Source organism: Curcuma longa, chromosome 11, assembly GCF_044706935.1.
Source record: "Curcuma longa cultivar G26 ecotype Majalengka, Jawa Barat chromosome 11, ITB_CL_G26_1.1, whole genome shotgun sequence".
Taxonomy (NCBI): Eukaryota; Viridiplantae; Streptophyta; class Magnoliopsida; order Zingiberales; family Zingiberaceae; genus Curcuma; species Curcuma longa.
The window spans coordinates 31,539,195-31,610,854 of NC_133871.1; the positions used below are offsets into that span (position 1 = coordinate 31,539,195).

At 35.6% G+C, this 71,660-nt stretch overlaps 5 protein-coding genes across 5 annotated transcripts; 3 read left to right on the forward strand and 2 right to left on the reverse strand.

Moving 5' to 3' along the window:
* Positions 1 to 16,501: 16,501 nt before the first annotated feature.
* On the reverse strand, positions 16,502 to 18,814 carry LOC141837583 (zingipain-2-like). Its single transcript, XM_074724964.1, has 4 exons — positions 18,328 to 18,814; positions 17,441 to 17,673; positions 17,201 to 17,341; positions 16,502 to 16,774 (listed from the first exon to the last, which is right to left on the reverse strand). The coding sequence occupies exons 1-4, from the start codon at positions 18,812 to 18,814 to the stop codon at positions 16,502 to 16,504; spliced, it is 1,134 nt and encodes a 377-aa protein (XP_074581065.1).
* Positions 18,815 to 31,442: 12,628 nt separating this feature from the next.
* Positions 31,443 to 33,061, reverse strand: LOC141841485 (alpha-humulene 10-hydroxylase-like). Its single transcript, XM_074729659.1, has 2 exons — positions 32,141 to 33,061; positions 31,443 to 32,063 (listed from the first exon to the last, which is right to left on the reverse strand). Exons 1-2 carry the CDS (start codon positions 33,059 to 33,061, stop codon positions 31,443 to 31,445), a joined length of 1,542 nt encoding a protein of 513 aa, XP_074585760.1.
* Positions 33,062 to 37,569: 4,508 nt separating this feature from the next.
* On the forward strand, positions 37,570 to 39,233 carry LOC141841582 (alpha-humulene 10-hydroxylase-like). The gene is made up of 2 exons (XM_074729756.1): positions 37,570 to 38,505; positions 38,613 to 39,233. The coding sequence occupies exons 1-2, from the start codon at positions 37,570 to 37,572 to the stop codon at positions 39,231 to 39,233; spliced, it is 1,557 nt and encodes a 518-aa protein (XP_074585857.1).
* A 10,332-nt stretch (positions 39,234 to 49,565) lies between these two features.
* Positions 49,566 to 51,249, forward strand: LOC141837820 (premnaspirodiene oxygenase-like). The gene is made up of 2 exons (XM_074725190.1): positions 49,566 to 50,497; positions 50,567 to 51,249. Exons 1-2 carry the CDS (start codon positions 49,601 to 49,603, stop codon positions 51,182 to 51,184), a joined length of 1,515 nt encoding a protein of 504 aa, XP_074581291.1. The 5' UTR covers positions 49,566 to 49,600; the 3' UTR covers positions 51,185 to 51,249.
* Positions 51,250 to 65,170: 13,921 nt separating this feature from the next.
* Positions 65,171 to 66,874, forward strand: LOC141841316 (premnaspirodiene oxygenase-like). The gene is made up of 2 exons (XM_074729461.1): positions 65,171 to 66,102; positions 66,172 to 66,874. Exons 1-2 carry the CDS (start codon positions 65,206 to 65,208, stop codon positions 66,787 to 66,789), a joined length of 1,515 nt encoding a protein of 504 aa, XP_074585562.1. The 5' UTR covers positions 65,171 to 65,205; the 3' UTR covers positions 66,790 to 66,874.
* The last annotated feature ends 4,786 nt before the right edge of the window (positions 66,875 to 71,660 follow it).

Consider the following 71,660-nt stretch of genomic DNA (forward strand, 5'->3'; position numbering starts at 1 on the left):
AGAGCACTTGCAATACAGTAAACTATATGTACGGAGGAAAAAAAACCTTCACAGCTTAGTAAAACTATTGTCTTTGGCAATGTTTCTGGCTAGATATTGTGGACGGTTAAACCATCAGTCAATAATCTGTCACCTCACATGTTATCGTTCCCGCCGGCGAAGGGACCTGAGGAGAAGGCTGAACGAATGGATTAGCAGAGCGCTGGAAATTCCCAACAGACCACTCTGATGTTCAAGTTAGTCAAAGAAGAAGTATATGAAGTAGCTGAGAATTTTGAGAGAGAGTCTTCGTACCTGCAGAAGATTAATTATATACTCACCAGAAGGAATCTTCATGTTGGCAGGGAGACATACCCCTGTTGTGACTGAGGGGACAAATTCTACCAATTACTATCAAGTGGTTTGACATGTAGCATCTAGGGGACCAAATTTGGCAACCTCATAACTAACCGATGACTCGACAGTGTTGAATATTAATTTTTATCTTTTGGCCATAGGCATAGACACGAGAAAGTATTAGGGATCAAGTCTAACATCCTCATAATTGCACTGATCTTCTGGCAAGGCTAGCATGCTTGAGAGCTTTTGATATCTTCTGGGATAGGATGGCCGAGAGGGAGAGAGACCGAGTCGAGGTCGGACTGGCTGAGACAAAGGCCGAGCAACCAAAATGATCAAGGTCAAAATAGCCAGGACAAGGATCAAGGACCGAGTGACCGAGTAATCATCATGTTGTATTAAAAAGATTATAGTATATATACTAAAACTAACTTAATTGTAATTACATAAATATTAATTAGTATTTTAGTTAATATCGTTTTTTTTTACTTTTCTAATTTTGAATTTAATTAATTAATCATTCTAACACATGTATAATGTGAGACTTTAGGAGGCTACGAAAGGCAATGAAGAAAATTAATGACGTTGTGACCACAATGACAGGATATACAATATTGGTTATCCTTATCAAGCCTCTATCATATAATATTCATATAATCGTCATGTTGCACTAAAAGCATTGTACTATAATAAAACTAATATATAATTATATAAATATACATATTTTAATTAATATCATTTTTTATTTTCTAAACTTGAATTTTTATTTTTGAATACAATTAAACATCGTAGGCATATGGGGCGGTGAAGTAAATTAATGACATTGGGACCACAATGAAAGGACATGCATTGATTATCCTTAGCCTATCCTTATAAGCCTTTAACATGGTCGGGGGGGGGGGGGGGGGGGGGGGGCAATGGTGCAATGGTAGGATATCCGGATTGTAACTCAGGGACTTGCGGTTCGATCCCTAGTTACGGCGTATTTATAGGAATTTTCCTTCAAATGGGGAACGCAATCAAAGGATGTTGGGCATCTGGATTGGCCGCCGTATGTGCTTCCCGATTTACCCTGGTGGTCGGTGGAAAACTTCCGTGGGACCGGACCGATCATCCCCAGAGATGTGACTACTGAGATTATCATTTTTTATAAGCCTTTAACATATGTTTGTGTATATTCTTATGTGAACTGTCATTGATGTTCACATACGAGATGGAGGACGGTGACTCATCAGTGAGTTGTCTTTGAAGTTGATATGTTCAAAATTGATCTGGTGAAAAAGTGGTTATGTGGATCTATGTAAAACTTGATGAGAATTAGCATAGAGGTCCAGATAGACTTTGGTTCAACCACTCTAATGCTTAAATTAGATATCTATAGAACTAGAGAAGGGCTCTAGAATAGAAAATAAAAGAAAGATTTTTTGTGCTTGTGTGTGTACTTATGCTCGCCGAAGTGGGCTCTCGTTTATACAATCTCCTGGGAGGGAGGCATGAACCCCATGTTCAAGTCGTGAGGCTACCATGTAGATCCACATATCCTTACTCGTACCCCCAATCGTTCCATGTTCAGGTTGTGGAGCTGCCAAATAGACCCACGTGCTCTTATTCGTACCCCAAGTCACTCCATGTTCTCTGCTTATCACGGTATCCACCTTCCGCTTGCTGAGGGGGCTAGTAGCCAAATCCGAAGGTATCTGAAGGAGTCAGGCATGACGGAGCTGAAGGAGTCGGGCACAACCGAGCTAAAGGAGTCGGGCATGATCAAGCCGAGGGAGTCAGGCGTGGTCGAATTGAGGGAGTCGGGCATGGCCGAACTGAAAAGTTGGGTGTGGCCCAACTTAAGGAGTAAGGCGTGTCCGAGCTTAAGGAGTCGGGCGTGGTTGATTTAAAGGAATGAGTCCTGGGAGGGAGGCATGAATCCCACGTTCAGGTCATGGGACTACCACGTAGACCCACATGCCCTTATTCGTACCCCAGTCACTCCATGTTCAAGTCGTGGGATTGCCGCATAGACCCACGTGCTCTTATTCATACCTCTAGTCACTCTACATTCTCCGCTTATCATGGTATCCACTTTCCCCATGAATGAGGATGATAGTGACTGCATTCAAAGGTATATGGAATGAGCCGAGCTGATGGAGTCGGGCGTGGCCAAGTTGAAAGAGTCGGGTGTGGCCGAGCTAAAGGAGTCGGGTGTGGCCGAGCTTATGGAGTCGAGCGTGGTCGATCTGAAGTAGTCAGGTGTGGCTGAGTTGAAGGAGTCGAGTATGGTCGAGACAAAGGAGTTAGGTGTTGTCACGCCCTTCACGAACTAGGTTTGTCATGACGCTAGCTTTGCTCGCCGCGCGTGAACTGTAACAATGTCAGAGTAAAATATAGAGTAAAACTAAATAACCTAACTACATGCATACCTCTGGAATAACTCCATTAGTGTTATGTATGTATCTCAATAATTAACATGGGGTCAAAGAAAAGGGAGAGTGAGCACAAAGTGGAAAGTGGAGATACGATAGACGTGCATGAAAAATAGTATTAAAGAGGTAATAACATTATTTATCATTCATCTTTTTTTCTCCATGTCATTTGTCTTTTATTCCCTTCTTAATCAATATCATAAATTTTTATTATTTTCTTATGTTATTCGACAACTCAATATGATTTATTGAATGGCTGAGCAACATATAATATACTCGTTCAGAAGGTGTTGTTTAAGTAAAGGTGAACAACCTGCTTTCCACCTAATACAAACGTATCACGTATACATGAACAAACATATCAAAGTGAGCGACCTGTAATTCACTTGAAAGAGATACATCGTATAACAGAGTGAACGACTTGCAATCCTCCCATAACGAAATTGCATCGTAAATATGCATCTATACATACATAGCTCATATAATGACTCGCAATCCACCCGATAAATATCTTACATGAAAATAGGATGGACGACCTACAATCCATGTCATGAGATGCTTCACATAATAATAGAATGAATGACCTATAATCCACCCTGTGAGAAAAATTTTATCTCAATTTATTTGAAGTCTAGGCACACGTAGAAAGATTCGAGAGCTCTTTCGAATTGCGGAGCAAAGAGTTCTATATTTATAGAGTTATTTCCCTCATTACTATGATATAATTAATCTAATATCTTTTATAACAATTAGAACTGAGTTCCATGACATGTGAGATATATTCACTTCTTAATTAACTTGGTTGAAAAGTCATATACTTCCTATGAGCGTTGAGCCGAAATTCTCTCATATAGTTATATTACTTATTTCAGTTATAAGAACTGCAGGAATATAATTTATTAATTATATTCATTCCCTCTTATTTTCTCATCATAACTCAGGTTATCCCTTTTTTATTATTAATTCTTAGAAAAAAATTAACCATAGATACCATAAGAAAAGACAAGCAACATGCATGATAAAATCAACCATACGGATAACAAAAGAAATATTTCATTCATTTTTTATTTCCTTTTTAATTAATATCATCAGTTCTCATTATTATCTTATTTTATTCGACCACGCAATATAGTTTTTTGAGTGGGTAAACGACATACAATCTACTCATCTAGAGATGTGGCTACTGAGATTATCATTTTTAGAATGTGTCGTTTAGGAAAAGGAGAACGACTTACACTCCACTTATTACAAACACATCAATTATAAATAAAAAAATATCAAAGTGAGCGATCTGCAATCCACTTGAAAAAGATGCATCGTATAACAGAGTGAATGACCTGCAATTCACCCGTAATGAAATTTGCATCGTAAGTATGCATCTATACATACATAGCTCATGTGAACGACCCACAATCCATCCAAAAATATCTCACATAAAAATAGAATGGACGATCTGTAATCTATTCCGTGAGATGCTTCACATAATAATAGGGTGATAGACTTGCAATCCATCCCGCGAGAAAAAATTTATCTCCATTTGGTCGAAGTTTATACACGCACAGAAAGACTTAGAAACTCTTTTTAAATCGCAAAGTCAAGAGCTCTATATTTATAGACAGATATTTCCTGAATACTATGATATAATTAATCTCATATCTTTTATAACTAATAGAACTGAAGTTTCATAACACGAGAGTTACATTCACTTCTTTATTAACTTGGTTGAGAAGTTATATAACTTCTTACAAGCACCGAGTCGAAGCTTGCTCTCATATTATTCAATTTTTTTATAATAATATCATTTATATTATTTATTCACTTCAAATTCTCATGAGGTTTGAATTCTCATTTAGAAAATTATCTCAAATTCCCCATATCTCTCAATTGTCAAATCTAAATGGCATTGATCAATTTTGATAGGGTGCTGATAGGTTCGCAAGTATACGATTGTCGTCAATTAATAAAAGATATCGAATTGGCCCTCTCTCAAGAACTTCTGAAAAAGGCTGAGACCAATGCTAAAAAATGACGTATAGAGGCTCAGGGTTTCTCCTCTAGAATTCATGAATTAGAGGAGGAACTGAAAAGGGCAAGGGCTGAAAATGATCTTTTTCATCGTTCTGAGAGGGAGGTCATTAGGGCTCATTCTGAGAAGGATCAGACCCTTGATGCTCCTGAAGCTTCATCCCTATCTACTATAGTCCCACTTCAACAGGAGAACGCGAGGCTAAATCAAAAATTGCTTGAGGCTCAATCTCATGAAGCTCAATTGACCTCCACCTTGGAGGCGTCCCATAGCGATCTGGAAGTGGCAAAGTCTGCATTAGCCGACTTTCGGGCTCATGAAGAAGTTCGTCTGGTTGAACGCCAACGAGCGTTCTTATCCTCCCAAAAGTTTTTTGACCTGTTGACGCAGCGTTCTGGAAAAATGTTTGAATATGTATTCGACGGTGCTATCCATCAATTTGCCAGGGCCAAGATAATAACTAGGGACAGCGACCTGAGTTTTCTGGATATTTGACGGGTATGAGATGAGCTACCAGCCGAGGTTCGAAATGGGATTGGCGAGGGGGCTGGCCCTTCTCATTCTCGTGGTTACGTCGTAGAACTAGGGGCTCAAGCTATTTCCCCAAGCTCCCCTGCAAGTGGCGATGGGCAAAGCTAGAGAGGCTGGTTTATTTTTGATTTTGTTTACCATATAATGTAATGTTCCGAACTGATTCACTTTCTTTTCAAAGCTTTTACTGTGACCATTTTCTAAAGGAATGTTCCTCACTTATAGGATAATTAAGAAGACCATTATTCCATCCGTAAATCAGTAACTTGATCTTTTTCAGAAAATCAGGTCATTATTGCTGCATGGATGTATCAATTCGGCCCACTTAAAAAATCAAGTTGTTCGTATCCTTCGAAAATTTTGAATTGAAGGAAAAGGTGAACCACCATGAGTTGTAAGGCTACATTTAATGGCCTAGATGTCTAATCTTTTTTGGGAAGAGATGGAGGGATAAACAATATTTTGATAATACCGGCACATGCCATCATTTATTAAATCCGTACCATCGGATTAGACATTTGACGTCATGATATTTTCAACGGTAGGGATGGTGAACTTACTCTCCAAATTGTGGTTGAGATCCTAGCTGTTGTCATGAGAGAGACAAGGGATGCCCTTATTGTATTGGTTGAAGGTTTGTCTCAATCCTGGCCATAGATTTGTAACCGCCGTTATCCAATGGCTGACAAATGCTTCTGGTAAATTCTAAGGGATTTTGCCCTAGAGTATAAAAAGAGGGCTTCCTGTAGATAATTACTCTTGGCTTTTTCGGAAGAGTTGAGTTTTCATCGCCTGACTTTTTCGACTTTTGCTTCTTCTGATTCCTCCTATTCGCCGTTACCTTATTCTCCTTGTAAGTTTCTAATATTTGCATTTTCAATCTTTTTTAGTACTTCCCATGGCTCCTGATCTTCCTTGGTACGAGACACAATCGACTATGCTTGACACTGATAAATTTCAAAATCTCATCAACCGCAATCATATTCCACCCGACCACCTTTTACTTCTCCCGATCCAGAACAAAGGGTTCATGAACCTCCGCCTGGCTACTTCTCATGCTTTCAGGATCAACTGACAGGAGGACTTCGGTTCCCGATTCCCCCTTTCCTTCGAGACTTGGTTGCTTTCTTCCATCTTAACCTTCTGCAACTAACTCCTAGCTCTTTCCGATTAATGTGTGGGATAGTTATTATCTGCAGTATTTATCACATTCCCTTGAGCGCCTATCTATTTCTTGCTTTGTTTGGTCTGAGACGGGCTAAGCCGGGAACATTCTATTTCTCGGCTAGACAGGGATGTACATATTTAGGTCGTATCCCTTCCTCACACAAAGGATGAAAAGAGCACTTTTTCTATGTCCAACCTCCATGTCCCTACTCCTGGTCTGCCAAGTGGGATTTTGCTTTACCCCCTCTCCCTTCTATTGGGTCATATCGCTTGTCATCAGTCTTTTTGAATGCCACTGAAAATTTTCAAGATATGAGTTTTGACGCCAATAAGCTAATTAGCAATGAAACCCTTTTGTATTGGGCAGGGCTGACGACAGCCTGTGTAAGTTTGAGTTACTGATCCCAATGATAGTCTACTGACTAACTTTGCTTCCTTTTGCAGATCAAATCATGTATTGTGCATCTTTGAGCAAGGTTGTTAAGTGGAATCTAGCATCATTAAAGGGCATGTGGGCCGCGGAAGAGGCTGCTGAGGCCCCTAAGGCAACCGCTCAGGCCCCTTCTGGCTAGCCCATGGCTCCCATGCCTTTCTCCTCCCATTCTCCTACCAGTGAGTCGTTGCCCACTCTTCCTGCTCTTGAAGTGACCGAGCCTGTTCCTCAACCCATCGAGATACCTTCCCTACAGATAGGTGAAGGATCGGGCAGTCCTTCTGCAGCTCGCATCCGTCCTTACACAGGGAAACCTCGTTCCAAAAAATCTATGGCATCATCTTTTGAGCCCCCTCGCCCAAAAAAGTGCAAGCGAGGGAAAAGTTCGAGGATTTTGTGAGGAAAGTGACAATGCCACTGACCGTCTTTACAAGTATCAAGAGACGGTTGTCCCTTACTTAGGTTTGGTGGGCTTGTGTGACGGGATATCTGAGTCCTTTATCAAGGTAAGAGAACTGCACCTGTTGATCTGACCTCTTTTGATACTAACTATTTCTTGTTTATTGGTTGTTACAGGCGGACATCGAGCTAAAAGTGATGCATCAACAACTTATTCGCACAGAAAAATGGCATCGTCGCATGGCAAGTAGCCTGACCCGACTGCAAGAAGAACTAGCTGCCAGAAGTGTGCCTGACACTCCTCTTAAAATTAACGAGCAAGTCACAGATCAGATCCGTGCGAACTTGATCCAGCTAGAGCGGGCCAAAACGTCCGCGGCGATGGAGGTTGAACAATGGCATCAACGGGCGCAAGAGAGTGCTGATCGATTGCCTGCTCTGGAGGAGGAGCTTGCTCAAACCAAAGTTTTATTGGAAACTGCCTTAGAGAGGGAACAACAACTTCAAGAGGAGCACTCTAAATGGCAAGCTGATCTGAGCACGGCTTCTAAAAAGCAGATTTTATTGACTCAACAATTAACGAAGGCTCAGGAGAGAGGGGAGGAGCTGAGCTTGAAACTGGGAGGGTTCCGAAGTGGCTAGAGGAGCAGCTCAAAGAGAATTGGAGGCAGCCAGAACTGAGCTGAGTGAATATCGAGCTGGTCAGATGGCTCAGTTGACTGAGTACAAGAAGGAGTTTTTGGCCTCCCAAGAATTTTTTGAATTATTATCCCGTCGATCTGGCCGAATGTTAGAGCTTGAGTTTAACGGGGCTTTATGTCAACTCATGAGGGCTAAGATCATATCGCCAGAACAAGACCTCAGCTGCTTGGACCTCCAGAAGGTGATAAATGCTCTTCCAGAAGCTGAACTGAGTGATCCCCCCCCCCCCCCCCCCCCCCCCCCCCCCGAGACCCTACCAGAGCCAGAGAACCCACAGATGCCCTAAATCCTTATTCAGTATCTGCCTTTCTCTTTTTTACTGCCGACTTGCATTCCTGTTAATTATCTTTTGCAATTGTAATTGGGATATTTCTGGATGAGGCAAAATATCCTCATTTTTGGGGGCCGAGCAATGCTCTCATCTCCTTGTCTCCTCGTCTCATAATGCGAAGGAGGGATCCCTGTAATGCTATCACGCTGTAGAACCACTACCCCTGAGCGGCCGAGCGGAGCCCTGATAGAGCAACTGCACACACCCTCCTGATGTACCACTAACCCATGAGTGGCAGTGTGTGCAGATCATGTAACTGGTGACGAGCTCAAACTACAAAGGAGCCGATGATCGCCAGCATGCAATCATGCAAAATGGTGCATGACACTAATGTATGCAAGATATATCTAGTAGATAATCAATGCTCAGTAAAGAATAGTATATCACTACTCTGATGAACCTATATACACATGGCAAGTATCAAGATACTAAGGAACTAAACAAGTATTAGGTAAAAATGGTATACAACATATGTAAGTAAGTAGTGACATACCAGGACAGATATAAAAGCATAAAAAGAATTACTACCAGCTATAGCAAAACTATACATGTCAAACAACTTATCTAAAAGATAAGACAAGATACCTGCTTTTAGAAAGTGGTCCGTATCCGAAAAGAACCTCCGTCCAGAAATCTGGTTCAATGTCCTGTAATAAGAATAAATAACTTTTTTTAAATACAACGATATATAAAATTTTCCATTAAATAAAACCTTAGCCAATTTTAAGATTAGTTTAACCCCATCCAAGTTAACCTAACCCAGAGTTAAATTAATCCAACCACGATTCAATTACCACTAGAATCCAATTAACCCACTTATCCATATATTGACTAGTTATATTAATCAATTAATACAACTAACCTCAACTCACATTTAACCAATCGGATCCAACATTTCAAATGGATTCCTTTATAACCTAGAACTTTCTAAATTGCTAGTTCCTTGTTCACATCACCATACACCAAAATCTTTTTCATTTCTGATCAAGAACAGATCCATCATATGCATCAGCTCCATCCATGAAAGCTGATCGATCCATCCGATCGAAATCACCCAGTAAACCATAAAAATCTGGATTGAACATAACACACCCATTGCCGGATTCAGACTCTGCCCTAGCAACCCTATAACCGGATTGAGACCCATCACTGACTATGAAGCGTAAGTCAAAGAATGAAAGATTTTGCCCTAACACCCCCATAAATCCAAACACAAAACCTGTAAACTAGAATCCTAAGCTTACCGATGGACTCAAAGGACGGCGAGCTCCTAATGCGGCGAGCGGCGAGGGGTCTCGGCAAACGGTAGTGTGTCAGCTTCTCCTCCACGCGGCGGCGTCGCGTGAGACGGCTGCGGCTAGGGCACGGAGGAGGCAACGTCGGTGGCGGCGATTTTTCCTCCGGTGAGGCAGAAACGGTGCCGCTATCGGGGGAAACAAGGCGAGCGCCGATTGCGCGTTCGGGCGGAAGGAGCAAGCGACGGGATCCGACTGGGAAGAAAGGGGAAATCGCAATAGTGGAGAGGAGAGGGGTCGCGGCAAGGGAAAAAGAAGAAGAGGAGGAGGCAGCGGTTTCACGTGGAGAAGAAGGGGGAAACGACCGTTGGTTTCGCGCGAGGAAAAGAAAAAATCGCGCCGGGCGGAAGAGGAGGAGTCGCGCGAGGGGGGGATAAATATATTCAAATTAAAATTCGAATAACTCTCAAATTTAAATCATTTTAAATTGAGGTTCGAACAATTCAAATTGAATTCAAGCTCGAATTATTTTTCGAAATTAATCCACGAGCTCAAGCAAAAATTATTTGTATTTTCAAGCTTTGAATCGAATTTGAATATTACATATATTTTTTAAACTCAAATTTAAATATCAATATTTTCATATTATTAAATTCGATTCGATTTTCGTTTGCAATCTTAATCATAATATAATACGTAGGCTTCTAGAGGCATGCTAATGATTAATTTAATCTTCAATGCCAATTCCATACATTTTATTTGGTACTCTTTTTCATTTTTTTTAAAACTATATCTTATGGAATCTATCTACCAAGTTGATATTACATATTAGTTTGTTATAGTTAAAATGATGTGTATTAGTTTAGAATGGACTACTATTAATATTGCATACCTTTCCATATTTACTAAATACCGATAAAATTACAAGGACCTTATGAATAACTTACCTTACATCATTATGTGTCCAACAAATCATCAAGGAACAACAGTAGATTGTATGTAGAGACGGATTTACATTAGGTCCGTCCTGGACTATAGCCCAACCCAAAAAGAAATCATGCATGTTAAATCATTTACTTCAAATCCTACAGCGAACCAAATGCGCCACGGAAAAATCTTGCATTCATTTACCCCTTGTCAAATCATGCAGGAGAAAGATCTTGCATTAATTATTCCTACCTCAAGTTGTCAATCAGAGATATATTGTTTAAATTTAACCAAACATTTTTAATATTATTATTTTTATTATCATTTCATATTGCAAGTATCTTATGTAATTATTATTATTTTTAATTTAAAATACTTTTCGTTACTAAAAAAAGATTTTTTTTCTTTTTTTATAATTATATTTTTTTATTATATTAATAGAAAATTTTCTCTTTAGAAATTCTGATATATATATATATATAAATTAATCTTTTGAGATAATTATATATTATAATCCCATTAATTTTAAGTTACATTTATATAACCAATCTCAATTAAATTTATCAATAATGATTTTCTAATGAATATGAAATATAGGTAAAAAATATCAACTTGTCTTAACCCAGAGTAGAATATAAAAAAATAAATAAGAAGGATTTAATTAATCAAATTAATCATATATATTAAAATAAATAAACCTGAATATATGTGAAATAGAGTATGTGTCAATGTACTGTATATTGAGAAAAAAATCTTTAACTCATTACAGTACAATGCCAATTAATGTTAGATAAAATACAGATTATATCCATGAAATCAGAGATCTATCCAAGATGGAGTTGTCTTGGACTCTAATCTAATTCAAAAAAAAATTACATAAGTATTTTATATATAGCCTATAAAAAAATCAATTTTTTATTTTATTTTAGTACTTAATTCACTTTTTTTCACACTCAAAGCTCAGCCCGGTTCATCTCTGATTCCTAGATCATTGTATGGTAGAGTACGATAACGATGTGTTGCATAGATTGCCGATAAACAATGGCTGCCATTGTTGAGAATTGGACCGCCAAAACAAGTAAATAATATTACTTGTATTCACCCACAATAAAAACACTACAACTCTTTTGTGGATCACTCACAAGGAAGAAGGAAAAAACAACTCACAAGTTTATTTTCTGATTGATGAATGAATGAATGAAACTACTAGCAGGGTAGAGTATTTATAGTACTCACCATGCAATCTATACCGTTCATTACAAATAAATCCTAGCCGTAGAAAGGTCTCATTCTTATCCATTGAATGAGAAAAACACTCTCTACCTTACATTTGTTTCTATCCATATCAATTAGATAAAATAATATTTCTATCCATAAAATTAGAAAATTATTTTTATCCATAAGATTTATCTTATTGGATTGGAGTTGATCCTCAACACTCCCCCTCAACACCAATCCTCTGTACTGTGTTGAGTTGATCACGAAACTTTTCGAATTTGCTGGCACTCAAGCTTTTTGTGAACAAGTCTGCAACTTGATCATCTGTATTGACTTGTCTCATCTCAATTTCTTCTTGTAGCACTTTTTCTCTGATAAAATGATAGTGCACTTCAACATGTTTAGTTCTTGCATGAAAGACCGGATTTTCTGCCAAACGAATTGCCGATTGATTGTCACAATACATTGGAACTGCATAATCTACTGGTTGATGTAGGTTGTTCATTAATTGAATCAACCATGTGCTCTCTTGAGCTGCCATTGCTGCTGCTCGATATTCAGCTTCAGTGGTTGATAATGATACAGTTGGTTGTCTCTTGCTGCACCAAGAGATTGTTCCAGAACCAAGCTTGAATATATAACCAGTTGTTGACCTTCTGGTGTCATGATCTCCTGCATAGTCAGCATCACAGTAACCAACTAACTTACAATCTCCAGTTCTTTTATACAAAAGACCATAATCAATTGTGCTCTTCACATATCTTAGTATTCTTCGAGCTGCTTCCAAATGAGGCTTCATTGGATTTTGCATGTATCGACTTATTACACCGACTGCATAAGAAATATCAGGTCGAGTTAAGGTTAAGTAGATGAGACTACCTACCAATTGTCGATACATAGTTGCATCTTCTAAACTTCTTCCTTCATGTGCACACATTTTGACATTTGGCTCCATAGGTGTCGAGATCGGTTTGCATTCAAGCATTCCGAACTTTTTCAACAAGTCTTTGGAATATTTCTGTTGACAAAGAAATATTCCTTTTTCTGTGCGATCAATCTCTAAACCAAGAAAGTGCTTGAGTTGTCCAAGTTCTTTCATCTGAAATCGGACTGATAAATTCTCCTTCGTCTGAAGAATTTCTGATTCATCATCACCGGTTATGACTAAATCATCTACATATACCAGCACGATAGCTAACTTTTCTTCATTTGATTTGACAAATAGGCTAGAATCTGCAGATGTTACTAAATAACCACTTTGAGTTAGAAATTCAGCAATCTTACCATACCATGCTCTTGGTGCTTGTTTCAATCCGTAGAGCGCTTTCCGTAGCTTACACACATATTCAGGATGATGTTGATTCTGAAAACCTATTGGTTGGATCATATGAATTTCCCGATCCAATTCTCCATGAAGAAAAGCATTCTTCACATCCATTTGCCACAGATTCCAGTCTTTGTTGGCTGCTAGTGCAAGGAGGACTCGTACAGTTGTAAGTTTCGCCACTGGACTAAACGTTTCATCATAGTCTAGTCCGTACTGTTGAGAAAAGCCACGAGCTACCAACCGTGCCTTATACCTCTCGATTGACCCATCTGGACGACGCTTTATTTTGTAAACCCATTTACAAGAAATGGGTTTCACATCTCTTGGTTTTGGTATGAGATCCCAAGTTTGATTTTGCCGCAATGCATCAATCTCTTCTTTCATTGCTGCCACCCACTCAGGACTTTGTGATGCTTCTTCAAATGTCTCAGGCTCTATTGCTTCTTCGACTATCGCCGCATTTGCATATTTTGGATTTGGCCTTCGTGTTCTTATTGACCTTCGGAGAGGAGTTAATTCTTCCATTTCACTAGGCCTCTCTTCTTCATTTGGTTGTTGATATATGCCGGTTCGCCAAGGACTCTGAGCCATTGTTCGCTCAACATCATTGTCATTTGGATCTCCTGATTCGTCTGAACTTGATTGAAGTTGAATTGTATGCTCCCCCATCTTTTGTTGTAATTTTTCTTCAAGATCTTTAGATTCTGGCGACACTTCCTTTTCTGAGGTCCACCAAGAAGATGCTTCATCGAACACTACATCTCGTGAAGTGTAACATCTTCCGCTCGTTGGGTCGCAACATTTCCACCCCTTTCTCTGGCTATCGTATCCCACAAAGATACATCTAATAGCTTTCTTGTCAAACTTGCTTCGTAAATGATCAGGAACAAATACATAACATACACAACCAAATACTCGAAAGTAGCTGACTGTAGGTTTTATGTTCCATAATTTCTCAAAGGGTGAAATAAATTCTAACCTTGGTTGAGGAAGTCTGTTAATGATGAAAGCTGCAGTCCTCATTGCTTCAGCCCAAAATCGTCCAGGTACATTTTTGTCATGCAGCAAACTCCGACAAATTTCTGCAAGATGCCGGTTCTTTCTTTCTGCTACACCATTCTGCTGTGGTGTGTTGGCACATGTGTATTGATGGTATATTCGGCTTTCTCTTAAATATTGAGAGAATTCTCTTGAGCTATATTCTCCCCCGTTATCTGTGCGCAAGCAGCATATCTTCTTTCCCAATTCTTCTTCGATTGACTGCTTGAACTCTTTGAACATTGAAAATGCATCAGATTTTTCTTTCATAAAGAAAATCCATACATACCTTGAGAAGTCATCAATGAATGTCACCATGTATCGCATACCACCAATTGAGGGTTGCTTGACGGGCCCAAACACATCAGAGTGAACTAACTCTAATGGTTCCTTTGCTTTAAAATTTGACTTTTGATACGGTAATTGGTGTGCTTTACCGTACTGACATCCCGTACATACCGTGTCTGTGCGTATGTCTAGTTGAGGAAGACCCTTGAGCATCGACTTCTTCATCATCATGTTTAACTTGGAATAGTTAACATGACCTAACCGCATGTGCCATATATCTGCTGTTTCACTTTTCCTTGTCTTGTCTATATACGCAGACTCTGCTGACATCACGTAGAGCGACTCTAATCGTTGTCCCTCCATTGTTGGTGTTTCTGAAATTTTAAGGTTTCGATATACCTTTACATCTTCAGGACCAAATAGAACATAATGGCCTGATGATGTTAATTGAGCCACAGATAGCAAATTCTTCTTCATTCCTGGGACATGATAGACATCTTGAAGAGGCACTGGGTTAGAATTATATCGAGGTGTAATTACCATCTTACCAATATGAGCTATTGGTAATCTTGAGTTGTTGGCCGTAACCACCATACGAGCTCCCTTGTATTCAGATAAGTCTTGCAACTTTTCTTTGTCACCCGTCATGTGATTTGAGCAGCCTGAATCTATGATCCAGTCCTTTTTGTAGTCAATCTGTTCTGACATTGTTGTGAAAGCTAACTCTTTTTCCTTCGTAGCTATCAACGCTTCAGCATCCCAATCATCTTCGCTCTTCTCCTTAGAATTGGAAATAGCAGCATTACTTTGAACAACCTTTTTCTTGGACCAACAATCTTTTGCCATGTGGCCCACCTTCCCACAATTGTAGCATTCACCAACAAACTTTCGACGATTATTATAACTCTTCGAGGCTCCCCCTAGATGAGTGCCTCCATTTCCTTGATAGTGTTTCACTTTGTCGCCATCCTTTTTAAATCCACCACCATTGTGCCGCTTGAAGTTGTCTTTACTTTTGCTGGTGTAGAGCGCTTCCTCTTCACCTTTTAGTGAAACTCCTCCCATTTGCTTAGTCATAGCTTCTTGTCCTGCAAGTAAATTTTCAAATTCAAGAAGTGATGGCTGTGTTGGCCATCCTTGTATTGCAGCAACAAACCCTCGATATTCTGGTTTCAAACCATGAATAATTATTCTTTTTATTCTCGTTTCTCCAATAGGAGCTGTTGGATCTAGCTCTGAAATTTCACGACATATCACCTTCACCTTGTGAAAATATTGAGCAATCGTCTTGTCATGTTGCGCTATTGACAACAACTCGTTCTCCAGAAGTTGTAATCTTGCATCATTTTTCTTTGAAAAAAGTGTAGCAAAGATATCCCATACCTCCTTTGGTGTTTTGACATCTCGGATGTGCTCCAACATTTCTTCTTCAATTGTGATCTTTAAAGCAAACATTGCTTTACCTGCCTTAATCTTCCATTTTCGTAAAATGCCATTGGCATCTTCTGCCGGCTGCGTAGCTTCACTACCACCGACAACCTCCCAAAGATCTTGACCTTGTAGGTAAGACTCCATACATGTTGTCCACGTGTTGTAGTTTGTGTTGTTGAGCTTCTTGATTCCTCCTACGACTTGAAGATCACCCATCGTGTCGAAAAGGCTTTGATTATACCAAACAAGTTTGATTCACAAACTTATAAAGTATAACTCCTCGCAATTCAAGATAGCTCCACCAAGAACAATCCCTGATCGTTCTGCTCTGATACCAATTGTTGAGAATTGGACCGCCAAAACAAGTAAATAATATTACTTGTATTACACCCACAATAAAAACACTACAACTCTTTTGTGGATCACTCACAAGGAAGAAAAAGAACAACTCACAAGTTTATTTTCTGATTGATGAATGAATGAATGAAACTACTAGCAGGGTAGAGTATTTATAGTACTCACCATGCAATCTATACCGTTCATTACAAATAAATCCTAGCCGTAGAAAGGTCTCATTCTTATCCATTGAATGAGAAAAACACTCTCTACCTTACATTTGTTTCTATCCATATCAATTAGATAAAATAATATTTCTATCCATAAGATTAGAAAATTATTCTTATCCATAAGATTTATCTTATTGGATTGGAGTTGATCCTCAACACAGAGACAGCAGTGTTGTGCAGATTAGGCCCTTTTTTTACGGGGTAAGAAGCATGCGTTGCAATACCACATTTGCCTGCAGAGTCTGCAATGTTCCTTTCCATTCTAATGTAGCCAGACTCTCCCCAGTCCTCACCCCATGAGTTCTTCACAATCCAGTAGTCCGTGCCATTTTCTGTACCATAGCCTACTATGGTCACAGCATGACTTGTTGAAATATTACAGCTTCCGGTAAATATTCCCTGCAAAAATTATATTATATTATGAAAGCATGTCGGAAGAGACGTATATACTTTGTGTTATGGAATCTGGATCTATTGGGACTTAAATGTCTAGTCTAGAGCACTTGCAATACAGTAAACTATATGTATGGAGGAAAAACCTTGACAGCTTAGTATAATAATTATTGTCTTTTGCAATGATATAAAGCATGGCAAGTGTGGAAGAAAACATTTCAAAGTGGTTTATAAGAAATACGTCCCATAAAACCAATCCAATTGGACACCTAAAGATTCACACCTGGATGTATTTCTTAACTGAACAATATGCTGAAATACTCATCAAAAAGGATGATGAGATACACAAACAAGCTTTTGTGAGGAAAACACTGGATTGGATGATTCAAACCAATGCAATTACCAAAAGTTAATCATCTGGATGAATCTTACCGACTGATAATATTTGAAATCATCACCACCAGCATCCACAGTAACACTAACTGGTTGATTTGCCACGGCCTTCTGGAGGGACTTCTCGTCGTTGGATGGAACATTTTGATACGAATCAATTGACACAACATGAGCATTTTCCTGCATGAGAAAGGTAGGCACCAAAAGAGATTTATAAAGTCATCCACAATTGCAAAACATGAATTATCTCTAGCTGCAAATGGTTAGTCAATAGATCACCTTGGTGGTATTGCAAGTGTCATTTTTCCCCGTGTACGGGTAGTTCTCCTCACTGTTGATGCCACCATTGTTAACGATGTAATGGAGCGCAACGCTCATCCAACCACCAGAGCAGTTATAGTTGTCGATATTACAGTCCACTAATTGCTGTTCCGACAGCGAAATCAGATTACCGGTGACGATTTGGTTGATACCTTCGACAGCAGCAATTGTAGAGAACGCCCAACAACTTCCTATAGACGTACCATCAAAGACATAATTAGCATACCTGTTGAGAGCATTGAAACAAAGTACTTTACATTTCATCTTTGGTTTGCCATTACTTGCTAGAATCTGTCACAAACTTATTATTTGATCTAAAAGGAAAATTTTCAAGGAGATGATCTATTTAGGACGGTGAATGAGTCAAACACTTGTGAGAAGCTCGGTAAGAGTTTATTTATGTTCATTCAATATGCACAAGGTCAAATAGATGAACAAGCTTGAATAACTCTATAAACAAGCTTAAACAGTGACTTGGCTTGGCAAATTTACAACCCTATCATCCACTTAATTTTAACAATACTAATAGCAAGTGAAAAATCTTCATTTGATATCATCGATCGGGATTTCAAGATTTCGACACTAGCAGTAGATGAATTTCTAGATCTTGCAAAATTTTCATAAAATAGGGGCTAAAGAAGAGGTAGAAGCAGATCCCCATACCAATTACTCCAAACAGCACCTCTTTTGTCAAAAGTCGAACGAGTGGAGAAGAAAAAGGGAACTGGAAAAACGTTCTTCAAACAAAAGCAAGATATCTAAGTTTACTATCACGGACCACACACACACACACACACACACACAAAAAAATCTGAACTCAACAAATTAAGGAAGGAATAGCTCACCGCAAGGGCCCTGATTCTTTATTGCGACGACGGCGCCCTTCTTCCTCCAATCGATGGAATCAGGCAGATCGTCCCCTTCTCTCAGCAGGCACCGGCTGCTGGTCTTCCGGGAGAAGTCCCGTTCTCTCAGCCCGGATAAGTCCATGAGGAACCTGGCCCGGTACTCCTCGTTGGTTAGGTCGGCGAACAGGTTCATCCCGAGGCGGTAGGTGTGCTCCCCGCGGTCGGCCGCTGCATTGTGATCGTCTACGAACCGGAGGTTCTCTGTGAAGACCTCGAGCCGGTATTCGTCCAGATCTTGGTCCTTTTCGGTGGGGTGATACTTAGCCCTCCACTCCAGGTAGAGCATTCTCACCTCCTCGTCGTTGCGGCCGGGGACGGGCCCGCCTCGCTTGGAGAGGGTGAGCACATCCTGATAGGGGACGGCGGAGACAGCAGCATGGGCGGAGGTGAAGAGGAGGAGGGCAATGGCGACGGCAGAAGCCATGAACAGAAGAAGAAATAAAGAGAAGAGAGAAGCTTGATGCTCTCTTGGCGATGGCAAAGCTTCCTTTATATAGGAGAGAGGATAGTGAGCATCGTGGAAGGTTGCCGCCTTAAAATTTATTTATTTATTTAAAATATATTATTTATTTATTATTAATATATACTTAATCAATATATTTAGAAATGCAATTTATTTATGAGATACAAATTAAATAATTGATTAAGAGATTGAATTAGAATGGTTGATTAGGATGGAAGATATTCACTTTCACAAATAAAAAGGTAATTGATGGTGTATTTACTCACTTTTTTTTAAAGATGGAATTCGCCATTCAGCGACTTCACACGGTCGACCCTACAACCATTTATGAGGAAATAAATTAAAAAACTATAGTTAGTCATGATAGATAAGGGTATTATTTGACGCTTCCATTGTATAGATGTGAGGATATATATAGTGAGCATTGGAAAAATATATATTATTTTTTTATTTTATTTATTAATAATATATATTTAATCAATATAGTTAGAAGAGAGGCTATTTTTTTTCCCACCAATGGGAACAAATTGGTGGAGAAAAAAAACTTAACTTTGTTTTTTGTTTTTTTGTTTTTTGTTATTTGAGAGGTACAGGTTATTGCACTCAATCAATGAAACGTACCGTAGTTGTTGCATCTTAATCCACAAGTCGTACGGGTGCTCAACATGATCACGACCTTGCTCATAATAATATTCATCATTGCATCCTAACTATAAATAATACCTCTAATGATGCAAAGACGGTAATAAACATAAACATTTATCAATTTATTTGATGTTATAAAAAAATAGTGATATAATGTCCGACTAAAAATAATAATCTAATTAGACTCATGATTATTGAAAAAAGTTTATTTTGATTACAAATTTTACTTTATTAAATGACACATATTTATTTAAATCCTAACAATATATGATGACTCACAAAATAGACTCATGTCAATAAATAAAAAGAATACACAACAATATTATAAATATATAAAGTAATACTAATCCCTAAGGTACATAATAGAATAAATAAATGGACCTTAATATATTGAAACAATCTCCAACGATGAACTCCATGTATCCACCAATGCAACCATGGTTAATTGTAGTTTAATTGAAGCATATATCTAGCACAAGATAATCGTTTGAATGGTGTTTTATTTGAGTACAATTAAGGCTTAGTCAAGGGAAGTCATTATCAACATGATGTTGCCCTCCAATCCTCTTGTTAGTTATTATCTTTCTCTTGATCACCTAATTAAAGCTCTCCTTGTTAAAGATAAATGGAATGCTTAGCTAGCTTGAATAAGACCTCTATTACAAAGTTATTAGTGTTGTGTTGGGACTGAATAACTAAGCTAGAGCGAGGTGAATAACGATCATTCAACCTTCAAGTAATGATTCTCAAATACTCTTGCTCTCAGTAGAAGGTCACATATGATTAGCAACGAAAATGAAAATATTTAAGCATCGATATCACATTTATAAGGATTGTTAATACATTTGTTTAACATGGTTTGATAGCCCCAAATTCTTATTTCATGGTCTATGATTGTCGATGGATCACTCTCGGAAAACACCACTAGCATTCTCCTTTTCGGTGAAATACTGAAAGTTAAGAAACCTCTTACAATCTCAAGATTATAAAGGGATTATAAGAAGAAATAAAACAAGAAAAAGACAAAGCTCTAATAGGTTTAATCAATATTATTTCACCTGCCTTGAAGCCACCTAAAATCCTTCTTTTATACTCTTTAAAATTTTGCTAAAGGATTGTTAGTTTCCTAGCAATGGACTGCTTCAAATTCATCAGTTAATTGGTTCTTACAATTCAACTATTATTGTGCAACAATAGTTCCTTTATACCTTCCACGTTGTTCACTAGTTGACTGGTCATTTACCATTAGTCGACTACTTAATTGACTGAATCATAAACATGATCATTTTGTTTATTAACTCCTTGGACTCTATGTTGTCTGAAAATTTGGAGACGAGAAACGAGAAACGCAGAAACGGAAACGGAAAACGGCAATAGTTGAAGTTTCCGGATTTTGGAAACGTCGAAGCTCTTCTTCCTCTTCCTCGCTCGCTGTAGGCGTTGGGGCATCTTGTCGTCCTTTTCCTATCAAAGATAGACAGACACGCCAAGGCTCTCAGACTCTGACGTCCTTCAAGGCTCAAACCTACTGCAGCGAAGCCTCGTCTTCCCTTGCCATTCTCCTCTGTTGATCGAGGACGGTCAGGGATGACGAAGGGGACAAGCGGAGAGGAAGAGATCGGAGCTGGTGAGTCGTTCTAACGAGGCGGTGAAAGCGATGAAAGGGTTCGCGTGGAGTCTCCCCGTCCTCAAAACCTAGGATCACGGGAAGATCGGCCCTGGTCTTGGAGTTGGCGCCCAGGCTGCGCAGATGGGATCTTCGATCGAATGCCTCCAATGCCGCCACTGCTGGGCCCCCATCGTCCTCCTTTCCCTCGGCCACCTCGTCTTCTACGTCGCCGTCACACAGATCCTCCGCTGCATCAACGGGTTTAAGTACCAACGGCGGTGCCACAAGCTGACCCTTGCCCTCGCGACTGACCGCCTCAAGCTCGTCAAGCTGCGATTCGCCGCCTCCTCTGCATCCGCCGGAGGCAAACCCCCTCGGCTTCTGCCGGAGGACTTCGAGATCCACTACCAGGAGCTGCCGGAAACTTAAAGTTCGTCGTTTCTGGTAAGTTTCCATGGATGGAAACGTTTCCCAGCGTTTCGGAAACGGGGACGTCACGGTAAACGCCGTTTCCAGACAACATAGCTTGGACTTAATCAATCGACTACTTAACACTTATACCCCTAGATCCATTTGGGATATCTGGTTCTCAATTATTAGTCAACTATTGATCTTGATTATGACCACTTTTAAAGTTGAATTTGCCTATGTTGAGTCCTACTCTCGTCCCCATAAATACAAGTCACTCAACACTCAACTCACCGATTCCCATTTGCATCTTAATTTTGCCTCAAAGCCATCTTTCTTCAAGTATATCCTTCGGATACATCTAAGCCTATAACTCTTCTTCTTGTCATCCTTAGCCTATAACTCTTCTTCTCTCTTCTTCTTGTCATTTTTAGCCTATAACTCTTCTTCTTGTCATCCTTCACGCCTTTGATTTGAAAGTCAAATTATCTTCACTATCATCCTCATTACCTCAATGCTCCTTGTCCTATCGTCTCTCAGTCTGCCATATACAATCTTCTCGAAGCTCGATAGATCTCGAGCCATCAAATTGTCAACCTAGACACTCTAATCAATACTCCAGAATTGCTTTAGCATCATTTCAATATTCTTTATCTTGAAGTCTGTTATATATCTTGTATCATTCTTCTCCAATCTCTTTAAACCTCTAAGCCACTAAACATATCATTTTAATTTGGTCATGCCAAGCAATGAGTTCTTCAAGCTTTACATGTGTATTTCTTTATTTTTTTACATTTAAATAACACACATCAAAACTAATAAGATAATATCTAACTTTAATCTTTTGCTTAAATATTAAAATTTAAGATCACATGGAAAACATTTGAGGAAGTATTATATTGCACCAACACATCTTTTATGTATTGTAAAATGTGAAGAAGAAAAAAAATTGATCTTGTGACACCCAAAGAGGGAATATTCATGACTATCCTTGATCAACCCATATGAGAATATTATATTCTCATATGAATTCGGATAATGATTTTTTTTGCGCAATAAATTGACCACCATTTTATTATTTTTTCCTTTCTCTTTCTAGACGAAGCCATGATTGGGACCATGCATGACTTAAATAATGTACCTTTGCAGTAAACAAATTTAAAGGGCAAAATAATTGATGGAACAAATTGGATGGAAAAAAAATAACTTTCTTGTTTATTTGTTATTTAGAGATGAAATGATTATGATCAATTAATCATGTCAATCTATCTAGCTAGAGGTGGCAAACGAAATCGGAATTAATGCATATATATATATAGAGAGAGAGAGGATGACTTTATTTGTTGGGTCAGGCTAGCCTATACCTATAGGTCAAGTTGGGTTGTTGCTTCTTAGCTTGCAAGTCATTTTTTACGAACGTGTATGAGAAAGTAAATCGAAAAATTGTAGTTGGCCACTATGGGGAAGAGTATTTTTATCAGTTTCGTCGAGATTCAATCCTTGACTATTGTAGCAATATCTACCTTGCAAAGTCAACTCAACCCTGCCCCGGGAGCAAATATATGAGCATACATGCACCTTAGGAGAGTTGTTTATTTTTAAGTAAGTATCAAATCTGAGTAGATACCTAAGGGGGTAATACATGTGTGTATCCTCGTGAGTACCATCCTTGCAACCGTTGGGCTAACAAGAAAGCCAATTAACAAAACAATCAATCAACATTAATACTAGCAACACATCATGTATCAATAATGAAGGTTGCTTGAATGATACAGTACGATCAATATGAGTATGATGTGTCATAACCTACCTCCACCTTGTTAATATCGTTTTTTTTACTTTTCTAATTTTGTTTAATTAATCATTCTAACACATGTATAATGTGAGACTTTAGGAGGCTACGAAAGGCAATGAAGAAAATTAATGACGTTGTGACAACAATGACAGGATATACAATATTGGTTATCCTTATCAAGCCTCTAACATATAATATTCATATAATCGTCATGTTGCACTAAAAGCATTATACTATAATAAAACTAATATATAATTATATAAATATACATATTCTAATTAATATCATTTTTTATTTTCTAAACTTGAATTTTTATTTTTGAATACAATTAATTAATCATTGTAGGCATATGGGGCGGTGAAGTAAATTAATGACATTCGGACCACAATGAAAGGACATGCATTGATTAAACATAGCTTATCCTTATAAGCCTTTAACATGTGTTTTGTGTATGTTCTTATGTGAACCGCCATTGATGTTCACATCTGATATGGAGGATGGGTGAATCATCAGTGAGTTATCTTTGAAGTTGATATGTTCAAAATTGATCCGGTGAAAAAGAGATTATGTGGATCTCTGTAAAACTTGATGAGAATTAGAATAAAGGCCCATATGGACCTTGGTTCAACCACTCTAATGTTTAAATTAGATTTCTAGAGGCAGAGAAGGGCTCTAGAATAGAAAAAAAAAAAAGAAAGATTTTTTGTGCTTGTGCTTATACCCGTCGAAGTGGGCTCTTGTTTATACCATCTCCTAGGAGGGAGGCATGAACCCCACGTTCAGGTCGTGGGGCTACCACGTAGATCCACATACCCTTATTCGTACCCCCAATCGCTCCACGTTTAGGTCATGGAGCTGCCAAATAGATCCACGTGCTCTTATTCGTACCTCCAATCACTCCATGTTCTCCGCTTATCATGGTATCCACCTTCTGCTTGACGAGGGGGCTAGCTAGTAGCCAAATCCGAAGGTATCTGAAGGAGTCGAGCACAACCGAGCTAAAGGAGTTGGGCATGGTCAAGCCGAGGAAGTCAGGCGTGGTCGAGTTGAGGGAGTCGGGCATGGCCGAACTGAAAAGTTGGGTGTGGCCCAACTTAAGGAGTAAGGCGTGTCCGAGCTTAAGGAGTCGGGTGTGGTCGATTTGAAGGAATGAGTCTTGGGAGGGAGGCATGAGCCCCACGTTCAGGTCATGGGACTACCACGTAGACCCACATGCCCTTATTCGTACCCTAGTCACTCCATGTTCAAGTCGTGGGGTTGCCACATAGACCCACATGCCCTTATTCATACCCCTAGTCACTCTACATTCTCTGCTTATCACGGTATCCGCCTTCCCCATGAATGAAGATGGTAGTGATTGCATTCAAAGGTATCTGGAATGAGCCGAGCTGATGGAGTCGGGCGTGGCCGAGTTGAAAGAGTCAGATGTGGCCGAGCTAAAGGAGTCGGGTATGGCCGAGCTTATGGAGTCGGGCGTGGCCGATCTGAAGTAGTCAGGTGTGGCCGAGCTGAAGGAGTCGAGCATGGTTGAGACAAAGGAGTTAGGTGTTGTCACGCCCCGCACGAACTAGACTTGCCGTGATGCTAGCTTCGCTCACCGCGCATGAACTGTAACAATGTCAGAGTAAAATATGGAGTAAAACTAAATAACCTAACTACATGCATACCTTTGGAATAACTCTATTAGTGTTATGTATGTATCTCAATAATTAACATGGGGTCAAAGAAAAGGGAGAGTGAGCACAAAGTGCAAAGTGGAGATACGATAGATGTGCATGAAAAATAGTATTAAAGAGACAATAACATCATTTATCATTCATCTTTTTTCCCCCATGTCATTTGTCTTTTATTCCCTTCTTAATCAATATCATAAATTCTCATTATTTTCTTATGTTATTCGACAACTCAATATGATTTATTGAATAGGTGAACAACATGCAATATACTTGTCCAAAAGGTGTTGTTTAAGTAAAGGTGAACAACTTGCCTTCCACCTAATACAAACATATCACATATACATGAACAAACATATCAAAGTGAGGTGACCTACAATCCACTTAAAAGAGATACATCGTATAACAGAGTGAACGACCTGCAATCCACCCATAACGAAATTGCATCGTAAATATGCATCTATACATACATAGCTCATGTGAACGACTCACAATAGAAAAATTTTATCTCAATTTATTCGAAGTCTAGGCACACGTAGAAAGATTCGAGAGCTCTTTCGAATTGCGGAGCAAAGAGTTCTATATTTATAGAGTTATTTTCCTCATTAATCTGATATAATTAATCTAATATCTTTTATAACAATTAGAACAGAGTTCCATGACACGAAAGGTATATTCACTTCTTAATTAACTTGGTTGAAAAGTCATATACTTCCTCTGAGCGTTGAGCCGAAATTCTCTCATATAGTTATATTACTTATTTCAGTTATAAGAACTGCATGAATATAATTTATTAATTATATTCATTCCCTCTTATTTTCTCATCATAACTCAGGTTATCCCTTTTTTATTATTAATTCTTAGAAAAAAATTAACCATAGATACCATAAGAAAAGACAAGCAACATGCATGATAAAATCAACCATACGGATAACAAAGAAAGATGTCATTCGTCTTTTATTTCTTTTTTAATTAATATCATCAGTTCCCATTATTGTCTTATTTTATTCGACCACTCAATATAATTTCTTGAGTGGATAAACGACTGTTTCCAAATCCCTCGGCCACCATGCCCTGGTCAGTCCCGCATTCAAAGTACCTCTCCACAGATGGTCGGGGGGCCGATCGTGTGGTATCTCCATTGGCATGAGGCCTTTTGGCTTGAGTGGATAAACGATGGTTGGTGGGAAACTTCCGTGGACGGGTCGGCCACCCCCAGATATTTTGAGTCCATGAGACTAACAAGTGGGATTTATCATTTTTTTGAGTGGATAACGACGTCCCCGATGAGCCATGATCCAGATCTAGGACATCTAGGTTGTCACCTTAAACAAAGGAAGTGGATGCCCCGTGCTACGGAGGTAGACACCAGGGAAGTCCTAGTTCCTCCAAATGGGGATCGCAATCAAAGGAAGTCTTAGTAGGTCGGGTCTGGATTGGCTGCGGCTAGGTGGGAAGTCCTTAGGTCGAGTTTACCCTAAAGTACATGAAAAAGATCATGAGGTTAAAAGGATGGAAAACTATTGGCATGAGACCTTTTGGGGCCGGTCACTCTCAGGGATTGAGTCAAAGTGGAATAACATGGGATTATCATTTTTTTGAGTGGATAAACGACATACAATCTACTCATCTAAAATGTGTCGTTTAGGAAAAGGAGAACGACCTACACGTACTTATTACAAACACATCAGGTATAAATAAAAAAAATATCAAAGTGAGTGACCTGCAACCCACTTGAAAAAGATGCATCGTATAATAGAGTGAATGATCTGCAATCCACCTGTAACAAAATTTACATCGTAAGTATGCATTTATACATACATAGCTCATGTGAACAACCGCCCGAAAAATATAAAAAAGGGCAGCCCGGTGCAACGCTCCCGCCACCCGAAAAATATCTCACATGAAAATAGGATGGACGGCCTATAATCCATTCCGTGAGATGCCTCACATAAGAATAGGGTAAACGACCTACAATCCACCCCGTGAGAAAAAATTTATCTTCATTTGGTCAAAGTTTATACACGAACAGAAAGACTCGAAAGCTCTTTTCAAACCGCGGAGCCAAGAGCTCTATATTTATAGAGAGATATTTCCTTAATACTATGATATAATTAATCTCATATCTTTTATAACTAATAGAACTGAAATTTCATAACACGAGAGTTATATTCACTTCTTTATAAACTTGGTTGAGAAGTTATATAACTTCTTCTGAGCATCGAGTCGAAGCTTTCTCTCGTATTATTCAATTTTTGATAATAATATTATATATATTATTTATTCACTTCAAATTCTCATGAGGTTTGAATTCTCTTTCGGGAAATTATCTCAAATTCTCCATATCTCTCAATTGTCTAATCTAAATAATATTGATCAATTTTGATAGGGTGTAAAATTTTGATAAACAACAAGTATAAAAGGACAACCAAGTATAAAGATATGATCAAACAAATAGAAGTATATACGAGCATATACTTTATTTTTCTTCTACCATATAGAATATAAACCTTAAATAATTCATTATCAATATTTTCTCTTCCATACCTAATTTAACATTAATGAGATCATTCTTGTTTTCTAACTAATCGATGTAGACTTATGGTAGTAATTACCAACTAAAATAAAATCTTAATAAAAATAACAACAAGCACCGTACACTGCATATAATGGATTCATGACATACAAAGATGAAGAAAAATCCAAGCTATAGAATTCTTGATGGCTGTGAATTGTTGAACCAAAAAAAATAACAAAAAGATCAAGCAGAAAGAGATCCAGATTATTATCTCTTAAAGTGTAGGTTTAATCATGCACGAAGGAAATCGAAAGGAGTCAAGAAAGAAAACACCACCTCAATTAAATTTGGCAGTGTTGTGATGACGTGTGATGACTACAACGACGTGCGGCGGCGACAATGACGTGCGACGGCTACAATGACATGCGGTGGCGACGACAATAGAGAGCAAGGACGGTGGCGGCGGCATGAGAAGTTTGAGGGTGCATTAGGGTTTTGGGATCAGAGAGGTTTTAAAGACCCTTTATTTGCATTTTTGTATAAAGGTCCAACAAGTTTTAAAATTTTTAACTAAGACCTTTTTAATTATTTCAAGATATAATATGAACACTTTTTTTTGGGAACCTATTTAGCACATAAATAGCACAAGATATAGCTTCTGTCCAGAAATGCTTAGGCAGATTTTTTGTTTTCAACATATGTCTTATCATGCCTATAATAGTTTCATTTTTTCTTCCAGCCACTCCATTTTATTGTGGAATGTATCTAATTGTCATTTGATGTTGAATACTATGCTTCTTTAAAAAATCATCATAAATAATAATTTTGTACCTCTATCTGTTCTTAAGATTTTGATTTCAAGTCCACATTATTTTTCAACAAATAGCTTAAATTGCTTGACAATATCACATGCTTATGACTTTTGATGTAGAAGATAAACCCAAGTTTTTCGACTCAAATCATCAATAAAAGTAATAAAATACTTATTACCTCCAAGTGATGGAACGTTCACTGTACGCACAAATCTAAATGAACAAGTTCTAACTATTTTGTGGTTCTCCATGACTTTCCTACAGGAAACAACTATCTATGCTTCTTGCCAATTAAATAAGTCTCACAAACATGATTAGACTTCATAATATCAGGCAACTCAAAATCAAGCTTCCTTCTCGCTAAATAATTTAACCCAGAAAAATAAAAGTGCCTAAACTGCATATGCCACAACCAATTATCATCCAAAATCTCAGAATTAAAGCAAGAAAGAAATTAATGTTGCATTTTCAAAGGAAATAATCGATTTTGAGACATCTTTACCTTTGCTATTAACTTCCCTTTTCCATCTGTTATGGTGCAATACCCTTGAATAATGCATATTTTATAATCCTTTTCTGATAATTATCCCATACTTAATAAGTTTTGGTGAAGTTCAGGAACATAAAAGACATCAGATATAAAATTTTGAGAACCATGTGTCAATTGAATATAAATTTTACCATTTCTCAAAATTGGTACTTTTGTCTTATTTCCAAAAGTAATCTCTGACTGAACTGATTCATCTAACTCCGAGAATAGCTCTTTTCTTTCACACATATGGTTACTACATCTAATATCCAAAAATCATACGTTCTCATCTACAGGTAAACTGTTACTAGCCAAAAGTAAAGTTTTGCTTCATTAGAGTTCTTACCATAATTTCCAACAATATTTACCTGGTTGCCACAATTGTTGAATTTCTTGTATCTACAATCTGTAATTTTATGCTCATATTTTCCACAATTATAGCAGTGAGTCGGAAACTTATCTTGTTTGACATTATCTCCACCTTTTTCTTAATTTGAGTAATTACCTCATCCTTTCCCTCTATATCCTCCTCTTCCTCTTCCACGACCACTATTGAATCCTCCTCTTTGACTAGAGTCAGTCGTATTAAGAGTAACCTGACTCTTTAAAGCTTCTTCATTTACTGGTGTTTCCGCCTTTGCTTTGATCCTGTCAATATGACTTTCTATCATACCTTTTAATTCTGCAATTGTCAGCAGTTCAATATCATGTAGTTCTTGAATTGAGGCCACCACATGATCATACTTCAATGGTATAGTTCGAAGAATCTTCTCAACTACGGCATCATCTTCAACTTTATCTCCATATAATCTCATTTTATTGACAAGATCAGTAAGACGTGAAATTGTCAACTGTTTTTGTAGAGGTCATCTCACATCAATCATATAACCTTCGTAGCGATTGCAACTTTGATTTTTGTGCTCGATCAACTCCTTTGTATGACAGTTTTAAGATATCCCACACCTCCTTTGTCGTCTTGGCATTTGCTATCATGCCAAAAATTGAATAATCTATTCCTTGATGAATTTGTCCAAGTGCAAGTTGATCTCGACATTGAGAGTTTGCATCAGCTCCTTCTGAAAGACCTAGATCAATAGAGCTCCAAAGATTTTGAACTTTCAAATGTGTAGACATCATTATCTGTCAATAATTATAATCGAGCTTCCCATCTAATTTGAGACCAGACCAAACAATATTAAAATTATTTGTCATATTTACTATTAAGAAAAAATGAGCTAGAAGGTAACTTACTTTGATACCACTTCGATAGCACTCCGATGAAACAGAGTCAAAAGAAAACACTCAATATCAGCAACTTAAATGAAGAAGAAACAAAATAAAATAATAGAGAATTAATATATTTCTTATTGCTAATGAATAAAAATTTGATTACAATCATAAACTATACATGTCTTTATATAGCAATATGAAAAACTAGTCTGATCTTAAAATCATACTATGGATCCTAAAATTATACATCTAGATTTAACCTTAATCAATCATTTATTCAAAGTATATCCATTAACTATGGACATATTCTATCTTGGAAAAAATTTTGCAAATACTTAATTTAAATAATACAACAACTACTATCAACTGATCATTAAAAATTACCATCCTTCTACTTAAAAAATAGCAGGATTAATTAAATCACTTTCACAAAAAGATTTCTAGATTATAACGCAATTAAAAATTTATTTCTTAAGAGTCTATATTTATTTTGCTTTTGCGTGTTAGAAAAAAAAAACTTTTTTTTAAATAAAAGGTTAAATTTCTTAAACTTGTCTTTAAATATTATTTCTTAAAATTGTGTTTAAATAAAATTTGCGGCTACACAGCTAATCTACTAGTTCAAAACCGCTGCGAGTTTGTGACGAGGTCATACAGGTTTTCTTAAAATTTGTCCATAAATTATTTTTATAATAAATAAATAAAATAAATATCTTACCATGCATCCTTTCTATTTTAGACAGCCCATTAAGTTCTCCTAATTAATTATAATATTAGACATAATTTTTTAATATTTTTATTTAAAATGTAACGAATTGAAATAAATACAAATTAAATTAATATGATATAACTTTGATGCATAAATATATTAATATAAAATAATTTATTTAAAAATTAATAACTTTTAATGATTAATTTAATTTTTTTTAAAGCTTAATTTTAATGCCACAAATTAGAATTTTAAGAATTAAAATGTGTTCTCTATGACTAACCAAAGAAGGAAATTAGCCATGAACTTAACTTTGGGATAGTTGAATAATTGGAAGACTAGTTATAATTGTAACATTAGGCAGATTTTTGAAAGCCACCTTACAATTTCCCCAATATAATATGTTAGGCTGAATTTTTTTATTTTGTTTAAAAATTAAAAAATTATAATCATTTTTTATTACATTATTTAACTATAATAAATTTAAATGTGTTTGGAAAAAATAATTTCAAATATTTATTTTTTTAAGCAATAAAAAAGTTTAAAAGGAGAAAACCTTGTATTTCCTGCAAATCATAAAGGCTTATATCTTTAAGCAAACTACATGATATACAGAACGGATTAAATAATATATGGAACGCAAGGGGACAAGAGCAGGAGGCTACGGCAGAGGAATTCGTGGATCGGCAACCAAGAACAGCGGCGACTTCCTCGGAGCACTCGCACCGGAAATCTCCATCATGTCCAAGTCTTCGGCCTTCATTCCGCCGGGAAGCTTCCAGTCGAAATAGAAGAGCAGGTGAGCCAGTCCGACTTCCACGGACGACAGCCCAAACGTCATGCCGGGGCATATCCTTCGCCCAGCGCCGAACGGCACAAACTCAAAGTTGAATCCCCTGAAATCGACTGCGCCGTCGGCAAATCTCTCCGGCCTGAAGCTCTCGGCGTCGCCGCCCCAGTAGCGCTCATCCCTGCCCAATGCCCAGGCGTTGATGAGCACGCGAGCCCCCGCAGGCACTCGGTATCCTACAACCTCGCACGCCTCCTTGCACACTCTCGGCAGCAACAGGGGACCCGGAGGATGAAGTCTGAGGGTCTCCTTGATCACTAATTTAAGGTAGTCGAACTTGGCGATGTCATTCTCTTCCAGCTTAGTCTTCCCATGCATGGCCTCCCTGATCTCCTTTTGAGCTTTCTCCATCACCTCTGGGTTCTTCATTAACTCTGACATTGCCCACTCGATCACCGTCGACGATGTCTCTGTTCCTCCGAGAAATATTTCCTGAATATATACCAAAGAATTGGTAAAGATATAGGTCTCACAAATATGATATAATTTTCACGTACGTACGTACGTACCAATACGATGGCTTTGATGCTGGTTGATGTTATTGGAAACTCTTGATCATCCTGGTCCTTGAGCCTCAAAAGAACATCGATGATTAGATCCTCCTCTGAAGGGTCTGCTCTCTCAGCCTGATGCTGTGAGATGATCTCGTCGAACACCTGGTCGAGCTGTCGTCGAACACGCTGTAGCTTAAATTTTAAGCCGGTCAGGGTGTCCAAGAACTTGAGCGACGGGAACATGTCGGCCACTGCGAAGCTGGTAACCAGACTCACCCCTTCCTTCACTAGCTGCAGGAACTTGCCTTGCTGCTCGCACTTCTCGCCGAATGCTGCTCTCATCACCAGCGCGTTCGTCATGGACATCACCATCTCGCTAAGGTTGAGAGGCGTTTGGCGGAACGATGCGGCAGTTGCGATTTCTGCGGTGAGCTTACGGACCGCATCCTCTCGGATCGTAGCGAAGGACTTGACGCGCCGAGAGTTGAGCAGCTCCATGGCGTAGATCTTCCGCATTTGCTTCCAGTAGCCGCCGTAGGCGGCCATGGCGACGCTTAGGCCGTCGTAGGCCAATATGTTGGCGAAGGTCAAGTCGGATGGACGGTTGGCAAAGTTGAGGTCGTGACGCTTGATTATCTCCCCCACGGCTTCCACGGAGGAGGCGACGACTAGGTCGACCTGACCGAGCCGGAGAAGCAAGAGCGGGCCATGAACTCTGGAGAGGTGGCGGAGCGTGCGGTGGGGATTGGCACCGGCAAGGTGATGGATGTTTCCGATGAGGGGAAGCTTAGGAGGGCCAGGCGGAAGAGGTGCCACCTTTTGTGCCTCCTTTGCAGGCTTCCTTAGCTTCTGCAGTGTTACTATGAAGAGGAAGAAGAGGAAGAGAGTGATGAAGAAGGGAGAAAAGAGAAAAGTAGTGATGAGATGGGCTTCCATTGTAGTAGCTGATATGATCCCTGCACTAATCAACTGATGAAACTAAGTGATTAATTAATGTTTATGTGGATTGATGATCTATCGCTCTTTCTTCCATGTATTTATAGACTATTTTTCTGTGTTCTCAGTCCATTGAGGCGTTCGACCTCCGTGACAATTTAATAATTAAAGAAACTGTTGCGTCCTCCATGTTTTAAAATTTTCCAAGTCAGAAAAGAGAAACGGCCATGACTATAATAATGGAATTGGAGTTTGGTTGAAATGATAGGTCAAATAAATCCAACTTTTAGGATGAATTTGAAAAGAGTTCTTGATTCAGCTAATCAATAAAAAAATATAAAAGGTTTGAAATATTGAAGGTCACTTAGAGTTGCAGTTCTTTGTTTTCTATTTTTTTTTCTAAAAAAATTCATTTCTGAACATTCATGTTTTCTAATATCATTTTTTTATTTTTGGAAGGATCATAGTTTTTAAATCATATATTGTTCTGTGCATAGTAAAGTAGTTTACAAGGATTTTTATTTTAGCTTTTTCATAAAATATAATTTTTAAACTATTTTAATGTAAAAACTATATAAGATATTAGAAATATTATTAGTAATTTATAAATTTGAGAATTAAATTAGCAAATTAGTTATAATCATTTCTCAAGACTCGTGTTTTATTTACTATATATAAATCGTTAGGGAGTTATTATGAGAAGGATAAAAATTCCATTCTATCAAATTTTAAGAAAAAAAAGTTTGTGGACGTACGGATTGTAAATTAGCCTGTGGATTATTTCTAAACTAAATAAATAAGGAATTCTGTTCGATTTCTCTATAATCATTCCTTTCTTTCATTCGATCGAGCTATAGAGTAAACAAGGCATCACGATAATGCTGCACTTTTGAAGCACCACCAAATACGTAAAAAAGCTAAATGAATGTAGAAGTTCTATATTAATTACTAATTAAAAGAAAACCAATATAATTCTTCATTATTTCAAAAATATATTTTATATATTTTAAAGCTAAATGATATATTACTCCTATTCCTAGTCAATATTCAAAAGAAATTCTACTAGAACTTATGTAGAAAATGAATGAACAGTGAGTATTCTAGAATCATATTTTATCAAAAAGTTAAAATAGAGTCTTAATTAATACTAATTTTCCTATAATCCACAAAGTTTGACATGCAAGAAGACAAAATCCCAGAAATGTCTCATATATCAAGAATAACGGATCAAACCGGTTGAAAATTAAAACGATGGGCTGGTGGCTATAATTTTATATTTCTGAGTGTATGAACGTCTGTAAAATCTATCAACAGTCCAATGGAACTCTTTGACTGATTACTTCAAATTTCATAACCTTTTATTATAACAGTCCACTTTAGAGTTCTTTCTTTGATTTTCAAACACGGCTGCTATATTTAATTTAATTAATTTAGAACCTGTCTGATGGAATCGCTGCTTCATTTTTATTGACTTGTTTCTAGTAGGTCGTCTATTGTTGGCATGCAACGAACCATGAGTGAGGTAGCTGGTCATGAGTAAACTTTAAAATTATTGCCCCTCTATCATTATTCTCATGGTATACTGGTATGATATTGTCCACTTTAGATCTAAACTTTCATGATTTTATTTTTGAGCTCAACTCAAAAGACCTCATACCAATGTAGATCATCTTCCATCTTATAAATTCATGATCTTTTCTATGTATTTTTAATGTAAAACTTTAATTACATCCTAACAATAACTATTATAAGAACACCAAAATAAAAATATTTTAAAGATATATAGAATAGAAAATCTTCTTAAATACTTTTTAAGATTAAGTAATTTTAATAATAAAAAATAAATAATTAAAAATATTATTTTTATCTATATCCTCAAAAACATCTCTTTTAAAAATTATCAAAACAACACGTATGAAGTATAATTTGATATTCGTAATATTCTTTCATGCTCCATTTTAAAACTATTTTATATAAAATAATACCACTTTTGGAACTGTTTTATATGAAACTCTGATTAAAATTAGGCCAAAACTATTTTAAGATGAAATCATTTTATATAAAAAATTTTAAAATAATATTATTTTGTACAAAATAGCTCCAAAATTTAGCGCTTTATGCGTATGATGTTGTTTTTATAAGTTTTGATAAAGGGGAAAAAGGAGTGAATATTTAATTCTTTATAATAATAAAAATAATAAATAGTTATTTTTATCTTAGATAAAAATCAAAAAGGCATTCCAAATTATATAAATCATGAAAATGATGTTTCTTTTTTTTAAAAAAAAAAGGCACTTCATCATATGTTTTATCCCTAGAATGCTCCTTATTCAACATTATTATAACAGCTATCAATAGTTACTATAATATGTAGCAGTTATTCGTAGCTGTTATGATATTGTTTCTTACTTACAATGTCATCCTAGTAGTTAGGACTAATTTTTATAACATATAAAAGCTACTTTATAGCTAGCTGTTACAATTGTTTTAATGTAATTTTGATTAATTTATAAAGATTTTGATAAAATTTAAATAATTTGATTAACTATAAAATTTATAAAAATATTTTAAAAATATAATAATGTTTACAATTTAAGACTTAAGGTTCAAGATTTTAAAATTTAGGTACACTTGTATGACAACTATCGATAGTTATTACAATACGTAGAAGCTACTCGATAGTTATTACAATGTAAATAATTAAACTATTTCACTTTAATCAAAATAACTATATATAAAATCACTATTATATCAAAATATTTTATCAACTTGATTAAAATTATTTAAACTTCATCAAAATCATTTTAGATTACTTAAAATCACTTTTAAAATAATTATAATTAAATTTTAAAATCTTAAAACCTAAATCATATATTGTAAATACTATTATATCAAAATACTTTTTATCAATTTACTAAGATTATTTAAATTTTATCAAAATTATTTTAAATTGAATTGTAGTTGCTAAGTAACGTTAGACGTTAGTGTATTTTTAGGATTAAATATGGACGCTCTTTTACATTTTTTTAATAAAAAAATATCTTTTTAATAATTTACATAATTTAGAATGGTAATATAATTTCATAGTCTTCCACGTACAGTTTAGCGAAGGATGCGAGAGTCAACATCACACACACCTATATATCTTCATATGGGTAATAAATTGATTCAATTTTTTTTTAATTATTTTTTTTTTAATATTTAGTATAAAATATATTTTTTAAATTTTCATTTCTTTTAATCTAAACATTAAATCTTAACACCTTAAAACTAAATTAAAAAAATTAAAATAAAATATTTTATACTATATACTTACTCGGTATGCAATATAAGATGTGTACAATATATTATTTACTTATATATATATATATATATATATACTAATTAATAGAAATAATAATAATAAAATAAAACGAGTCATCGTTGGCACGCGGATGACGATACCATTGACTTTAATGGGCAGCCTTATCTTTTCCACGTGGTAAATGATTAAATTAAACGGATATATATTAATATCGCCAAAGTAGAACGGATTAAGGAGTTAGAGAAAAGAAATCCAATTTTTATGAAAACAACTTCTGATCAGTTCTCCTGCTTGTTAAAATAATCAAAGGCTTATGTATTTGGTGTAAAACAAAGAGTAAAGGATACAAAAAAACAAAAGATTATTTAATTTTATTAATTATCGTAGTTCAATAGATATATATATATTTATATAAATTGTTTAGAGGATTATGGAAATATTATCGTATATATAATGATCATGAATGAATAAGTAGTACTGTATACAGATCAGAGTAGTTATTAAAATGTAATAATAGATTCAATTATATGATTGGTATTTTTGCCTCCCTACAAATTCAACTGATTATTAACATGCTAAAACGTTATCTGATTATTCTCAAACAAAGTAAAAAAATTATTTTTTATATATTTTATGTGAGAATGGGAAACTAAATTTAGCTTTAATGTATTAGCTTTATATTATCTATTTTTTGAGAAATTAATTGTCATTTTTTAGAATCATTATATTATAATAATTTTTTATTTGATATAAAAATACTTCGATCCTTCAAAAAATCAAATAATGATATAAGAAAACATGCATATTCAAAAATGAAATTGAAAAAAAAACAAAAAACAAATAACTGCAACTCTATCATAACAATTTCAATGACCGGTCAATATTTTCTATTTTTCATTGATTAGCTGGATCAAACTCCAATTACATTAGTCATGGCCGTTTCTCTTTTCTGACTACATTTGGATTTAGAGCTTAAAATAGTTGACTTGGAAAATATCTAAAAAAAAGGAGGACGGCAAGATTTTTTTCCCAGAGGACGAACGCATCTATGGACTGAGCAAACAGAGGTGACGCTTTAATTATTCTCTCCTGAAAACGCGCCTATAAATACATGGAAGAAAGAGCGATAGATCATCAATCCACACAAACATTAATTAATCACTTAGTTTCGTTGATTAGTGCAGGGATCGTATCAGCTACTACAATGGAATCCCATCTCATCACTACTTTTCTCTTTTCTCCCTTCTCCATCACTCTCTTCCTCGTCTTCTTCTTCATCGTAACACTGCGGAAGCTAAGGAAGCCTGCAAAGGAGGCACAAAAGGTGGCACCTCTTCCGCCTGGCCCTCCTAAGCTTCCCCTCATCGGAAACATCCATCACCTTGCCGGTGCCAATCCCCACCGCACGCTCCGCCACCTCTCCAGAGTTCATGGTCCGCTCTTGCTTCTCCCGCTCTTGCTTCTCCGGCTCGGTCAAGTCGACCTAGTCGTCGCCTCCTCCGTGGAAGCCGTGGGGGAGATAATCAAGCGTCACGACCTCAACTTCGCCAACCGTCCATCCGACTTGACCTTCGCCAACATATTGGCTTACGACGGCCTAAGCGTCGCCATGGCCGCCTACGGCGGCTACTGGAAGCAAATGAGGAAGATCTACGCCATGGAGCTGCTCAACTCTCGGCGCGTCAAGTCCTTCGCTACCATCCGAGAGGATGCGGTCCGTAAGCTCACCGCAGAAATCGCAAGTGCCGCATCGTTCCGCCAAACGCCTCTCAACCTTAGCGAGATGGTGATGTCCATGACGAACGCGCTGGTGATGAGAGCAGCATTCGGCGAGAAGTGCGAGCAGCAAGGCAAGTTCCTGCAGCTCGTGAAGGAAGGGGTGGGTTTGGTCACCAGCTTCGCAGTGGCCGACATGTTCCCGTCGCTCAAGTTCTTGGACACCCTGACCGGCTTAAAATTTAAGCTACAGCGAGTTCGACGACAGCTCGACCAGGTGTTCGACGAGATCATCTCACAGCATCAGGCTGAGAGAGCAGACCCTTCAGAGGAGGATCTAATCATCGATGTTCTTTTGAGGCTCAAGGACCAAGATGATCAAGAATTTCCAATAACATCAACCAGCATCAAAGCCATCGTATTGGTACGTACGTACGTACGTGAAAATTATATCATAAATAGCTTAATTAGCTTAATTTATTCATATTTTGTGAGACCTATATCTTTACCAATTCTTTGGTATATATTCAGGAAATATTTCTCGGAGGAACAGAGACATCGTCGACGGTGATCGAGTGGGCAATGTCAGAGTTAATGAAGAACCCAGAGGTGATGGAGAAAGCTCAAAAGGAGATCAGGGAGGCCATGCAAGGGAAGACTAAGCTGGAAGAGAATGACATCGCCAAGTTCGACTACCTTAAATTAGTGATCAAGGAGACCCTCAGACTTCATCCTCCGGGTCCCCTGTTGCTGCCGAGAGTGTGCAAAGAGGCGTGCGAAGTTGTAGGATACCGAGTGCCTGCGGGGGCTCGCGTGCTCATCAACGCCTGGGCATTGGGCAGGGATGAGCGCTACTGGGGCGGCGACGCCGAGAGCTTCAGGCCGGAGAGATTTGCCGACGGCGCAGTCGATTTCAGGGGATTCAACTTTGAGTTTGTGCCGTTCGGCGCTGGGCGAAGGATATGCCCCGGCATGACGTTTGGGCTGTCGTCCGTGGAAGTCGGATTGGCTCACCTGCTCTTCTATTTCGACTGGAAGCTTCCCGGCGGCATGAAGGCCGAAGACTTGGACATGATGGAGATTTCCGGTGCGAGTGCTCCGAGGAAGTCGCCGCTGTTCTTGCTTGCCGATCCACGAATTCCTCTGCCGTAGCCTCCTACTCTTGTCACCTTGCGTTCCATATATATACATTAGATGCAGCCATACACAGATTATTAATGATCCAGTAGATAGCAGCTAGCTACCGCCTACCGGTTCTAATCCGGCTTCTGTAATTTTACACAATTATTATTGAGATTGATTTACTACTTCCATGTATTTTGATATTAGATTTTTTTTTTTATCCCCGGGGCCATGATACTGCAGTAGTACATCTAGGTTGTCACCCAGGCACCCACGGTTCGATCCCCAACTACGACGTATTTGTAGGAATTTTCCTTTAAATGAAGATCACAATCAAAGGATGCTGGACATCTGTATTAACCGCTGCGTGCGCTTCCCGATTTACCCTGGTGACCAATGGAAAACTTCTGTGAGGCCGGATCGATCACCCCAGGGATTGAGTCAATACGACTAACTGGGATTATCATTTTTTTTATATTAGATTTTTTTCTAATTCATCTATTAAATATAAATATAAAAATCGATCTTTAGAATATTAATTCTATTAAAATTTGAATCATGATTTTTTAAATTATTTTTCTAAATATTTTATTATTGTATCGCATCTACGTTTTTTTAAATTCATGCTTGTGGATTGATTTTTTTTTCTATTCAGTCTCTGAATGTATAGGCAATTTTAAGAGCATAAAATTATCTAAAAATTTAAAATTAAACAAAATAATAAAATTTATTTTCAACACACTTAAGTTTAGTAAAGGAGAATTATATATATAATAAATATTTATTGTTTAAAACTTTAAAATAATTTTATTTTTCCCCACAAATTTAAAAGTGAAGTTACAAAATATTCTGCTTTTAATTTTCTACCCTCTTCTCTCCTATTAGCTATTAATTAAATACATTACATTAATTGTTTAGTGATAACCGTCAATGAAAAATTAAGATATTTTAGTGATATAACATAAATCGTGTAGACCTTTTGGGTTATAACAATTTCTCAATCTAGGTCCTATATATGTACTTTCTTAAATCATAAATAACTTCTTGCGCTAGTCATGATGAGAAAAAGGTCAAAATGACCGTCCGTGATTTACTCCCTCTGGACACTTGTGGGGCCGGGACCAGAGGGCCGCTAAGGTGGCGGTTCTACCTTTTTTGCTACCTTAAATCATAAATAACTTTGCATATATTTATTTTACTTTGCTTAGGATGATATTTTTTATTTAAAATCAGTGAAATAAACTAAATTAAGAGCAGTTAATTTTAATAATATATATAGATTAATTTTAAAAATAGTCTGTCAATATTTTTTATACATACATAAAAAATATTCAAATTTGAATTTATCGTTATCATGTGAAGTGTCCGGTACTGCCAAGAGGTATCTAGTCCTCTATTACTTATTTAGGTTTACCATCTTGTATCAAATGTCCATTACTCCATAAATAACTTGAACTTTATTTTTTATATCAAATGTTCAATCATGACTTATTTAAATTTCGTTCTTATCAATTTACTATTAGACTTTTGATTATTAAGTATTTATCAACAAGAACCCATTTAAATTCCACTTTCATCATCAGTATTGATGCAATTGACTTCTAGTCAAAACTGACCAAGTTCGAGTTGGATTTCGATATATTAGTTGATTGAATGAAGTGTCAAGTAAGTTAAAGTTAATCAGATACTTGATAGTCAATCAATAGGTTAATTTGATTGAGTAATAGTCAAGTAAGTTAAAGTTGATCAGATATTTAACAAAGAAGTGGAAAGTCCAAGTAGATCATAGTTAACTAAATACTTGGTGATGAAAAATTCAACATGGAGTTGGCATGAGATGAAAAGTTCAAATGAGTCACGATTAATCAGACATTTAGTGATCAAAAGTCCAACACGAAGTTGGCAAATGATAAGTCCAAGTGGATCACGAATGATTAGAGATTTGGTGGTCGAAAGTTCAACATAGAGTTGGCACAAGGAAAAAGTATAAGTGAATAATGATTGACTGGACACTTGAGAGTCGGAAGTTCAATAGAAAATTGGCACGAAACATAAAGTCTTAACAAGTTAAGATTTGTTAGTACCGATGGAATCAAAATATCTCCACAATAGTATGATATTATCCACTTTGGGCCTAAACCCTCATGACTTTGTTCTTGGGCTCTCCCCAAAAGGCCTCATAAGAGATATCCTTGCAACCCAACAATCTCCCCTCAAACAAAGGACCACAGGCCCCCCTCAACGTCGTTTTTGATGTCTGAATCCTCGACCCACCAGGACTTTTTGCCCCTCGGTCCATCCGACCTACTAGGACTTCCCACCTAGCCGCAGCTAGGACTTTTTGCCCATCGGTAACTAGAACTTCCAACCTAATCGCAACTAGGATTTTTTGCCCCTCGGTCCACCCGACCTACTAGGACTTCTCACCTGGTGTCTGGTCCTCTTGATTCAGACATGGGAGCACCCACTTCCTTTGTTTAAGGTTCAAACTACATGGTTAGATCTGGATCATCCGACGGTTAGTCCGGTGAAGAGCGGTCTCGCTCTGATACCACTTGTTAAAATCGATGGAATCAAAATATCTCCACAATGGCATGATATTGTCCACTTTGGGCTTAAGCCCTCATGACTTTGTTCTTGGGCTCTCCCCAAAAGGCCTGATACCAATGGAGATACTTTCCATCCTTTTGACCCCATAATTTTTTTCATGTACTTTAGATGTGAAACTATATTTATACCATTGCAACCTAACAAGATTGACTTAGATATCAAACAACAAAAAATTTTAACAGGTAAAGGTTAATATGATGTAGAGCATAGGGAATCTTGTTGGTCGAAAACAATTTAAAAATATACATTTTTCTCATTAATTCTTGTTTTCTTAAAAAATATTCAAATATGATTTTATTTTTTAATATTTCGTAATGGATTGTCAAATTTTATTAGATTAATAGACTGACATATTTTAAGATTAAAATATTTACAATATTTAAATTTTTCATGAAATCTAAATGATGACTAATTTGCTTATAGATACAAGGCTTCATGATTTGCAGCCATAAGATTTTCTTTCTTTTATTACTTAAAAATAAAATAAATATTTGAAATTATGTTATTAGAAGGTATTTAAATTTATTATAGGTAAATAATATGATAAAAATGATTATAATTTTATTTTTTATTTTTTAAACAAAAAAATCAGCCTAACCTATTATACGGGGAAAATTGTAAGGTGGCTTTCAAAAATCTGCCTAATGGTTACATTATATCTAGCCTTCCAGGACTGTCATGGGATCTAGTCCAACCTAATTTTTATTATTTATTATAAAAAATTTTATAAAATGATTTTCACTATTAAAAAAAAATGATAAATCCCAGTCAGTCTCATGGACTCAATCCCTGGGGGTTGCCGTCCGGTCCCACGGAAGTTTCCCACCGACTACCAGGGTAAATCGGGAAGCGTATACGGTGACCAATCCAGATGCCCAGCATCTTTTGATTGCGTTTCCTATTTGGAAGAAAATTCTTACAAATACGTCGTAGTTGGGGATCGAACCGCGGGTCCCTGGATCACAACCCGGATATCCTACCGTTGCACCATTGCCCCGGGACGATGGCCAAAAATTTGGATTATAATTTCCCACTATTAAAGTTATTATACACTGGTGCTTTTGGGATTTTATTTTTACTTAGTCTATTCCACAGATGGCCACTATTAGATTTATTATACATGGATTTTTTTTTTTTGAATTTTTTTCACTTAGTCTATTCCTTCCACGTACTCGCTACTCGCTGATGGCTCAAAATTGTCGGTTCAAAAGTTTAGAATCATTGATAATTTTTAAAATATCGATCTTTAATTTTAATCATTTAAGAAGATTAAATTCAAAGTTCAAAACCGCTGATTCATAATTCGTAACAATTCAAAATTTTCTGTGTTCGATTATCAGTCCAGATCGAGTATATATATATATATATATATATATATATATATATATATATATAATGATAATTTTTATTATTAAATAAATTTTATATTTTTTTCATATCCGTTATTGTCTAAGTTAAATAGTTTTTATCTTACAAGTTATTCATAATTTTTATAAGTTAAATATTAAATGAATAAAATAAAATGATAGAGTAGTTAAGAGAGTTAAATAAAATTAATAAATTTATTATACATAATTTTTTTTGAATTTTTTTTTACTTAGTTTATTCCTTCCACATACTCTACCACTATTAGATTTATTATACATTGAATTTTTTTAAAATTTTTTAAAACTTTAGTCTATTCCTTTCACAGACTAGATCACGGTTTAAATTATCGATTTAAAATTGACGGTTTAAAAGTTTAGAATTGTCGATTCGATAATTTTTGAAATGTCAATCTTTAATTTTAATCATCTAAAATGATTAGGTACAAAGTTCGAAATTGCCTATTCACAATTCGCAACGATTCAAGATTTTCTACGTTCGATTATTAGCCCAAATCACATAAATTATATATATTTTTAATTATTATATGTTTAATGATAATTTTATTATTAAATAAATTATATTCTTGTTTTGAAAAAAGTTATTATATAAGTTAAATAGTTTTTATCTTACAATATAATAATATAATTTTTATAAATTAAATACTAAATAAATAAAATAATATCATGCAGTAATAATTAAGAAAGTTGAGATTAATAAATTTAATAGGTTAAAGGTAGGGTAGTCTCATATTAAATATTTAAAATAAATAGATTATAAAATTAATTTTAATAGAAAGATAGAATAATTTTATATTAAAAATTCAAGATAAATAAATTTTAAAAATAATTTAAATAAAAAGAGAAAATAATCTCATATCAAAGAATTCAAGATAAAATAAATTAACAAATTAATATAAATAGAAAGATAGAATAGTTACACTTCAAGATAAATAAATTAAAAAATCAATTTAAGTAGGAAGATAATAAATCAATTAATATTATAAATATATTAATAAGAAATTACAATTAAAAATTTTAAATATAATTTTAAAAATATTTTTTTTAATAAATCAACGATTAACCGTCACTGATTCAAATAGACAGCCAAACCAACGGGGATCAATCAGGAGCCCAATCTATAGACGAACTCATTACGAATTGGGCCTGTTACATTGATCAACGGTGACCGGCCCGTTCTCATCGTAAGGTATCGTGTCATTCTGATATAAAAAATGTACATTTTTAATGTTTAGTTGATAATAATATTAAATAAAAAATGTACAGTTTAATAATAAATAAGAAGACGTTCTCATGTTAACGTCTCGTCTCATTCAATGACATAACGTCGAGTCGTCCCTTTCGTGTGTTTGCGGTTGCATGTTACATAAGAGCATCCACAATGCGGTATTAATCACCCGTTAATAGCGGATATGGAGGAGCGAGGAAAGTACGTGGAGGAGTGAGGGAGAAGTGAGAGAGGAGCGAGGTATTCAACGCGTTCAGAGTTCTGAACGCGTTAATAGGTGGACCCGTGTTTTATTTTTTATTTTTTTAATGTAATACGTTCAACAGAGGAAAAAAATAGAGTTCTGAGTGGTGATCGACCACCACACCAGTAGATCCTATTATAACGCGTTAATACTGCCACACCGTTGCGGATGCTCTAAGAGACGTTCGCATGTTAAGAAGACTACGTGTCATTTTCTTTTCTATAAAAATATGAAATTTATCATTTCAACGGTCGATTTTATGATTATCTATAAAAAGGTAAATCAAAAAATTATAATTAACCATGAGGTATTATTCGACTTCATCGAAATTCGAATCCTTATCCTTTTATACAACTATACTTCATCGTAACTAACTTAGTTATATCTCGGAGCAACGTGCCATTTTCTTCTAACTCTGATAATGGTGGTATGGGCCATTTAACTTTGTAATATGTGGAATTAAGATTTTCTCTCTTTCAAAGCTCGTTTTTTCCTTAATTTTTTTTACTTAATCCATTCCTTCTCGTATTCGATCACTATTTAAAATATTTTTCACACACATATATATATATATATATAATAAATTATATTATTTTTCACATAAATTGTTAACTATGTTAAATAATTTTTATCATATGAGTCATTGATAATTTTTATAAATTTAATATTAAATGAATAAAATAAAATAGTTAGTAATTAAAAGAGTTAAATAAGATTAATATATTTTAATAGATTAAAAGTAGAATAGTCTTACATCAAATAATTCAAGATAAATAGATTATAATCAGTCGTTAACTCGGATTAATCAGCTGGTTAACTTGGGTCCGATTCAAATTTGACCTTGGATCAGGCCTATTCCACACCCAAAGCTCCGCTCAGTTCCTTTGTTTTTGGATCGATCCGCCCTCCAATTATGCAACTGTCTTAATAGTGACCACATTGAATGCTAGTCTTCCAATTAATCATGCAACTGTCTTGAGAGTGACGACCACATGGATGTTAGGTTGATGGATTATTTCCTTCTTTTGTTATTGATAGTACGTGAACACAATTTAATTCTTAAAATTCTAGTTTATGCCATTAATATTAAGCTTTTAAAAATATTAAATTAATCAATAAAAGCTATTAATTTTTAAATAAATTATTTTATATTAATATATTTATGCATCAAAGTTTAAATGTCTAATATCAATTTAATTTATATTTCTATTCATTATATTTTAAATAATTTTTTAAAAAATATGTGTAATATTTATAATTAATTAGGGAGAGCTTTAATGGACTGTCTAAAATAGAAAGGACGATGGATCGTAAGATATTTATTTATTTATTATAGAAATAATTTAAGGATACATTTTAAATTAGTTTGTGGACTATAAAATACACCCCTTCCCTCACCTGCCCACCTACTTCATTTATTCTCCAGCCTGTTCATTTACGTGGATTTATTGAATATTTTCTATTTACAGATGAAATATAAAATATATTGATATGTGGTTCCATATAAGTCTTTATCAATAGCAATAGAACAATCAACATGTGATATACAAATTATTTGAGAATGGAAAAGACTTAAAGATCCATGAAAGATCTTCGGGAAACTCTCAAACGAACGACCACGGCACGTGAAATTTTAAAATTCTTAAAAAGGCACATCAAAATTTTATTCTTCTAAAAAACTCACACAATTTTAATTTTATCCTTTCATATACATGCAACTTCACTTTTCTTCTTTCTCTCTTTTATGCATCTTAAATTAAATTAAATTAAAATCAGCATCATAATATTTAAAAAAAAATTAAAACATTTTGATGATTACTGGAGGGTCTTAAAATAATAAATTAAAATTTTATTTGGACTCAAATTCATCTAATAAACTTATATGAGTTAAAATAAATCCGATCGAAGCTTTCTATATCTATCAATAAATTTTGATCATGTAGGGATCTGCATGCGCCTAAAAATAATTTTAGCCGCATAAAACGCAGCGGGAAAAGATCCCTCCAAAAGATCCATGAGAAAGAAACCATATTAGTTTTACCGATTCTATTTACAGGAATCGAGGTTACCTTCGATGCGAGCCCTTCGCAATCCCGACAGCAACTCTTGCCTTCAAAGGTTGACGGATCTCAGCACGATCAGTGTGTTCACGCCTCCACGGTATTCACACGAACACTGAGATGGAGAAGAACCAGATCGTGGTGCTAGCCACAATACTAGGTTCAGCCAAGGTAGAAGGGAAGAGGAAGAAGACCAATAGTCATCTCTCAAGAGCCTCTCATCCCTTTTTATATCCAACCATGAAATATGAAGTGTTTTTGACTATTGGGATTCCATGGAATTAATATATTTAATAATCTCATGCATGCCATGCATGATGATCATGCAACCCTTTTAATGATGCTCATGCAACCCTCTTAATGATGAGAGAGAGAATTAATACCCTATTAATCTCATGCATGATGATCATGTAACCCTCTTGATAGATTCGATTTGATTTGAGTCCAACTCGAGTTTCACTCAATCCAAATTGGCACTAAGGACTGACACTAATAGATCAAAATTCATTGATGGATCTAGATGACTTAGATATCTGAAATTTTACAATGAAAAGCAAGAGGTGAGTGTGTAGAAGTGTGTAGAAAGGAGATATGGTGAGAAATCTTGATTCTAAGTCTCATACACGAAGTTATAAACTTGTGTTAATTGATACAAAGTCTGAAACTCTCTAAATCTTTGAGCAACATTAGAAATTCTTTACGATGATAATGAAAGACACATTTTGACTCTTGGACACGGTAAAAACCTACATGAATTGATTTGAGACTGATAAAACTCTCTAAGTACATTAATAGATTTTAACCAAACTCATTGATGAACCTAGGAGATTTGGATTTTTGAAAACTTATAATGAGATGAGAAATTTTAGTGTGTAAGAGATATATATGGTATTTAATCATAGTCCTAAGATATGTAGGCGAAGTTATGATTGCATGCCAACTAGTACAGATTGTGATGTTGGTTTTCAGAAACCAACACTGTAATGCTGATTCTTCTTACACACTATGGTGCTAGTTTTTGAAGATTAACACCATAGTGGTGTTGTTCTTCGGAAACCAGTACCATAATATTTTGAAAGTTTCAAATCATTTTGAGGATTATTAGGAGGGCCTTAAAATAGTAAACTAAGGCTTATTTGTCAAATTAACCTAATAAACTCATAGGAGTTAGATCTGATCGGATTTCTCTAGGTACATTATTGGATTTTGACCGAAACTCATTGATAGACATAGATGACTTGGATTTCTGAAATTTTACGATGAGGTGGAAGAGGTGAGTGTGTAGAAGGGAGATATAGTGAGAAATCCTAGTCTTGAGTCTCTTACATGAAATTATAGACCTGTGTCAATTAGCATAAAGTCTGAAACTCTTTAAACCTTTTGAGCAATATTAGGAATCTTTTACGATAATAACAGAGGACACATTTGGATTCCTAGGTATTACAAAATCATACATGAGTTGGAATGAACCCGATCAAAGCTTTCTCAGTCCATCAATGGATTTTAACCAAAATTCATTGACGGACCTACGGACTTGGATTTCTGAAAAAATGAGATGGGAGAGATTAGTTTGTAGGAGGTATATATGGTGTTCATGCTAGGTTACGATAAATTATATTTATCGGCTAAATGTTTACTTCCGAAGGCTGTAATTTTTGACTCGGATATCATAATGGGATATTTTACGCACCGAATCGAAGCTCATTCATAAATTTACATTTGTTATCAGATGAAACTTGTAATGACCCATGTTTTGAGTCTAAAAAAATATCGTGTAAGGCCTTTTCAGATATTCAAAAGCAATTTTATCTTTTTTAAATTATTTTTTGCTCATAACTTATCGTAGGGATATCAAAATCAATCATTGACACCATAAATACTTTTATTGCACTATCTTCTTCCATCTTTTCATAACAAATTTTCAAAAAGCCAAAATCCTCAAGTCAATCAATGAGTTTCGTTCACAACTCATTGATAGACCAAAGCCCCGATTAAACCCATTCTAATTCCTGTGGATTTTTACAGTGTTCCATAGTTTAAATATGTCATTCTTTACTATTTTTAAAAATCAACACCACAATAATACTAGTGTTTAAGTTGTGATGATATTGTTTAAACACTAGTACCACTGTAGTATTAGATTTTAAAAATTAACACCACAGCGATGTTAGTGTTTAAGTTGTAGTACTAGTGTTTAAAAATTAATACCATATTGATTCTATTTTTTAAACATCAACACCACATATCGAAAAATTAATACCACAGTAATTCTATTTTTAAACATCAACACCACATCAATATTGATATTTAAGTTGTGATGTTGATTTTTAAAAAATCAACACCAACATCATCCCTATGTAGATCTTTAGAAACTAACATTTATTAATAAAATCAATTTTCGTTATCAATTTTATTTTTATTTTTTTTAAACTTTTATAATTAGATATTAAAAATAGAAGATATTATAAAATAAAATAATATATGTTTAATTTTTTATTAACCTATTTTTATATTTTTAAAAATTTTTATTAAAATTTTAAAATAAAAATAAATATAAATATATGTAGAAGATTATTTATTAAATTTTAAACGGTATTTAAATTAATTTAATTTAATTTAAGAGAAAGATAATAGAGGTTACATGTATACAAAGGAGATAAGAAAATAAACAGAAATTATATGAGCAAATTGAGAAATTAGACGTGCCTAGTAATGATAATGAAAATTTTATGGGTCCATTGAGAATTCTGAAATTTAACGCGTATCATTTTGGAATTCGTCGAAAGATCTTATAAAGAATTGTTTATAAGAAATTCTTTTCTGTGAAATCCAGAGAAAAGATCTCAATCTCTGAAGACACTCGGTCGACCATGGAGATGGAGCTCCAAGTTCTTCCCCAACTCCTGTTATTAGCCTTCTTCTTCCTCCTCGCACTCAAATTCCTGCTCAAGAGTCGACGCTCCGACTCCAAACTCAGCCAAGTACTCTCCCCGGAGCCGCCTCTGCCTCCCGGCCCCTGGCGGCTGCCCCTCGTCGGTCACCTCCACCACCTCGTCGGCAAGCCTACCCACCGCTTGCTTCGCGATCTCGCCGTCGTCCACGACCCCGTCATGCTCCTCAAGGTCGGCCAGGTCGACGCCATCGTCGTCTCCTCCCGCGCCGCAGCAGAGGCCGTCATAAAAACCCACGACGTGAACTGCTCCAACCGCCCGAATGTCGCCGTCGCCCGCATCGTCGGCTACGACCGCACCGACATCGCTTTCTCCTCCTACGGCCCCTACTGGCGCCAGATGAAGAAGGTTTGCATCGTCGAGATGCTCAGCGCGCGCCGTGTCAAGTCCTTCGCCGCAGTAAGGGAGCGCAACATACTCGACTTGATGACGAGCATGCCCACCGGATCTCCAGTCAACATCAGCGAAAAACTCATGACCTTGAGCATGAACATCATCACCGAATCCTCCGTCGGCAAGAAATACGATGGCTTTCTCCCGGTGGTGAGGGAGTTGATGGAAACGCTCCCCGGATTCAGCATCGTCGACTCCTTCCCATCCTGGAAATTCCTAGACGTCCTCACCGGAACAACCTCGCGGTTCTGGCAAATCCGACGACGGCTCGACAAAATCATGAATGAGATCATCAAGCTGCACCAGGCGGAGAAGAAGAGCAACCCAGCAGAGGAGGACCTGATGGATGTGCTTCTGAGGATTAAAGAGCAGGGGGGCCTGGAAATCCCCATCACATTCGACAACATCAAAGCCTGTATACTGGTCTGAATCAACAATCAAATCTCATCCCTGTGCTGAATCTGAACTGTATATTAATCATATACATTCCAGGATATGTTCGTGGGAGGCACGGATACCACAGCGACGACTCTGGAATGGGTGATGTCGGAGTTGATGAGGAATCCCGAGGTGATGAAGAAAGCACAGATGGAGGTGAGGGAGGCCCTGAAAGGCAAGGCAAGAGTAGAAGACGGCGACGTGGAGAAGCTGAGCTACTTGAAGATGGTGATCAAGGAGACGCTGAGGCTGCGCGCACCGGTCCCGCTGCTGCTGAGGGCGGCAAAGCAGAGCTGCGAGGTGATGGGATTCAAGATTCCGGAAGGGAGCAGAGTTCTGATAAACGCGTGGGCCATGGGGAGGAACCCGGAGTACTGGGAGGACGCGGAGAGCTTCTGGCCGGAGAGGTTCTCCGGGAGTGAGACGGACTACAAGGGGACGTCCCTTGAGTACGTGCCGTTCGGCAGCGGGAAGAGGATATGTCCGGGGTACCGGTTCGCCATGGCCACCATGGAGCTGACGCTGGCGCAGATGCTCCTCTGCTTCGACTGGGAGCTGCCTGGCGGGATGAGGCCGGAGGAGCTGAACATGGAGGAGATATTTGGGTCGACGGCGTCCAGAAAATTGGCCCTGTGGCTGATTGCTACCCCTCGATTTCCTCCGCCCGCATGAGAAGGTATCTATCTTCTAAATAAATATACTTGGCTTATAAATAAATAACTTGGACTTCATTTTTATACTAAGTGTTCCATTATTCATGATAAATAAATAACTTGGACTTCATTTTTATACTAAGTGTTCCATTATTCATGAATCATTTGGAGCAGTATCCTCGGAACATAGTTGAGTTGATTACGATGAAGTATAATTATTGAAGTGAATAAGGATCGAATTTCAGCGAAGCCGAGGTAATGCCCTCCTCCGTCATAGTCAACTGCAGCTTCTCGATTTACCTCCTCACAGATGGTTGTGAGATTGACCGTGTAGGACCACTGAATGGCGGATTCCACTTTTTGCTGAATTGAATCAATTGAACTTTATTCTTATCAATTCCCTGTATTTTTTACTATCAAGTATCTATCAATCATGACTCACTTGGACTTCACTCTCATCGTCACTATTAGTGCAATTGACTTCTAGTTAAAGTTGACTAAGTTCGAGTTGATTCGAGTTAGATTTTTATATTTGATCCATATATTAGTTAATTGAATGAAACATCAAACATATTAAGATTAATCAGATACTTGATAGTCGATGAATAAGTTAGTTTGATTGAGTAAGAGTCAAGTAAGTCATAGTTGATCGGATAATTGACAAAGTAATGGAAAGTTCAAGTGGATCACGGTTGACCGAATAAGTGATGATCAGAATTCCAACATGAAGTTGGCGTGAAATGAAAAGTCCAAATGGGTCACGATTGATCAGACACTTGATGATCGAAAGTCCAACAAGAGTTGACAAGTGTAGAGCTTATTGACAAGTGTAGAGTCCAAGTGAGTCATGGGCGACTAGACACTTAGCGATCAAAAGTTCAACATAGAGTTGACACAATAAGAAAATCTAAATGAGTTACGATTGATCGGATACTTAACAGTTGGAAGTCTAATAGGAAGTTAATGAGGCGTGAAGTCTCAACAAGTTAAGGTTGACCGAATGCTAGGCAATAAGAAAGTCTTAGCAAGTCAAAGTTGATCGGATGCTAGATAATGGGAATTCTCGACAGGTCAAGATTGACTTGACGTTGGATAAAAAGTCTTGATAGATTGAGATCAATTGGATACTGGATAAAATAATAATTCGATTGGATATCGAATAATATAAGAATTCAATTTTGGTAAGACTGAAACAGGAGTATTAATTGATTAATAGAGTGTATTGATTGACTAATGATCGTAAAATCTCAAAAATAAGATTGCCATAATACCACGACGGTATGATGAACAGTAGTCATGAACAATAATTTGTTACAGTAAATTGACTGACTAATGGTACTTTTGCAGCATATAGTAGCTTCAAAAATAAATTGAAAAACTCGATTGATGGGTTTGATTAGTTGACTGTGTTAGTACGGATGAAATCAAAATATCTCCACAATGGTATGATATTATCCACTTTGGGCCTAAGCCCTGACGGTTTTGTTCTTGGACTCTCCCCAAAAGGTCTCATGCCAATGAAGATACTTTTCATCCTTTTAACCCCATGATCTTTTCCATGTACTTTAGATGTGGGACTATGTTTGTACCCTTGCAACCCAACAATCCCCCCTCAAACAAAGGACCACAGGCCCCCCTCAACGTCGTTTTTGATGTCTGAATCGATCCACCAGAACTTTTTGCCACTCGGTCCACCCGACCTACTAGGACTTCCCACCTAGCCGCAACTAGGACTTTTTGCCCCTCGGTCCACCCGATCTACTAGGACTTCCCACCTAGTCGCAATTAGGACTTTTTGCCCCTCGGTCCACCCGACCTACTAGGACTTCTCACCTGGTGTCTGGAATCAGATACGGGAGCACCCACTTCCTTTGTTTAAGGTTCAAACCACATTAGATAACAGTCAACGGATTGGTAATGAGCAGTCGACTGATGTTGAGATGGATGGAGCAATCAAATAGACAAGTTAGAGTAATGTTCGAATTTATAGTGAATCAATTGATTGATAGGTGAGATTAGTCAACTAATCATAGAAAATTAGCCCCGACCTAAAAGCTATAAAAGATGGATTTGGAAGAGATTTTCATAATTGGTTCTTAGAGGTTCAAGGACTAAGTGTTGATGTATTTCCAAACTAATAAAAGGTATTCTAAAGCAACCAATAACTTTCGAAAGTGAAATTTTTATAAAGTTGTTATTTTTTTTGTATTTTCTTTTGTGTATTTGTTTTCTCATTGTATTGGTTGTGAAAGATTTTAAAGAGGTCTCTCCACCTTTAGAAGATATCCGAGAATGAGAAGAATAGTGAGAATAGTTATTAGGACTAAGCTTTAGACATAGTCGCCTTGAGAGGTGGTGAACCAAATAAAATCTGAGAGTTGTACATGTGACGTCGATTTTGATTCAAGTTTCCATTGTGCATTCAAATGACAAGCACAAAATTAAGATCAAGTGGTCGAAGTTATTCACTCCCCTTAAGCTTGGACGGATTCTAACTCACTCTATTGGATTTTAACTGTCAAGTGTCTGATTAATTTTGATTTACTTGAACTTTTCCACTGTTAAGTATCCGATCAACTTTTACATGCTTTACTCTTCACGCAATCGTATTCATCCAAGTCAACCTTGGTTAACTTGATTTGAGGTCGATTCAAAAATTAAAATTCAATTCTCTTGATTAAGTTGATCAATCTGGACTCGAGATCGATTTAGATAAATATATATTTTTCATTAATTCTTGTTTTCTTCCTCAAAGTTCAAATATGATTTCATTTTTTAATATGATCGAAATTTCGTAATGGACTGTCAAAATTTATTAGATGAATAGACTGATATATTTTAAGATTAAATATTTACAAGATTTAAATTTCTCGTGAAATCTAAATGATAATGACTAATTTGCTTATAGACATAAGGCTTCATGATTTACAGCCATAAGGTTTTCTTTCTTTTATTTTTTTATTCCTTAAAAATAAAATAAATATTTGAAATTATTTTATTCAAACGCATTTAAATTTATTATAGGTAAATAATATGATAAAAATGATTATAATTTTATTTTTTATTTTTAAACAAAAAAATCAGCCTAACCTATACGGGGAAAATTGTAAGGTGGCTTTCAAAAATCTACCCAATGGTTAAATTACATCTAGCCTTCAAGGACTGTCGTTGGCTCTAGTCCAACTTAATTTTTTTTATTATTATTGTAAAAATATTTTATAAATGGTTTTCACTATTAAATTTATTATACGTGGGTTCTTTTGGGATTTTTTTTTTTACTTAGTCTATTCCTTCCACAGATTCAAAAGTTCAAAATCATTGATTAGATAATTTTTGAAATAAATTTTATTTTTATATATATAATTTTATTATTAGATAAATTATATTCCGTTTTCTACCAATTATTATCTAAGAATTTTTATCTTATAAGTTATTGATAGTTTTTATAAATTAAATATTAAATAAATAAAATAAGACAATTGAGTAATTAAGAGGGTTTAATAAGTTAAAAATAGAATAGTCTAATATCAAATAATTCAAGATAAATAAATTATAAAATTAATTTTAATAGAAAAGTAGAATAGTTTCATATTAAAAAAATTAAAATAAATAAATTTTAAAAATAATTTAAATAGAAAGATAAAATAATCTCACATCAAAAATTTAAGATAAACTAAATTAAAATTTTAATATAAATAAAAAGATAGAATAATTGCACTTATAAAAAATCAATTTAAATAGGAAGATAATAAGTAGTCAATTAATAAGCTATTAATATTATTAAATTATTATAAATATATTAATAAGAAATTATAATTAAAAATTTTAAATAAAATTTTTAAAAAAATAACTTTTTTTTAATGAATCAACATTAACCATCACTGATTCAAATAGACCGCTGAACCAACGCGGAACCCAATCAATAAACGAACTGATTACGAATTAGGCCCGTTAAATTGATCAACGATAACCGGCCCGTTCTCATCGTAACGTATTGTCTTATTCCATGACATAAAAAAATGTACATTTTTAATGTTTAGTTGATAATAAGATTAAATTAAAAATATATATTTTTTAATAATAAATAAAAATATTTTTTAATAAAAAAAAATCTATCACATCAATAATTTTATACCGTCAATCCATTCCATGATTATTTATGAAAAATAAATTTAAAAAATTATAATTATCACTAAATTGGTTCGATTAAGATTCGACTAAATTAGCAGACGTTCTCATGTTAACGTCTCGTCTCATTCAGTGACATAACGTCTCTTTCGTGTGTTTGTCGGTTGCAAACTTCCCTGAACAAGGACAAAATAAAAAAAGCGATAGCATCAGACTACGTGCCATTTTCTCCTAACTCTGATAATGCTGGTATGGGCACTATAATTTGTACTCTGTTGAATTAAGATTTTCTCTCTCTCAAAGTTCATTTTTTCCTTACTTTTTTTTCTAACTGTCTTATTTTATATTAATTTTATAGAATTTAATTATTATATATATATATATTTTTCCCATTTACGTAGATTTATTTAATATTTTCTATTTACCGATGAAATATTACCTACCTTGACAACATGTGATTGTAAGTAGTCAATTTACCGAACCACTTCAATAAAATTTCAAAATATACTGAACCACTTCAATTTATTAGTGTATAGTTGAGTTGATTACAACAAAGTAAAGTTGCTGAAGTGGACAAGGATCAAATCTTGACGAAACCGAGGTAATGCCCTCCTACGTCGTGACCAACTATAGTTTTTTGATTTATCTTTTCACAGATGATTATAAAGTCGAGCGTGTGAAACTGTTGGGATGACGAATTCCACCTTGCTGAAGAAATAAAATATCCAAATCAGTTTTCAAAATTTTCAAATCACATGTCGCTTCCGTAATACCTCTTTTCCTTTCCCCGTGTTCATCTGAAAAAAAAAAACTCTCAACCATTTTATTACTTCCCTAAAAAAATGTATAATTTTTAATCCCTCCATCTTCATCCCAACGTTTTTTCTCCATCGTTGTTCGCATGGAGGAGCACCGACGGCTATTGCCCATCGTCATCTCCTTCGTCTTCGCCCAGCGATGCAAAGAGACATAATAAGTTGATGATAGTTTAAGATTAAGGCTAGAGCTTTGGATCGATTCGTGGTAGTCTCTAGGAATCAATAGTGTTTTTGATCGAGATTCGGAAGAAAACGAGCGATATGAAAGGCATGGTGAGCAACATCAAGTACATCGAGTTGCAATTTAGTTTGTCGGGCTCCGACACATCAAAGAAGCCGATCGCGAGGGGCGCAAAATGAGTGCTTTCAAAGGATGAGACTGACTTCGTCGATTCTTCGTTGGCGGGCAACTCCAATCGCAAGAGTGTTGGTGCATCCTCGAAGCCAAACTAAGTTTTGATTTTAAATCATAGATGCAAACTTTGTGTATTCTAAGATGGTTCTATTTTTTTTGACCAGTAGTGCTTTGTTGAAATGCGAAGACATAATTGGTTAGATGGTCATCGATCCAAACATATAGGAAGAACAACTTCCAGGTAAGGAAGGCAGAGATGGAGGCAGACAATGCCTAATTGATCGCAAAGGTTAACATGAATGAGACTCCTTACTTGAGGAAGATTGATTGCAAGATTTATAAAGGTAGAAGGAGATCAAGGAGGCCTGGGATTAGACCCCGACCACGGGCCGGGTCCAGCCCGGAACCGGCCCAGACCTGGACCCGGCCCGTTGACCCGGTTAGCCAGGCCGAACCGTCGGTTACGGTTCAGGCTGTTTGGAACCGGCAGACTGCCGGTTAATCGGCGGGTTGAACCGCCGGTTTGGTTTTTTTTTAATTTTATAATTTTTTTATATATTATCAATATATTTTTATATAAAATATATTTATTTTTATTTAATTAAATTATAATTTAACATGTCATTACTAGGGATCGCACTAGGACATCCTGGGACACAAGCACATAGGACATCCTGGGACACAAGCACATATACTCACCACTGTTAATATAAAATTAATATAATTATATATATACTATATTTATATTTATTTAATTCAATTTTAATACGCATGAGGAACAATTTCACCACTGTACCTAATACGATATTATATATAATATGGTTATATATTTATTTCAAATATATTATACTACAACATCTTTAGTAAACTTATTCAATAAATTTATTTATATATTTATTTCAAAATTATATTTACATGCTGTTAGTGAGGATCGAACCAAAGTCTCTCACATGAGAGAAAGGAATACGCACCGCTAAACTACATCAACTTTTCTTTCTTTTTTCAATATTTCTTTTATATACATTTTAAATTTTTAATATAATAATCTCGAACCGACGTGAACCGTCGCGAACCGTGAACCGAACCGTGAACCGGCGGTTCCGAACCGTGAACCGTAACCATCTTGGGCGGTTAAGGTTAAGGGTCAACCTGTCATGAACCATCGAACCGGCGATTCTGAACCGTGGTCGGTTCTACCTGGGATAGTATGTTCAAATATTTTTTCCTAGGTAAGTAAGCACGACTTAATTGCTATTACCATTATCTTAGATTGATATGTATATGTGTTTCTTAAAAATTATTTAATAATTATTATTGTAAATTATTGATTATCATATCTTTTGCAAGAGAAGCTAAGTATTAAGAAAAGAAGGTTACAATATTGGATGCAATGGTGACTTGATGTTGGTTGGAGATGTTCTTTTGGAGTGAGTGTCGTGTTTGCGAAACTATTCCTTTTTCTTGTATAGGAATATCTTTAATTGTTATTTGTAGAATATTTATCTCTTCTTGTAAAAACTTAAGGATAATGAAAGCATATAAAGTAAGAAGTCAGAAATCAAGACAGTAAGAAGTCAATCAGTCATACAAAAAAATACAAATGGAACTTGACCATTATTTTATAAAACTAGTTGTTTCTTCTAAGTTTATAGACACCAAACAAAGAAAGGAAAGCTTAGAAATGGATTTTGAATCACCTTATCATTCGTATTCAGACAATATGCTAAAAATATGAAAAGAAAACTTATAAGACAAGATGCTAAACGTTATTCAAGCATACATTTACTTGAGAATATCATGCATGTTGTATATAAGACGTGCCAACCTTTTATGATAGAATAAACCTATATTATATGTTCTTCTACAACTTGTCAAATTTGAAATGTGTCATTGAAGATTTACTTCTTCCTATTGTTATGTGAAAGAAAAGAAAAACTATCAACTTGAGATCTATTATAATTTGTATGTTGTAAGTTAATATTTGATATGTTATAAAATGATCTTGTTCTTTTATTTGAGAAATACTTTATCTTAATCTATGTTAGTATTACATTCTTATTTTAAATTGATATTTGAGAAATTATCAACTAGTACTTTTGTAAAATGATCTTAGTTTTGACATATTTAACAAACTCATTTGAATTGATTAATGAGTATGATTGTGTTGGGTTGCAAAGGTGTAAACATAGTCCCACTTCTAAAACACATGGAAAAGATCATAAGTTTAAAAGGATGGAAAGTATCTCCATTGGTATGAGACCTTTTGGAGAGAGCCCAAGAATAAAGTCATGAGGGCTTAGGCCCAAAGTGGACAATATCATGTCATTGTGGAGATGTGGACATCCTTGGGGACCCAACAAGTGGTATTAGAGTGAGACCGCTCTTCACCGGACTGACCGCCGGAAGAGCCATGATTCAGATCTAACCATGTGGGTTGAACCTTAAACAAAGGAAGTGGGTACTCTCGTGTCTAAATCAAGAGGACCAGACACTAAGTGAGAAATTCTAGTAGGTCGGGTGGATCGAGGGGCAAAAAGTCTTAGTTGCGGCTAGGTGAGAAGTCCTAATAGGTCGGATGGATCGAGGGGCAAAAAGTCCTAGTTGTGGCTAGGTGGGAAGTCCTAGTAGGTCGGGTGGACCAAGGGGCAAAAAAGTCCTAGTTGCGACTAGGTGGAAGTCCTAGTAGGTTGAGTGGACCGAGGGGCAAAAAGTCATAGTGGGTCGAGGATTCAGACATCAAAAATAACTTGTGGTCCTTTGTTTGAGGGGGGATTGTTGGGTTGCAATGGTGCAAACATAGTCCCACATCTAAAGCACATGAAAAAGATCATATATGGGTTTAAAAGGATGGAAAGTATCTCTATTGGTATGAGGTCTTTTGGAGAGAGCCCAAGAATAAAGCCATGAGGGCTTAGGCCCAAAGTGGACAATATCATGTCATTGTGAAAATGCGGACATCCTTGGGGACCCAACAGATTGTTGTAGCATTTATAATGAAGATCAACATCATTTCTCATTCCCAATTCGAGTTGAAAAAATTGATGTTCTCAATATAGTGTATCGCATTAATATTTGAAAGTATACATATATTCAGGAGCGCGCATTAGATGAGTATATATGTTTTCGTTTGAAATAGTTCTCTAGATTCATCAATCATTTTTGGATGAAATCGACTGATAGATATTCGCCATTCAAAAAATAAAAAATTTGATATCTTTGAAAAGATGGAAGTCCAAGGAGTTTATTTTTGTGGTATCGGTCAATAAGTATGATTATTGTGACCCTTATAATGAGCTTTTAATATCATTTCTCATATTTAAATCGAGTTAAAAAAATTACTGCACTCAACATAGTGTATCACATTGATTTTTGAGGACATAGATATATTCAGGAGCATTAGACGAGTAAATAGGTTTTCGTTTGAAATTATTCTGAGTTTTATAAATCCATCAGTCACTTTTGGACGAAACCAACTAATGGACCTTCACCATTCAAAAAATCAAAAATTTTATATTTTCAGAAAGAGAAGAGTCAAAGGATCTCATTTGTGGTGTTGGTTAGTGAATATGATCACTGTAGCATTTATTAAAAATTTTTGATATTATTTCTCATGTCCGAATTGAAGTGAAAAAATTACTACTCTCAATATAGTATATCGCAATGATGTTTGAGAACACAAATATAATTATAAGAACTAGACTAGTACAAAGGACATGGTTGCATGCCATTTAGGACTCTGTAGATCTATCAATCAATTTTGAATGAAATCGACTGATGAACTTCCTCCATTTTGATTCCACGAGCCGAGATCAATCAGAATCTCAAAGAAGCAGTGCAAGAGAACAAATAGGCAATAGAGACATCAAAATATAATAATACCTTGCAAGTTTTTTACTCATCCTTTCGCATGCTTGCTTACTTTCCTTCGCCTTGCTGATTGTGCGGATTGGCGCGTTGCCACAGAGGGCGCACTAAGCAATTCATATGGCACTATCAATCCATCTCAAGTAGTAAGTTGGACTTTAGAGCCTATTTCAATCATATCAACTTGAGCTTAAATTAGTTTCCATGAAACTTTCCGTTGTGTTTATCTACATGCGAGCAATATAATGAATCTGTAGTTTATGCTAAAATGATGATTTCAGATCAGCAAAGCTTCAAACAATTTCTGGGTGATGAGAACAAAAAATATAAAATTCTTGTTTGCTTGTCATCAATTACGTAACTTAGAGGGCATCACATTAAACAACACTAATTAGCTTGATTCAAAAGGTAATTAACTTTGACCGTTGTGCAATCTAGGTCTTGGATTTGTACCTCCAATTGCACACCCACATGTGAGAGAGAGCCTATTTCCTTCCATTTATTCACAACATCAATGTTTGTGATACAATATAAATCAACCAAGTTGCCCCTCAACTATCAATGTGGAACTAAACTCCTGAAAGTTTTCTCCATCCTTCTATTTTCTAATTTTCATTCACATTTCCAACAGGTGCCACTTGTGGACAAATTCTCCATTAGATTATCGTGCCATTTCTTTGACAATATGCAAGGTTCCGCATTCAGAGCGAATTTATGCCATTAATATTATGCTTTTAAAAATATTAAATTAATCAATAACAGCTATATATATATATTAATTTTTAAATAAATAATTTTATATTAATATATTTATGCATCAAAGTTAAAATGTCTAATATCAATTTAATTTATATTTCCATTCATTATATTTTAAATAAAAAATTTTAAAAATATGTTTAATATTATAATTAATTAGGGAGAACTTTAATAGGCTGTCTAAAATAGAAAGGATGGATCGTAAGATATTTATTTATTTATTATAAACATAATTGATGGATAAATTTTAAATTAGTTTGTGGACTATAAATTCCCCTCCTTTCTTTTTTCATTATCCCGTAGATATTTTTCCACTTTTGAATGAATGGCTAAGGTTCATGGATAATGTTTCGATCAGATAGTATTGAAAAGTAAATATTTTATGATATATAATTGATTATTATCATATAATAAATATTAATATATTATGTTGTATGACGTATAATCTCAATCTCATCCCCCACCTAGCCACCTACTTTATTTATTCTTCAGCCTGTCCATTACTGCCACTCGCTAACCTTAAACCCTAAATCCAACTAAAATAATATTTAAAGACAATTTTAAGGAATTTAACCTTTTATTTAAAAATAAATAAAAATTATTTTGCAAAATAAATATAAACTCTCAAGAAATAAATATTAAAAATTTATTTCTTCAGAGCTTATAGCTATTGTAGACACATTGGATTGATTATAGTTTAGATGATATCTATCTATTATGGACATGAGAGATGATTATATATATCGATGAATCAATTCCAGATAGAGATAGATGGTGATCACAAGATTACATACTAGATGTGGATATGAATATTTGATGGTGATCATTTAGATATGGAGTTGATTATATGTATACTATATGCATCTTAATACCTATTAAGATCTAATTTAATATATTTCATCCGGATAGGATATGAACACGGATTTTTTTTTTATCTATCATTGTATATTTTTATGGATTTTGATATATTTATCGATCATTATTTTAAAAAAAATGTAACATAAGGAACATAATTTTATTTTTTAAAGCAGAGGGATGATACTTTTAATGATCAGTTTATGGTACGTAGTTCTAATAATATTACATTAAAAATGTACATTTTAATAATAAATAAGAAGACGTTCTCATCTTAACGTCTCGTCTCATTCAATGACATAACGTCGAGTCGTCCCTTTCGTGAAGGGCAAAAAAAAAAGTTATGGGCATCAGACTAGCTACGTACGTGCCATTTTCTTCTAACTCTGATAATGTATGTATGAAAATTTTATAGAATTTAACCATTATATATATAGATATTATATATATTTCATTTACGTGGATTTATTGAATATTTTCTATTTACAGATGAAATATAAAATATCTTGATATGTGGTTCCACAGAAGTCTTTATATATAGCAATAGAACAATCAACATATAATAAACAAATTATTTGAGAATGTAAAAGACTTAAAAGATCAATGAAAGATCTTCGGGAAACTCTCAAATGACCACCGCACGCGAAGTTTTAAAATTCTTAAAAAGGCACATCAAAATTTTATTCTTCTAAAAAACTCACATAATTTTAATTTTACCCTTTTATATACATACAACTTCTCTTTTCTTTTTTCTCTCTTTTATGCCTGTAACATTTCTTTTATTAAATTAAAACCAACATCATAATATTTTAAATCATTTTGAATATTATGGAAAGGATCTTAAAATAATAAATTAGGATTTATTTGGACTCAGATCACCTAATAAACTTATATGAGTTAGAATGAATCCGATTGAAACTTTCTATATATATCAATGGATGACAAAAATCCATTAATGGATCTAGACGACTTGGATATCTGAAATTTTACAATGAGAAGAAAGAGGTGAGCGTGTTGAAAGGAGATATACTGAGAAATCTTGATCCTAAGTCTCTTACACGAAGTTATTGACTTGTGTTAATTAATACAAAGTCTGAAACTCTCTAAACCTTTTGAGAAATATTAAGAATTTTTTACGATGATAATAGAAGACACATTTGGATTCTTAGACACTACAGAAACTTACATGAATTGATTTAAGATCGATTAAAACTCTCTAAGTATATTAATAAATTTTAATCGAAACTCTAGGAAATTTAAATTTTTGAAAACTTATAATGAGATGAGAAATGTTAGTGTGTAGGAGGTATATATGGTATCCAATCATAATCCTAAGACACGTAGGCGAAGTTATTATTGCATGCCAACTAATACAGATTGTAGTGTTGATTTTCAAAAACCAATACTATAGTGTTGGTTCTTCTCACACACTATAGTGCTAGTTTTCGAAGATCAACATCATAATGGTATTATTCTTCGAAAACCAGTACCATAGTATTTTCAAAGTGTCAAATCATTTTGAGAATTGTTGGGAGGACCTTAAACTAATAAACTAATGCTTATTTGGACTCAAGTTAACTTAATAAACTCACAGGAGTTGGATCCGATAGGATTTCTCTATGTATATCAATGGATTTTGACCGAAACTCATTGATAGACTTAGACGACTTGGATTTCTGAAATTTTATGATGAGGTGGAAGAGGTGAATGTGTAGAAGGGAGATATGATGAAAAATCCTACTCCTAAGTCTCCTACATGAAGTTATAGACCCATGTCAATTAGTATAAAGTTTGCAACTCTCTAAACCTTTTGAGCAATACTAGGAATCCTTTACATGATAACAGAGGGCACATTTGGACTCCTAGGCACTGTAGAATCGTACATGAGTTGGAATAAGCCTAATCAAAGCTCTATAAGTCCATCAATGAATTTTAACCAAAATTCATTGACGGACATACGGACTTGGATTTCTGAAAACTTGTAATGAAATGGGAGAGGTTAGTGTGTAGAAGGTATATATATGGTGCTCATGTTAGGTTACGATAAATTATGTTTATGTGCTAAATGTTTACTTTCGGATGATATAACTTTTGACTCGGATATTATAATGGGATGTTCTATGCATCGAATCGAAGCTCGTTCATAGATCTACATTTGTTATCGGGTGAAACTTGTATTGACCCATGTTTCAAGTCTAAAAAAATATCGTTTAAGGCCTTTTCAGATATTTAAAATAAATTTTATCTTTTTTTAATTAATTTTTATCCATAATTTATTGTAGGGATGCCAGAACCAATCATTGACACCATAAATACCGTCATTGCACTATTTTCTTCCATCTTTTCATGGTAAATTTTTAGAAAACCAAAATCCTCAGGTCAATCAATGATTTTCATTCACAACTCATTGATAGACCAAAACCCCAATTGGACTCATTCCAATTCATGTGGATCAGTGCTCCATAGTCTAAATATGTCATTCTTTACTATTTTAATAAAATCAACATCACAACAATACTAGTGTTTAAGTCATGATGCTAGTGTTTAAACACTAGTATCACTGTGGTGTTAAATTTTAAAAATCAACACTACAGCAGTGCTGATGTTTACGTTATGGTACTGGTGTTTAAAAATTAATATCATAGTGATTTAATTTTTTAAATATCAATACCACATCGATATTGATATTTAAGCTATGATATTAATTTTTAAAAATTCAACATCAACAGCCCTTATATTTACAAACCAACATTTATTAATAAAATTAATTATCATTATCAATTTTATTTTTATTTTTATTTTTTTATACTTTTATAATTAGATATTAAAAATAGAAGATATTATAAAATAAAATAATATATGTTTAATTTTTTATTAACCTATTTTTATATTTTTAAAATTTTTATTAAAGTTTTAAAATAAAAATAAAAAATAAATATATGTAGAAGATTATTTATTAATTTTTAAACGATATTTAACATAATTTAATTTAATTTAAGAGGAAAGATAAAGGAGGCCACATGTATACATACGAGATAAGAAAAGAAAGAGAAATTAGAGAAATTGTATGAGTAAATTGAGAAATTAGATGTGCCTAATAATGATAATGAAAATTTTATGCATCTATGGAGAATTCTGAAATTTAACGCGTATCATTTTGGAATTTGTCGAAAGACCTTATAAAGGAATTGTTTATAAGAAACTCTCTTCTGTGAAATCCAGAGAAAAAAATATCAAACTCCGAAGACACTCGATCGGTCGACCATGGAGATGGAGCTCCAAGCTCTTCCCCAACCACTGTTATTAGCCTTCTTCTTCCTCCTCGCACTCAAATTCCTGCTCAAGAGTCGACGCTCCGACTCCAACCTCAGCCAAGTACTCTCCCCGGAGCCGCCTCTGCCTCCAGGCCCCTGGCGGCTGCCCCTCGTCGGCCACCTCCACCACCTCGTCGGCAAGCCCACCCACTGCTTGCTGGGCGACCTCGCCGCCGTCCACGGCCCCGTCATGCTCCTCAAGGTCGGCCAGGTCGACGTCGTCGTCGTCTCCTCCCGCGCCGCAGCAGAGGCCGTCATAAAAACCCACGACGTGAACTGCTCCAACCGTCCGGATGTCGCCGTCGCCCGCATCGTCGCCTACGACTGCACCGACATCGCTTTCTCCTCCTACGGCCCCTTCTGGCGGCAGATGAAGAAGGTTTGCATCGTCGAGATGCTCAGCGCGCGCCGTGTCAAGTCCTTCGCTGCAGTAAGGGAGCGGAACATACTCGACTTGATGACGAACATGCCCACCGGATCTCCAGTCAACATCAGCGAAAAACTCATGACCTTGAGCAGCAACATCATCACCGAATCCTCCGTCGGCAAGAAATACGACGGCTTTCTCCCGGTGGTGAGGGAGGTGACGAAAACGATCACCGGATTCAGCATCGTCGACTCCTTCCCGTCCTGGAAATTCCTAGACGTCCTCACCGGAACAACCTCGCGGTTCTGGCGAATCCGACGACGGCTCGACAAAATCATGAATGAGATCATCAAGCTGCACCAGGCGGAGAAGAAGAGCAACCCAGCAGAGGAGGACCTGATGGATGTGCTTCTGAGGATTAAAGAGCAGGGCGACCTGGAAATCCCCATCACATTCGACAACATCAAAGCCTGCATACTGGTCTGAATCAACGATCAAATATCATCCCTGTACTGAATCTGAACTGTAAATTAATCATCTACATTCCAGGATATGTTCCTGGGAGGCACGGACACCACAGCGACGACTCTGGAATGGGCGATGTCGGAGTTGATGAGGAATCCCGAGGTGATGAAGAAAGCACAGATCGAGGTGAGGGAGACACTGAAAGGCAAGGCAAGAGTAGAAGACGGCGACGTAGAGAAGCTGAGCTACTTGAAGATGGTGATCAAGGAGACGCTGAGGCTGCACACACCGATCCCGCTGCTGCCGAGGGCAGCAAAGCAGAGCTGCGAGGTGATGGGATTCAAGATTCCGGAAGGGAGCAGAGTTGTGATCAACGCGTGGGCCATGGGGAGGGACCCGGCGTACTGGGAGGACCCGGAGAGCTTCTGGCCGGAGAGGTTCGCCGGGAGTGAGACGGACTACAAGGGGACGTACCTTGAGTACGTGCCTTTCGGCAGCGGGAGGAGGATATGTCCGGGGTACCAGTTCGCCATGGCCACCATGGAGCTGGCGCTGGCGCAGATGCTGCTCTGCTTCGACTGGGAGCTGCCTGGCGGGATGAGACCGGAGGAGCTGAACATGGAGGAGAAGTTTGGGGCGACGGCGTCCAGAAAATTGGCCCTGTGGCTGATTGCAACCCCTCGATTTCCTCCCCCCGCTTGAGAAAGTATCTATCTTCTCAATAAATAACTTGGACTTTTGTACCTAATGTTTGATTTATCGATGAAGTGACTGGGCTTCATTCTTATCAACTTCTTATTAAATTTTTAATTATTAAATATTTATAAATTAAAATTTACTTGAACTTCACTCTCATTATCACTGTTAGTGCAATTGACTAAGTTTAAAATAACTCGAATTAAATTTTGATATTTGATTAATATATTAGTTATGTTGATTGATTGAAATATCAATCAGTTAAAATTAATCAGATATCGGATAGTCGATCAATAGATTAGTTTGATTGAGTAAGATCAATTAAGTCATGATTGATCGGATAATTGACAAAGAAGTGGAAAGTCCAAGTAGATCATGGTTGACCGAATAAGTGGTGATCAAAATTCCAACATGGAGTTGGCTTAAGACGGAAAGTCTAAATGGATCACGATTCATCGGATACTTGATGATTAGAAGTCCAACGAGAATTAACAAGTGTGGAGTCCAAGTGGATCATGGGTGATCGGATACTTAGCGGTCAAAAGTTTAACATAGAGTTGGCACAAGAAAAAAGTCTAAATGAGTCGCGGTTGATCAGACACTTAACAGTTAAAAGTCTAATAGGGAATTGACATGAGGCATGAAGTCCCAGTAGATTAAAATTGATCAGATGCTAGGCAACAAGGAAGTCTCAGCAAGTCAAAGTTAATCGGATGCTAGATAACGAAAATTCTCGATAGGTCAAGATTGACATGATGTTGGATAAAAAAGTCCTGATAGATTAATATCAACTAGATACTGGATAAAATAAAAATTCAATTGGATATCGGATAATATAATAATTTAATTTTATAAGACTGAAACATGAGTATTAATTAATTGATAGAGTGTATTAATCTACTATTAATGATAGTAAAATCTCAAAAATAGGATTACCCCAATACTACTACAGTATGATGAACAATAGTCATGGACAATAATTTGTTACACTAAATTGCTACAGTGTTGATGAGATTATCACTCCATTAACTAATGACACATTTGTAGCATATAGAATTAGCTTCAAAAATTAATTGAAAACTTAATTAATGGGTTTGATTAGTCAACTGAGGGGTACTGTAGCAGTGAACAAAAGCTTCAAAAATTGATTGAAAAACTCAAATGATGATATCAGTCGACTAATAATGGGTATCAATTGATTGATGTTAATTAGGAACTGAATAAAACAAATTGATTCGACTAATTAGGCAACAGTGAACAGAATGATAATGAGCAGTTGACTGATGTTGAGATGGATGGAGTAATTAATCAAATAGACAGGTCAAAGTAACATTCAAATTTACAATGAATTAATTGGATAGGTGAGATTAGTCAACTGATTGAAGGAAATTAGTCCCGACCTAAAGGCTATAAAAGATGAATTTGAAAGAGATTTTTGTAGCCGGTTCTTAAAGATTTGACAACGAAGTGCTGATGCATTTTCAGACCAACAAGAGGTATTCTAAAGCAACCAATAATGCTCAAAAGCGAAATTTTTATAAAGTTGTTATTTTTTTTGTATTTGCTTTTGTGTATTTATTTTCTCATTGTATTGGTTGTGAAAGAGTTTTAAGAGGTCTCTTCGCCTTTAGAAGATATCTGAGAAGGAGAAAGATAGTGAGAATAGTTATTAGGTCTAAACCTTAGACATAGTCGCCTTGAGAGGCGGTGAACCAAGTAAAATTTGTGAGTTGTACATGGATGTCAATTTTGATTCAAGTTTTCATTGTGCATTCAAATGACAAACACGAAATTAAGACCAAGTGGTTGAAGTTATTCACTCCCCTTAAGCTCTTACAGGTCCTAACAATCACTCTATTGGACTTTAACTGTTAAGTGTCCGATCAATTTTGATCCACTTAGACTTGTCTACTATTAAGTATCCGATTAACCTTTATGCGCTTTACTTTTAACGCAATTATATTCATCCAAATCAGTTTTGGTTAACTTGACTTGAAGTCGATTGTATCGACAATCTTCCTCTCTAATAATTTCTCTCGTCACTTAAACATCTCACTCACATCAACACATATATTAATCAAATCAAGTTTGATCAAATTGATATACATTTTTTCACTAATTCTCATTTTCTTCCCAAATGTTTAAATATGATTTTATTTTTTAATATGATCGAAATTTCGTAATGGATTGTCAAATTTATTAGATGAATAGACTGATATATTTTAAGATTAAAATATTTACAAGATTTAAATTTCTCGTGAAATATAAATGAATTAAAATATTCTAAAATTAAGATAATGACTAATTTGGTTGTAGATATATTTTTTTCATGATTTACAGCCATAAGGTATTCTTTCTTTTATTGTTCAAAAATAAAATAAATATTTAAAATTATTTTATTCAAACGCATTTAAATTTATTATAGGTAAATAATATGATAAAAATGATTATAATTTTATTTTTTTATTTTTTAAACAAATTAAAATAAGCCCAAACTATTATATGGGGAAAATTGTAAGGTGGCTTTCAAAAATCTACCCAATGGTTAATTATATCTAGCTTTCAAGGACTGCTGTAGTGTTGTTGGCTCTAGCCCAACTTAATTTATTATTATTATTGTAAAAAGATTTTATAAATGGTTTTCACTATTAAATAGAAAGATAAAATAATTTCATGATAAAGAATTCAAGACAAAATAAACTAAAAAATTAATATTAATAGAAAGATTGAATTAAGTTGCACTTCAAGATAAATAAGTTAAAAAATCAAGATAATAAGTCAATTAATATTGAACCATACTATTAATATTATTAAATTATTATAAATATATTAATAAGAAATTATAATTAAAAATTTTAAATAAAATTTTAAAAAATAATTTTTTTTATGAATCAACATTAACCATCACTGATTCAAATGGACAGCTGAACCAATGCGAATTAATTAGGAGCTCAGTCTATAGACGAACTGATTATGAATTAGGCCCGTTAAATTGATCAACAGTAACTGGCCCTTTCTCTTCTGCAAAGGTGGAATCTGCCACCTTAGCGGCTCCACACGGTCGGCCCCACGATCATCTGTGAGGAGGTAAATTGAGAAACTACAGTTGATTACGACGCAGGAGGGTATTGTATGGCTTCGCCAGGATTCAATTAATCCTTGCCCTCTTCTGCAACTCTACTGCGTCGTAATCAACTCAACTATATCCCGAAGGCAACCGGCCTGTTCTCATCGTAACATATCGTCTCATTCAATGACATAAAAAATGTACATTTTTTAATGTTTAATTGATAATAAAATTAAATAAAAAATGTACATTTTAACGTCGAGTCGTCCCTTTCGTGTGTTTGCGGTTGCAAACTTCGCTGAACAAGGACAAAATAAAAAAGGCGATGATCATAAGAAGACTACGTGCAGTGCCATTTTCTTCTAACTCTGATAATGGTGGTATGGGCACTGTAATTTTGTAATCTGTTGAATTAAGATTTTCTCTCTCTCAAAGTTCATTTTTTCCTTACTTTTTTTCTCAAACTGTCCTATTTTATATTAATTTTATAGAATTTAATTATTATATATAATTTTTTTGATTTACGTAGATTTAATTAATATTTTTTTATTTACCGATGAAATATTACATATCTTGACATGTTATTGAAAGTAGTCAATTTACCGAACCACTCTAATAAAATTTCAGAATATCCAAACCAGTTTTCAAAATTTGCAAATCACATGTCACTTCCCGTAAAAAAAAAAAAACCTCTGAACCATTTTATTTTTTCCCTAAATAAAATGTAATCTTTCATCTCTCCTTTTTCATCTTCGTCCAGTTTCCTCCATCGTTGTTCGCATGGGAAAGCACCGGTGGCGATTGCCCATCGTTATCCCCTTCGTCTTCGCCCAACGATGCAAAGAGACGCAGTAAGTTAGTGACAGATTAAGATTAGAGTTTTAGATCGATTCGTCGTAGCCTCTAGGAATCAGTGGTATTTTTGATCAAGATTCGGAAGAAAGCAAGTGGAAGTCGAGGCAAGCTATATCAAGGACACCAAGCTACGATTTAGTCTGTCGGGCTCCGACATGTCGAAGAAGCCGATCATGAGGGGTTAGAAACGAGCGCTTTTGGAGGATGACATTGACATTGTTGATTTTTTGGCGGTAGATTTTTTTTTTAATCAAAGATGCGAACTTTGTATATTTTAGGATGGTTTTATTTTTTTGACCAGTAGTTAGTAGTTGTTTGATAAAATGCGAAGGCGCAATTGGTTGGATAGCCATCGATCTAGACATACAGGAAGAACAACTTCTCGACAATGAAGGCCAAGATGAAGGTGGACGATGCCTGATTGATTGCAAATGTTAACATGGATGAGTCTTCTTACTGGAGGAAGATTGATTATAAGGTTTATAAGGGTAGAAGGAGCTCAAAGAAGCTTGGGACCCAGTATGTTCAAATATTTTTCCCTAAGTAAACAGATTTAATTGTTATTACCATCATAAATTGATATGCATTTATGCTTCTCAATAAATGAATGTGAATATGTCATTACTTACAAAAACAAAAAAATATAACTTGATGTTAGTTGGAGATGTTCTTTTAGAGTGAGTGTCAACTTATGTACTTGCGGAACCATTCCTTTTTCTTATACAGGAATATCTTTAATTATTATTTGTAGAATATTTATCTCATCTAGTAAAAGATTAAGGATAATGAAAGATATATGAAGCAAGAAGTTTGAAATCAAGACAGTAAGAAGTCAATCAATCGAACAAATAGATATAAATGAAACTTGGCGTTTACTTTATAAAACTAGTTGTTTTGTCTAACTTTATAGATGCCGAACAGAGAAAAGAAAGTTTTGAAGTGGATTTTAGATCAC

Excerpts from the sequence above, each read along its gene's own strand:
- LOC141837583 (XM_074724964.1), bottom strand. The coding sequence starts at position 18,814 with ATGGCTTCTGCCGTCGCCATTGCCCTCCTCCTCTTCACCTCCGCCCAT. Across the intron at positions 17,674-18,327 it reads AAAGAATCAGGGCCCTTGCG|GAAGTTGTTGGGCGTTCTCT; the intron begins GTGAGCTATTCC and ends GTACGTCTATAG. Across the intron at positions 17,342-17,440 it reads ACACTTGCAATACCACCAAG|GAAAATGCTCATGTTGTGTC; the intron begins GTGATCTATTGA and ends TTTCTCATGCAG.
- LOC141841485 (XM_074729659.1), bottom strand. The coding sequence starts at position 33,061 with ATGGAAGCCCATCTCATCACTACTTTTCTCTTTTCTCCCTTCTTCATC. Across the intron at positions 32,064-32,140 it reads GCATCAAAGCCATCGTATTG|GAAATATTTCTCGGAGGAAC; the intron begins GTACGTACGTAC and ends GTATATATTCAG.
- LOC141841582 (XM_074729756.1), top strand. The coding sequence starts at position 37,570 with ATGGAATCCCATCTCATCACTACTTTTCTCTTTTCTCCCTTCTCCATC. Across the intron at positions 38,506-38,612 it reads GCATCAAAGCCATCGTATTG|GAAATATTTCTCGGAGGAAC; the intron begins GTACGTACGTAC and ends GTATATATTCAG.
- LOC141837820 (XM_074725190.1), top strand. The coding sequence starts at position 49,601 with ATGGAGATGGAGCTCCAAGTTCTTCCCCAACTCCTGTTATTAGCCTTC. Across the intron at positions 50,498-50,566 it reads ACATCAAAGCCTGTATACTG|GATATGTTCGTGGGAGGCAC; the intron begins GTCTGAATCAAC and ends TATACATTCCAG.
- LOC141841316 (XM_074729461.1), top strand. The coding sequence starts at position 65,206 with ATGGAGATGGAGCTCCAAGCTCTTCCCCAACCACTGTTATTAGCCTTC. Across the intron at positions 66,103-66,171 it reads ACATCAAAGCCTGCATACTG|GATATGTTCCTGGGAGGCAC; the intron begins GTCTGAATCAAC and ends TCTACATTCCAG.